At 36.0% G+C, this 72,089-nt stretch overlaps 3 protein-coding genes across 3 annotated transcripts; 2 read left to right on the forward strand and 1 right to left on the reverse strand.

Moving 5' to 3' along the window:
* Positions 1-25,648: 25,648 nt before the first annotated feature.
* On the reverse strand, positions 25,649-26,734 carry LOC142640873 (ethylene-responsive transcription factor 4). Its single transcript, XM_075815182.1, has one exon. The coding sequence runs from the start codon at positions 26,600-26,602 to the stop codon at positions 25,916-25,918; it is 687 nt and encodes a 228-aa protein (XP_075671297.1). The 5' UTR covers positions 26,603-26,734; the 3' UTR covers positions 25,649-25,915.
* A 10,398-nt stretch (positions 26,735-37,132) lies between these two features.
* Positions 37,133-37,822, forward strand: LOC142639901 (uncharacterized). Its single transcript, XM_075814031.1, has one exon. It carries the CDS (start codon positions 37,133-37,135, stop codon positions 37,820-37,822), a length of 690 nt encoding a protein of 229 aa, XP_075670146.1.
* Positions 37,823-50,188: 12,366 nt separating this feature from the next.
* On the forward strand, positions 50,189-56,740 carry LOC142641416 (tyrosine aminotransferase-like). Its single transcript, XM_075815851.1, has 7 exons — positions 50,189-50,471; positions 54,043-54,382; positions 54,591-54,809; positions 55,077-55,136; positions 55,642-55,797; positions 55,885-55,978; positions 56,377-56,740. Exons 1-7 carry the CDS (start codon positions 50,200-50,202, stop codon positions 56,499-56,501), a joined length of 1,266 nt encoding a protein of 421 aa, XP_075671966.1. The 5' UTR covers positions 50,189-50,199; the 3' UTR covers positions 56,502-56,740.
* The last annotated feature ends 15,349 nt before the right edge of the window (positions 56,741-72,089 follow it).

A 72,089-nucleotide genomic window follows, 5' to 3' on the forward strand; every position in this document is an offset into this window, starting at 1 on the left:
TGGGGGCCGTCTCCTCTACCTTGCATGTTAAGGTTAAGTTCCCCTCTGGGGAATATGTTGAGGAAATCCTCGGCAGCTAATCGGTGGCCAGGCAATGCATATCGGCCGCAGTGCTTCATCAGACAGAAGCCGAGTCATCAGCTTTGCCCATCCAAGAATCATAGCAATTAACAGCTCCTGATGCACCTATAGTGGTGACAAAAGAGGAGGCTCATTGTGAGGAGTTAGAGAAGTTTTTGATAGCCGATGATCCAGAGAGGTTCTTCCAAGTCGGCATACGCTTGCCGCACCAGGAGAAGATGGAGTTGTTGGAAATTCTGAAAGACAATATCGATGTTTTTGCGTGGGACCCTTATGAGGCCCCCGGCGTGGACCCGAGCTTTATTTATCATCATTTAAACGTCAACCCTGCTATTGTTCCGAGAAAGCAGCCACCTCGGCGTTCTTCCAAAGAACATTCCGAGGCCGTCAAGCAAGAGGTGCTCAAACTTAAGAGGGCTGGGGCTATTAAAGAAGTTTTCTACCCCGAATGGTTGGCGCATACGGTTGTGGTTAAAAAGAAGAATGGAACGTGGAGAGTATGTGTGGACTTCACAGATTTGAACAGGGCCTGCCCCAAGGATTCATTCCCAATGCCGCGTATTGATCAACTGGTGGATGCCACTGTCAGACATCCTCGGATGAGTTTTTTGGACGCTTTCCAGGGTTACCATCAGATTCCCTTGGCGTTGGAGGATCAAGAGAAGACTGCCTTCATTACTCCAACGGGGAACTACCACTATAAGGTCATGTCATTTGGGTTGAAAAATGCTGGGGTTACTTACCAAAGAATGATGACCAGGATGTTCGAACAGCAATTGGGGAAGACTATTGAAGTATATGTGGATGATATGGTGGTGAAGAGTAAAACAATACCTTCACATGTGAAAGATCTGGCTGATACCTTCCAGATGCTAAGAAAGTACAAGCTGCGCCTTAACGCCTCAAAGTGCTCTTTTGGCGTGGGGTCTGGAAAGTTCTTGGGATATATGATTACTCATAGAGGCATAGAGGTAAACCCAGCGCAGGTTAAGGCTATTCAGGATTTGCAACCGCCTCAGAACCCAAAAGAAATCCAGAAATTGACTGGGATGATTACCGCATTGAACAGATTTATATCTCGGTCAGCTGACCGGTGTCGTCCTTTCTTCCAATTGTTGAACAAGTGGAAATGGTTTCAATGGACCGAGGATTGCGTGTTAGCTTTCCAACAGCTTAAGCAATATCTTTCTCGGCCACCCATTCTGTCTCGCCCCGAGGCGGACGAGGTTCTGTTTGCTTATCTGGCAGTAGCCGTCCACGTGGTTAGCCTGGTCCTCATAAGGAATGAAAGCGGGGTGCAAAGACCGGTCTACTATGTTAGTAAGTCTTTGAATGAGGCCGAGGTGCGCTACCTACTCTTGGAGAAAGCACTTCTGGCCATAGTTCATGCCACGCGGAAGCTTCCTCATTATTTCCAGTCCCACACGGTGGTGGTCCTGACCCAATTGCCTCTCAAGGTGGTGTTACGCAGCGCCGATTACTCTGGCAGGGTGGCAAAGTGGGGAACCATTCTGGGAGCCTTTGACGTTAAATACAAGCCCCGCACCTTGATGAAGGGCCAAGTCCTCGCTGACTTGGTGGCAGAGTTTACTGAACCATTGCTAGAAGAAACTCTAAAAGAAGCACACATGGATGGAAAATCAGTTGGTGTGATCACAGCCGCAATGCCTTCGACTTGGAAAATGTATGTGGATGGGGCAGCTAATCAGAGAGGGTCTGGTGTCGGACTTGTCCTGATATCCCCTGAGGGAATTATCTTCGAAAAATCTCTAAGGCTGTCATTCTCGGCTACTAATAATGAAGCCGAGTACGAAGCAGTCTTGGTGGGCATGAACATGTTGCATAAGATGGGTGGAAAGGAAGTCCATGCGTTCTCGGACTCTCAGTTAGTGGTCGGCCAGGTCACGGGGACCATGGAGGCTAGGGACCTAAGAATGCAGGAATATTTGGCCCAGGTCAAGCGTCAGCAAGCTGAATTTGACTCCTTCGTCTTAGCTCACATCTCTAGGAGTGGAAACACCCATGCCGATTCTTTGGCTACGTTAGCAGCGTCCTCGGCTCAGGGTTTGCCCAGGATTATCCTTGTGGAGGATTTGCTAGAGCCAACTCTTACCGCTGTCAATGCGGCTCGCATCCATCTAATAAGGCTTGGACCTAGTTGGATGGACCCGGTCGTATCTTTTCTTAAGAACGACATCCTTCCTGAGGACAAGTCTGAAGCAGAAAAGGTGCGTCGAAAGGCCCCACGTTTCTGGTTGTCCGAGGATCAGAAACTGTACAAACGATCCTTCTCGGGACCGTACTTGTTGTGTGTACACCCAGAATCAACGGAAATGCTTTTGGAAGAATTGCATGAAGGGATTTGTGCAAGCCACACTGGGGGAAGGTCCTTAGCCCATAGAGCCCTGACTCAGGGTTATTGGTGGCCTAATATGCAGAGGGAGGCTCAGGACTATGCCAGAAAGTGTGATCAATGCCAGAGGTTCGCCCCTAATATTCATCAACCTGGAGGGGCTCTAAACCCTCTCTCCAGTCCTTGGCCTTTTGCACATTGGGGATTGGACATAGTGGGGCCATTTCCGAGGGCTGCAGGAAACAAAAGATGGCTTCTCGTGGGGACAGACTATTTCACTAAATGGGTTGAGGCCGAGCCCTTAGCAAATATCAGAGACGTTGATTCCAAGAAATTTGTCTGGAAAAACATCGTCACTAGATTCGGTATACCACACACCCTTATTTCAGACAATGACGTTTAATTCGACAGCAAGGCTTTTAGGAAATACTGTGGTGACATGGGCATCATAAATAGATACTCCACCCCAGCTTATCCTCAGGGAAATGGGCAAGCCGAGGCCGTTAACAAGGTCATAGTTAGTGGGCTCAAGAAAAGGTTGGACAATGCGAAAGGCAGATGGGTAGAAGAACTCCCACATGTTCTGTGGACGTATCGGACTACACCGCGCAGGTCCACGGGAGAAACACCATTCTCTATGACTTATGGAGCCGAGGCGGTTATACCTCTGGAATCTGGTTTTCCCACCCTGAAGACGAGTTCTTTTAGCCCGGAGAATAACGATGGACTCCTGGAGAAAGGTCTTGATTTACTTGAGAAACGACGCGAGGTAGCTATGGTCCAAATGGCTTATTATCAACAGAAACTAAAACGGGGATATGATGCTCACGTGAAGCTAAGGCCACTCGCACCTGGAGATCTTGTACTAAGAAAAGTAGTGGGCACTTCTAAGAACCCAGCTTGGGGTAAGCTAAGACCAAACTGGGAAGGCCCCTATCGCATTGTTTCGGTAGCTGGCATAGGGTCATATCGGCTAGCTGACCTAGATGAAAGAATTGTACCACGCCCATGGAATGTAAATAACCTTAGAAGGTATTATTATTAATAAAATGTGCTTTTGTTAGTTAACATTTCAAAGTTATAAGTACCTCTGGGGCTTGCAGTTACTATTTTTAAGAGTCAAACAGAAACTTGGTTAAGTGTAGTCCTCGGACCACAAACTTTGTGGAAATTGATATCTTATCATTTGTTAAACAGAACCTTAGTTATGTCGGGTTCTCGGACCTCCTACTTTGGGGAAAGTAACATTTGGAGTTACTATTCTTAAGAGTCAAACAGAAACTTGGTTAAGTGTAGTCCTCGGACCACAAACCTTGTGGAAATTGATATCTTATCATTTGTTAAACAGAACCTTAGTTATGCCGGGTCCTCGGACCTCCTACTTTGGGGAAATTAACATTTGGAGTTACTATTCTTAAGAGTCAAACAGAAACTCGGTTAAGTGTAGTCCTCGGACCACAAACCTTGTGGAAATTGATATCTTATCATTTGTTAAACAGAACCTTAGTTATGCTGGGTCCTCGGACCTTCTACTTTGGGAAAATTAACATTTGAACTTACTATTCTTAAGAGTCAAACAGAAACTTGGTTAAGTGTAGTCCTCGGACCACAAACCTTGTGGAAAATGATATCTTATCATTTGTTAAACAGAACCTTAGTTATGCCGGGTCCTCGGACCTTCTACTTTGGGGAAATTAACATTTGAACTTACCACTCTTAAGAATCAAACAGAAACTTGGTTAAGTGTAATCCTCGGACCACAAACCTTGTGGAAATTGATATCTTATCATTTGTTAAACAGAACCTTAGTTATGCCGGGTCCTTAGACCTCCTACTTTGGGGAAATTAACATTTGAAGTTACTATTCTTAATATCTTGTCACTGTTCTTATTCTTATCACACGTTTTGTGGAAATCAGTATCTTACCATTCGTTAATTTGATCTTGAGTTCTATGTCTTTAAGTGTTGAACAAATTTTTGTAAGGAATGGTCCTCGGACCTTACATCCTACTGAAAGTAATACCTCAAATACAAAAGTTCAAACCATCAAATTAGTTTTTTAACTAAGGCATTGTTTAAAATCCAAACTAAGTTAATCTCTGTCAGGTTCTTAAGTACTCTACTTTGCAAAGCAAATATGCGCATGGCTGTCTGGAGGTTATAATTGTGCGACTCCTGGGGTCAGATTTGTCTGTTCTATTCTTCTTTAAACTATGTATTAATGAGAACTTCTACGACAAGCACAAAAAGAATAAAGTAAAGCAAAAACAACATGAATGAAAGTTGGATGGAACTGTTCTTTATTAATTATATACATAAAAAAAAGGGGGAGTACAGAAAGTTCCTATACTAGGCCCTAAACTAGGGAAGGGGGTCTTGGAGGGAGCTACTGTCAGCCTCAGTGCTCTTCAGTTCCAGCTCAAAGGTGGACAAGGCTTGTTTTCCTTTGTCTGTTGAAGGAATGAGGGGCTCCACATTTTGAATTTGCTCCTTCTCGGCACCACCACACTCGTCCTTCTCTTTATGGGAACCTTCAGGTTCTATAGGATCAGGAACAAGTTCTTGCACCATAGGAGGAAGGGCAGGAGAGGCAACAACAAGAGGGTCTTTAATTTCCTGTATGTCTAGGGGAAGCCAAATGTTCTAGGGCTTCCTCAGCTCGGAAGCTTGAGGAACCCCTGCTGCGTTCATGGCCTCTCCCCAGACCTGCTGACAGTACTCTTGGCACAAGGCCGCAAAAGCCTCTATCAGCTGTTCTTGCGTTCTAGTCACCCTCTCCTGATAGCTGGCCTTCTTCGCGGCCTCCAGTGCGTGCTTATGGGCGTGAGCCTCCTCCTTCGCCCGCGTAAGCTCCTTTTCCAAGTCAGAGCGTGCCTGTTGGACTTGGGCGAGCTCGTCATCCTTTTGGCGGACAAGCTTACGCTGCCCCTCCACTTGGGTTTCCATCGTCTTCAAGCTGGCCTTGTCACCATCTCTCTCTCTTTTCAAGTCGGCCAGCTGTGACGTGATCTTCCCATTCTCTGCTAGGGCCTGGCTTAGGGACCTTTCTGCCTCTTGCCTTAGCTCTTGCTCCATCCCAGCGCGCTTCTGAGAATCCTCCACGAACTTCTCGGCCGCGAAAACTTCTTGGATGGACTGCAAAGATGTTAGGAGGTTAAATACGGTAAAGTGTTTACAAATAAATATAAAGTACGAGTGCGAGGTGGAACTTACCAGAGCTAAACCCCTTTTTAATGAAAGGAACAATTGAGGCTGACCCATCTTCTCCAAGGTTTCCATGTCCTTGGGCAGCATAAGAGGACGCTCCAACACCTCGGCCAAATGGTGGGCGTGGCCTTATTGGACTGCCCTAATGCTGGAGTGGCAGGGAATTGGTGCGCCGTCCAGCCTCAAGTCAGGAGACTAGGTAGCTGGTGCTCGGCGCACCTCGGCCACGTCCCTGATCTCCCCACTTTCAACTGAGCGGGCGCGCCCTTTGCCCTTGTCCAACTTTTGCTGCTGGGCCGGCGGTGGCTGCTGTTTTAGCTTCTTTGGCTTCTCGCCACCAGCCCCCTCGGCATCCACTTTTCTTTTCTTCTTAGAATCGTCGGTGGGAGGTTTGGGCTCGGCTGGAGGAGGGGGTGGTGGCAAGGCAGGGGGAACTTGAGACCCCCTCATTCCCTTATTAGCCACTCTCGCGCCTCTTGCGGTCATGAGGCCCTTAAGCTCGTCCATGTCTTCCTCAACGGAGCTGTCTTTTGGACGTGCTATCACTAGGCCCTCGATCCTAGAGATCTCAGCAGGCTCCTCGTCCTCGTTGGAAAGAACAACGAACGGGTTTCCACGAGGTCGTGGGGCGTCCTCGAGTTGAAATTGATCTATCTCCTCGTCCAATGTGTTCGAAGAAGACACCTGCTCCTCTGGGACGATAGTTGCCTGAGAGTGTGTAGCGAGAGGGATCGCAGCAATTGGTTGTGAGTACAGTATGGTGTGGGGGGAGTTAGAAAGGTCGTGGTCGGCCAGGAAATGCGGTCTAGCTACGTGAATCCTCCTACGCCGCCGGTCACCGGCAATAATGGCGTTCTCTACCTCCTGGAAGTCCGAGGATATCGGATCGTAGCCTAGTATCAGATGAGCCGCTCTAAGTTGTAAATCTTCACCGACGAATACCTCGGAGCATAGCACGCAGTTCAAATCTGCAACGTTGCAGTGGCTTAAGCGTAGGCGCACGAGTTGCTTATCTACAAAGAAAAACATCAAAATAAACAAACATGGTCAGATTCGTAAAACATGTAATAAATTAAAGTTAGACGCTCAAGTAAATGCAAATGCACATTTCTAGATGTTAGAGGGAGTTATGTGGTGGGAAGTTAAATCCTAAGGTGTCGCACCTGGATCCCCCCACTCAACTGGGCAGTGGGGGCCGTCGTGCCAGTTGCCAGAGACGATGAGGTAGTCATCCTTCATGCCTTTATTGGATTTGGGCAGACAGGAGATTAACCTAACGACACTAGAACGGGATTTGATGTAATAACCTACCTTGGTAAGTTTATGGCACTCGTACATGAAAACAACGTCGTGCCAGGTAAGGTTGAGACCCATTTGCTCATTTAGAGCGTCGACGCTACCTAAAACTCTAAAAACGTTTGGAGCGCACTGATCGGGACACAACCGGTGGTTGTGGAGGTACTCCCTAGTTACGGGTTTCATTGGGAGGGTCATCCCACCTTCTACGAAGGCGACCATTGGGATGATGACCTCTCCGGTTTTCCTAGAACCGGCCACGGCTTTCGTCGGGCAGTATTTTAAACCTACGTCGCTGGGAATATGATACTTGGCTCTAAAACCTTCCATCCCAGCGGCGGTATCAACTAGACACTTAAACTTTCCCATCAGAAAGGAATGAAAGGCTAAGTTCTAAGAGGGAGAACGGTTATAAGGGGAGCCGAGGACAGGGTCCGAGGAGAAAGGGTTAAGAAAAAAAGGAATAAGAACTTACAAATTTCAAGTTGTGCGAATTTCCACGGATTTCTGCAGACAAAAGGTGATTATTGATGTTTTGATGGGATTAGCCTCTGAAGAAATAAATGAAGGCGCAGGTTCCCGAAGCGTCACGACGTGCGGGTAGCGACCTCGAAATTGTATTTGTCCCGCCCAAATTTTCATGGAGTAACAAGGACCGTCGGATGCTCATCTCACCGTTGAACGTGGGAGACAAGGTGTAACTTACGGTAATAAATGCGCGCATTTTTGAAAATAAAACCGCCAAGTGGCACCCTCTGGAACGTGAAACGGTCTCCACACGTGCAATTATTTACAAAACGTGTGGGGAAAATTCTCGTTGGATCAAAACCCTATTTTTCTCCTCGGATGCTGAAAAATATAGTTTTGAGGGGCTATTGTGGGGAGTAAAAGGACCCAAGTGGGCATGTGGGCCTTTGGGCTCTAGCAAGGAGGGCCGATCTGTTCATAAGCTAGGAATTTGTTAGTACTATGAATCGGCCCGTATGCCGAGGGTCCGAAGATACAGCCGAGGGTGAGTTCCTCCTCGGACCGTTCCAAGAGGACTCGGAGATTCACTACAAAGGTCAAGGCAGAATTCTGGAAAGACTGTTGGTTAAAAGGGGGAGGCCCTGAACCTTCTAGATGCACCAGTGTTAAAGAAAATATCAAGAGCAAAGGCTTCCACCTCCGCATTAAAGACTCTGCACCTACCTCCCTGGCCGCATTAATGGGGAAGTGACCCCTGAATAGTAGGGCTGAAACTTCTAGTCACTATCCAAAAAGTATCAGGGAATGAAGTATTTAAGGGGGGTGAAGGCCAAAGAGAGGGGGGTCGGTAACTAAGAAAGAAATTAAGAATTGTAACCTTTAAAGAAAGAAAGAGAAATAATACAGAAGTAGTCCTCGGCTCACGTCCGAGGAGGTCTATTTGCAATTATCGTTTATTATTTACAAGTGTTTGTAACTTTTAGCCTGTTATCAAGTTCTCAGTACTTCTAACCTAGGTTTCAAGCCCACACTCTACAAATTTCATTGTTTAAGGCTCATTGGGCCTGAGCCCGTAGTTGTCTTTGGGTCCAAGTGCAATTGTGCACTTACAGTAGGTCTAAGATGCTCATTTGCTATTGTATAGACTTATTCCTTTCTTTGAATAAAACTCTGCCGTTTATTCTATAAAAAAAAAAAATACGAATTATACCTCCTAAGTTTGGTAATTAAAATTTTAATATATATATATTTTTATTTCATTCTTCAACTTTTAGTTCATTTTTAATATGGTACTTCATTCGTCAACTAAGTAGCCATTGAAACCCTAAAACAATGTATTTTTGGTTCTTAATTGGATTTTTTTTTTTTTTTTTTTTTTTTGCAATTTAACACCATTTTGCTAACAATATCGTTAGCTGTCACATTTTCATGTTCTGGCAAAACTAATGTGGAAAAATAATCCATGTGGAAGAAGAAGAAGACTTGAAGAGAAGAAAGAAGAAAGAAAAAGAAGAAGACCCACCACAGCAGGTACAAATCCATAGTAAGAACTCGAGACTCTAAGACTCGAGTTCTACATGGATTTTTTCTTTCACATTAGATTGCCACAACTTGGAACTCGAGGCTTAGAGACTCGAGTTCCTTCACTGAACTTGAGTTTTAAAACCTCTAGATGCTAGTTTGCAAAATAGTTTTGCAAACTGTCAAATTTCCTCTCTTAATTGAGTCAACTTTGACGTTATCTACTGTGAGCTCCATTAATGGTTGTTAGAATCTCAATCTTGGATCTTAGAATCCTAAGATTCTACTATCCTATCCCTTAAAAATGATCTAGATTAGTGTAGAATCTTTTCTTAAGTAGGATTTACACGTGATCACGTTCCTAGATGATGGAATATAAGATCCTACATCCTACTCAATAGAATCCTTATAATCCTACCACATAGAGTCAATTTGTATTGGTGCAGGATCATTCGTATAGCCTCTAAGCAACAAAACCGACATCCGTTAAAGTTATAATTATTTGCAAAATGTCTCTCAATTAGGATTGTCCAGTCCTCTAAGAAAAGGTTTGAAATTGTCAAAGACGGTACAAGGGTGGCTAATCTCAACAGGCTGAACTTATATGGGTTCTAAAGCCCAAGTGAAGCCCGTAACGGGAAGAATCTGCAAGGACAACCTTAGCTACAAGCAAAGTTACCATTATGCTATGTTGCTCGGTTCGGCCCAATATAAGAAGCCTTTCTACATCTGTGCAATTTTCTTTTGGGCCCATTTTATATACATAGGTGCAAAGTGCAAACACAATTCCACGTCTCAAATGCAAACTTTTTCATAAATTGTTGATCGTAAAATAGAGAACTGATTCCCCCCCTCTTAATGGGGGTTGTGATGGAGAATTCTATTGAGAGGAGGCCCTATGGCAAGCAATAATGTCCTCTAGGCCTACTAAAGATTGTCATCATAAATAGATTGGGCTTAGTAAGATTGACTTTTACGAACCTAGAGGCTTTTCCATTTTGTTTCCTTTCCAAAAGGTCCTTTGTCTTTGGTTTTGACGAAGACAGCCAAAATTTACTCGTAGGACTATAATAAAACAAACCAAAAGCATCATTTCAAGCGTCAATGGCTCACATTCATGCATGGGTTTAGTCTCGTTGAAATTCAGCACTAAAGAAAAATTATTGTCCAATTTTATATTTCTTTTGGGTTGAAACTTATAACTTAAAAGTTAAAACCTAGTTACAGTAATAAAAATAAGAAAAGTGAAAACATAAACCAACCGACAAGGTTAGGCCAGACCATTGCTACGACCCTGACCCCAGTTCAACCCATTAGTGCAAAGCCTGAATTTTTTTTTTTTTGAGAAAAACACACACACACACACACATATATATATAAGAGAAGGAGAATGAGATAAAAGAATACATTCATATGCCAACACCAAAACTGCATGCGGTAGAAGCCTGAATTTAGATTTGTGTACATGTACTATTGATGTAATAAGGTCTTTTATTTTTATTTCTAATTATTCGATAATTGATGATGAAGAATTTAACCCATGATGTTTTAATTGAAAAAGCAAAAAGAGTACCAGTGAACCAGGCTATATAAGCCTTTAAGGCTCTTGAATTCAGGTCTAGCTACTTGAACATGAAACATGTTGCTTTATTTAATTTTAGATTTGGCTCGAATCCAAGGCACTAGAGCACTAGACTCATTAAGATGATGATAAATGTCTATTTTTAATTATGTGGTACCATCAGAATGGTCTTGTGTGCACTAAAGACATTGGACCTAATCTTTGCCCTTTAATATTTGGGCATATATTTGGGTCGAATAATAATACTCTCAAACATTATGTGTGAGCGTGACCAACGTATGGGTGGTGAGGGCTTGGGAACTACAATAAGCCTGTGTGTGTGTGGGCATTGGTCAAGTTTGGTCAGGTCAGAGAAAACGCCGTGGCCAGTGGGTTGTAGTTGGATTAGGAAACTAAGCTCAATAAACAAATGCTTTGTCAAGAAAACGGTATCCAATCCAAGCATGATTGCCGATAGCACAAAAGTCATTTTTGCTACATGAAAAAAATGATTCAAAGTTTCAAACTTGAAAAGCTTTTTTTTCTTTTTAATTAATGAGTTGTGGTTGTGGTTGTGGTTGTGGTGTGACCCAGCATATTGATTATACAATACAATGCGGCAAATTGAGATAAATATATTGCTGTGGTGCCCACACGCAATGGATGGAGCTACTGCAAGTCTCGTCACCATCGTTCTCATGGAGCAGTGCGACGAGAGTGACTCCTCATAGAGACTCATTGTATCAAAGCAAAGGGGATCTGAAAAATAATGTCTTGATTCCTATGCAACTCTTTGACAAATTCGAAGTCCAAGTACCATGACCCTCTCCACTGTTTTTTTAATGGTTGTCCTATTGATAAGAATTTTGTTTCACTGTCCATCGACAATATAAATGTTAATGGATGTGTCCTTACAGTTCAGTAGATCTACAGCCCTGAGAAATGGATAATCATGGAAGCCATTACAACTTTACAAGTAATATGTGATAATTCGATGATTAAGAAAGGGGATATGAATCTCGAATATCCTCATTAAATATATATTGAATTATAAAACTTTTAAAGTATAAGCAATATTCATAAGGCCTAAAATTTCCCATTTAACTTTGATTTGACAGTGAGGAGTTGTTTGGTTACGTTGACAACGATATGCATGAACCACAAAGCCGAGGGTTACATGTTTGAAACTTTGGATAGATTCATTAGATGCAGAGAAATCTTTGTGAGCAAAAACTACGGCGGTTTTGTTTGCAGTACAAAGGTCAAAGATTGAAAGTAAGTTATTATTTGATTATTGGAGACACGTTAAATGTGTTGGACAAAAGTAGATGTTCTGTAATATAAAGCCCCCTATTGGTCTATACACTATAGTTTCTGTAATTGAGTAATTTTATTGTTGTAGTCTAGATATTTTACTATAGTCACAATCTTCTATTTATTTATTTTTGGAGGGTTTCTCACTTGTTGAAATTAACAAACTCACACCCTCATTCAATAACTAGTTCGGCCATACAAGTTTTCACAATCTTTTTATTTTTGGATGGTTTCTCACTTGTTGAGATTAACAAACTCACACCCTCATTCTATAACTAGTTTGACCTTACAAGTAAAAACTTAAAAGGAAGGATTCTCATATCTTTTAACACTGAGAGTACTTAAAAGTTAAAACTTAAAACCCACGCAAATGAAGGAATGGGTCCTCTCTCTCTCTTAATATATTTCATCTTTATTCAAGAAAAAAAACTATGATACTTTTTTATTAATTTGATAGTTAAAGAATGGATGATTTGAACTGTAAATATCTTTCTTTGGAAATAATAACATGTGCCAATTGAGCTAATGATTTATTGAATTACTTGTTTCTTAGTAAATGCTAACACATTTAACCGTTCAATTTTTTTGCTAATTGGTGAGTACCCTAAAAATTTTTAGATGAGAGTTTCTTATATGACATTAATAGAATGAGATGACAAAGTTTAACTACAAAATTGGTTGCATCCTAAGATTACAACCTTGCTTAATATCATTAACGTTATTACATATTTTGAAAATCTAATCGTTGAATTACATGTTTCTTATGCTCTTAATACACTTGTCAAATTTTGTGCAAATCGGATATTATTTACTATATGATCTATAAGTTTATATTTTATGCATAATTTTAAACTACAAAAACTTGCAATTTAAACATTTATTAATGACATAATAACCATTAATCTTTAACTTTCAAGAAATTTTGTAAGTATGGAGGATATAAGAAGAAAATATAATTCAATGGTGGATTTGTCAAAATTTACCTCCAATATAAAGATATTGAATATGGTTGTACCTTTGTCCATTTAAGAAATGATGGGTTGTGACCACAACACAAAGGCAGCTATGTTATCTTTTCTAGGCTCCAACATCCTTGGCGGGGGTCTTTGCTAGGTTTGAGGCTGGGGTTCTTAGGAGGAGGAGGTTTTAATGGGATTTTTTTAGATATAATTATAACATGCTGCTAATCCCGCAATTCGAACCATTTCCTCTCTAAGCACTTTGTGCATGGGGACGTAAGTTCTATTCATTAAGTTGTGATATGTTGATGTGGCATGCTTTTATTGGAGGGTGTATATGCACCAGCTCCAAATTGAATTTAAACTTCATTCATATGGACAACATTTAAATATAGTACCTTAAATGCAATATATTAAGTTTCTCAATTAAATTCAAACACAAGATTGTATTGCATGTAATTCTCTTAAGGATCCTCTAAAAAAAAAACCTGTTTAGAAATTGTAATATTATTTATGTTATATTGGTCAATAAAGATAAGGGTTTGAATTTAATTGGGGAATCTAATATACTTCATCTAAGTTGCTATAACTAAGTCTCACCTTCTTTCTTTTTAAAAAAATATAAATAAAAAGAAAGAAAGTATGCTTCATCCTTTTTATTTAGCCACTCTTTGAATTACATTACATTAAAATTGTACAGAATCCCAAGAACCTATTGTCAAATTATAAATTAGAGAAAGTCTAGATACACGAGAAAAGTTGACAAAAAAAGTAAGACACTTGTTGATGTGATAAATTATTAATGGTAGGTAAATAAAAAAATAAAATAAAAAAAGATGTGAGTGGTGAGACCATATAAAAACTAGTAAAAACTCAGCTCAACTTATATGAAAAATGTTGTCAAATTTTTTTTTTTAATGTGTGTAACATTACTATATAAATTAACCCATTTCTTTTTTTTTCTTTTTTTTTAAATGAGCAACAAACACCCCCTCCCCCCTTAAATAAATAGAGATAACAGAATTAACCCAATCGTACGTATTCAACAAGGCTGCCTTTGTCAAATTTTTTTTTTTTAATGTGTGTAACATTACTATATAAATTAACCCATTTCTTTTTTCTTTTCTTTTTTTAAATGAGCAACAAACACCCCCTTCCCCCCTTAAATAAATAGAGATAACAGAATTAACCCAATCGTACGTATTCAACAAGGCTGCCTAAAGAGCAAAAGCAAGGTGGGCCTGACTAAAAAGCGATAGGGAAATCAGGAGCCGTTGCTTGACCTCTATTGGTATGATGGTTTTTATTTATTGTATCTTTATGGAAAGTGAAATGATTATTGTAGTAATAAAAACAACCAGAATTACTTGCAGAACTTTAAAACCGTATGTTTAGGAGAAAACTTCAAAGGAGCATGGGTCACATTCATATCCCAAGAGAGTGACACCAAATCCAATTTCCTGTATAACTTAATAACAAAAGTTGTAGGTCCATCTCAATGTTTATTGAAAAGAATTCTGTATAATATTAATAAATATTGATATATATGCGGCTTGGTCTTGGTGTTGGTGTTGGTGTTGGTGGGTTTCTTCGTTCTTGCTTCCTTTCAAAATAATGCTTAGATCATGAACGTAAAGTGTAATGAAAATGACAGGTTTCCTACTTCTAATAATTTTCTTACATGTCCCCGTAATGTTTTTTTTTACCACCTTTATAATTCTTCACAAAGGAAAAGTGACTTTGCTGGCTTGCCGACCTAAACAACCTCTCAACCTAGTCCACTTATAATAAAACTCAACGAACAGGAAAATTTTAAAAAAAAACAAAGCTTTTTTTAAAGTGACTCGGCTTTGGAGGCTGACACTTTTCCAATTAGAATACCTGGATTTGAAATTCAAAACTGAGGGCACCTTCCAATGATTGATGAACGCTTAAGCATAGTGGTAAACTACGACATGATCAACATTCAGCCAAAAAAAAAAACCTACGACATGATCATCATGATGTGTCTATGATCATCTTCAGTTCAAAAAAAAAAAAAATTTATGTTGTGCCTAGTTTTCTTTTAGGAAATGTATGAATATTATTGGGTGCTTATGTGATGCCAATTTTTTTTAATAGAGTTAAATATATGACGTTCTCTTATGTGATTTTTATTATTTATTATCAAATCAAGATACCAATTTTTTTTTTTAGACAATGATTGAACTCAAATCTCTTATTTAACCATTAGATATTTTATTAGTTGAGCTAACTAAAACTCAATTTTTTTAAGAGCCAATTTAAGTGTGATAAAAGTTTAATTTATGACATACTACATTATTATACGATGTAATATGATCATCAAGAACTTTGTAGCTAAATTGACATTTTATTGTTTTCTAATGAAGGTGCCTACGTTAATTAATCCCTTACAATTTATAAATTCAAATAGCACTCGTGATTCATAATTGATACCTTATATTCTACAAAGTCACAAGTAATATGTGAGCGGGTCTTGTTTACTCAATTTAGGTTTATTATTATGAGTCATATAAATAACATATTGGGTATACATGTGTGATGCGTATGTTCAACTTAAATTTAAACTTGTGAGTACGATACAAACCTCATGAACTAGAACAAAAAAATTAGAGTTACTACTTAAATTTAATGTTCAAGAACCAACTATTGATCACTTAGAAAAAATCTTGATTAAGTTCAAAATTTGATATCTAACTTGAGGTTTTTTTATTAAAAAAAAAAAGATAATCTCCAATTATCTTTCCAAGCATTATCCATATTCTAATATTTCCATACGGCAATATCACATCACCCTTGTAAGTCTAATTATAGGTGTGCAATCAACCCACCGATTTGCCAAAATTGACCAAATTTGATTTATTCTGAAGAGTTGGATTAATTTTTAAGGGTTGATAGGTTATGCGTTTTTTTTTTATGTTTTTTTAACAGTGGGTTAGGTCCGTGGGTCCATTTCAATTAAACCCAATTCACATGATTTGGGTTGAGTTGCTATTTTTATTTTATTTTATTTTTTTCTACAATGAGTTTGGTTTGTGGGTTTATTCCAATTTAACCCAAATCATGTAAGTTGGGTTAAATTGGAACGTTGAGCCCCCACAATAGATTAAAATTAAATTGGATCGAGTTTTTTTTAACCTGAGTATGGTAAAACTTAACCAAATAATAAGTTGTGGAAACTTGGACATTGTCAAACAGTGACGTTATTTGGTGATATTGTACCGAGTATTGTACTAATAACTTTTTTTTTATAAGTTATTGTACTAATAATAATAGAAAGGGTGGGTGCCGTCAAATCATCTGGAAGGATACGGTGGATGCTAAAATTAAAAAGCGCCGCTAACAAAATACAATTGTCAAAATGCTTGTAAGCATACGGCAGCACACAGGGCCACATATTTAAGGTTCAACATTGAAGGCAGAGTCTCACAGACAGGTGTGGCAGTATAAGTGGGCGATTACAGTGAGTGACTTTCTTTTTAAACTGGCTTTTGGGGTTTTGGGTTGACGGTTGGTTTTAATGAGTAAGGACACGTGGAGAGCGATCTATGAAACTTGGTGGCGGGACCCAGCCGCACATCAAACTAAGCCAAGTCAAAGTCAGTGACCCACGCCTACCCTGGCGGCGAAGCTTTCTGTCTCCTCGTCTGGACACGTGGAGCTTCGTCGTGGTTTCTGTGCGCCGTACGTACCACTTCACGTGCTGTGATGCTTCTCCTTGTTTGCCTGTCTGCTCACTCTCTCTTTCTCTCTCTCTCTACATTTCTTCTGTCAACGCCTCAACGCCCTGTGGTGTGCGTAGGAAACCGGTGATTTTCTTTTTATTTTTTATTTTCTAAAGTCTGAAGAGGAAAATTTGTATTAACCAGCTTTTGACAATAAAAAGAACTTATTTTTTACAAAATCTAGATATAAAATTAGATGTAATATATACTACAACTTCTTAATATTACTACTAGCGAAGCGCGTGAGATGATGCTTTTATTTTTTTTAGTGGTAGTGACAAAAAAAAAATCTATGTTTTTTATTATTTATATAATTTTTATTTTGATAATTTAATTTATAAGTGAATAAATAAATTTGAAAATCAATAGGAAAGTGACCTTATTTTTTAGGCAATGTTTTAGTGGAAGTTAAGATTGTATTTTTATCACATTGTTCTTTAGTTTTGTGTTTACTTAAACATAAGAATGTAAGGGTATTTTAGAACAAAAAAATCTGGATTATCCTTTGGTTTTTTTTTTTTAAATATTTAGATTTGTTTTTGGATAAACGTGAAGTGTTTAACTTATTTTTCTATTTAAAAAAAATAAACGTATAGTTACTTTGAATAAGTGGGTTAGTGGAAGAGTATTCCTATTTTGTAAGCAATATTTTAGTGGAAGCTAGACATGTATTTTTACCAAACTATCCTTTTGTTTTGTTTCTACTTAAACTTAGGGGCGTAGGGGTATTTTGAAACAAAAAAAAATCGGTCCAAACAGGAGTAGCCGCTTAAATAATAGTATAGATATCATATTCATATACTATATACCAGCCTCATCTCACACGCGACGAGGCTAGTATTTTGGAGCAAAAAAAAATCCGGTCCAAACAAGGGCAGCCGCTTAAATAATAGTATAGATACATTTGAAAATTTAATCGTTGAATTGTATATTTTTTACGCTTTTAATATATATGTCAAGTTTTGTATCAATTTGATATTATTTAATATATCATTTATAAGTTTATATTTTATAAATAATTTTAAAATATAAAAATTTTCAATTTTATAAAATTTATTGTTGACATAACTATTAATATTTAATTTTCTAAAGATTTTATAAGTATGGAAGTTATAAGAAGAAAATGTAATCCAATAGTTTGTTAAAATTCACCATCAATAAAAATATATTAAGTAAGGTTGTAAGTTTTTTTTTTTTACCAAAAAATGTAAGATTGTAACTTAAATAGCTAAACTTTGTCCTTTACTGTAATGTACTTGTGCATTTTGGAACTATAAATATGAACCAACATTAATTTATTTGAGAATCATTTTATGATAGGATTCCTATGTGATTTTTTAAGAGCATAATTTGAATGTTAAAATTATGATAGAATTTTTTTTTTGTGGTAAATATAAAGAATTTTAATTTATGGTGCTCATTCAATGATAATTACTTTTTATCATTAAATATAAACATCAATTGACTTTTGGTGTAGACAAGATTAGAACCTTAGATATCATTTAACAACAAAAAAATTTTATCAATTAAACTAAATAGAACCCACAATTGAGATAAATTATTATGATTATAGAAGTAATTTTATTTTAAAAAATATTAAACATATCACAGATGATTTAAGGATAATTTTAATGGAGTACTAAAATTTCCTTGTAATTTTTTATAAACAATTTCCTTTAAATTTATGTCAACATTAACTGTATTGCTTAAAAGAATGTGTTGTGTGTAGTATAATTTGCCCCTCCCTTAAAAGTTATCATGGCTTTTGAGTGAAGTTGTGGTGTGCAATTGTATTAGAACCCATTTCCCTCTCCCTTGTGTGTGTGTGTTTGTTTCTCAAAAAAAATCTTAAAGACATATTTCAACCCCTCTAGTTTCTCAATATTAAACCCCTCCAAAAAAATAAAAATTGCTAAGTTGTATGTGTGATATGATTTAAAACTTATACTGTCTATTATATAACGATTGCAATCTTTACTACATATGTAGTTGTTGGGGATTATAGCGTGAACAATAGAAAGAACACAAGAACAATAGGCTTAGAAGCAGGGATATCATTTTCTTTTAAGGAAATATTTTCTCGTACTCAATTGAGTTTTCTATAGGGTTATCATAAAATTTATCTCAAGGATACAACTAAGCCAGAATTCTCAAGATTCAATAAACAAATTTGAAGAATCTTGTATATTTCTGTCAAGGATACAACTAAAATCCCTAATTTCTCTAGTTTTTTCTCTTTTTTTGTTGAAAAATTCTCACTTTTAAAACCACCTCGCTCAAGCAGGTATGATCTAGCTCAGGTGGGTTTTACTATCTCGCTTTAGTGGCTTTCAAACGCCAATTGAGTGAACAATCCCAGCACTTTGGCAGTACGTATTTGTTCATATCTCGCTCGAGCATGATCAATCGAAGTGTCAATCTAATTACTTTGTCGATAAAGAACATTGATTTCTAATTGGCACTAAAATCATTCAAGCAAACCACTATACTTTATTTTTATAATTTCTGTAATTATTCTTCATTCAGACATATTCAGGGGCAGTTGTATGTTATCTTCAGCAGGGCCAGCCTATACATTTTGGGGTCTAAGGCGAAAACTAAAAATGGAGCATTTTTTATATTTATATATTAATTAAATTAATGTTTATTTAATATTTTTATACTATAATATATTTAATTTAAAATCTATTTTTCTTGAATATCATTGTTATCTAGCAATTGTATCATTTCATTATCTTCTAACTCTTTTTGGTGAATTTCTTGCTCATTTGTAATATTTTCATCTAAATTTTGTGTTATATTTGGTTTATTACTAATAACAAATTTATCCATTGATCCTTTTTTAGACTCAATTAATTTTTTTTTTTAAGTTTTTCATATCCAGATGCATATTTTCTAGTAGACATTTCTAATTAAACAATATATTTATAAAAACTAAAATAAAAACTAAAATAAAAAATAACTTTCAAGTGTAGAGCAAATGAGAAATTAAACCTGATTTATATAAAAAATATTCTTGTAGTTTCACCGAACATTAATAACAAGTTTTTAGCAATCTCAACTTGCATAAATAAAGACTTATTCAATATATTACCACTAACTAAAATATATATATAAAAATACAAGATTAAAAATTAAAAAAAAATTAAGCACAAGCATAACAAAAATTTAAGCACAACTACAACACAAGGCTTATTACTAAGACCCACCCACAAAAAAAAAAAAACACAAAACACAAAACACAAAGCAAATCCTATCTATGACCCAAAAAAATGCAAGCAATAGGCTTTATAAAAAAAACAAAAAAAGCAATTGAAGGCCCAAAACTGATAAACAAAACCAAGGCCCAATCTTATTACAAGTCAAAGACTCAAAGTGCCCAACTATTTATACCTGAACGGCTATGCTGAACCTGAGAGAGGCAGAGAGTAGTCTGAGCAGATTCAGAGAAAGCATGAGAGAGGCGGAGAAACCGAGAAAGCTTGCTTGAACTTCAACAATTGAGAGAGGCGGTCCAGGCGGAGGACACTTATTGCCTTGCTTAAGCTGTTGAGCAGATCAGTAGATGAGAACAGTGGAGATAATCAGAGAGAATGAAAGACAGAAAGAGGCAAAGAGCAGAGAGAAAAGTAAAATTTTTAGGGATTTGAGTTGTTTTATTTGTTTTGATTTGTGATTGTTTCGTGGTTAATCTCTTCGACCAGATTTGTAATTTATCTGGTTGATTTTTGGTTTGTCTAGAGGATAATAATGTTTGATCTACCGAAATTTGTGTTTTTTGGTTAAAAGGATGTGCTAGATTTTTGTAATTCCTCTAAAATTTTTTTTTTTTTGCCCCTACTATTCCTTATTTTCTAAAATTTTGGGACCCCCCTTTCACTTGGGGCCCTTAGGCAATTGCCTAACTCGCCTAAGGGAAGGGCCGGCCCTGATCTTTAGGAGGGTTCAAATGAACCACCCGACTTGGAAATAAAAATATATTATATATAATAATTTTTTTATTAGTTTGATTTATACTTAAAAGTATCTTTGCACCCCCTGATCACAGATCAGCCCAACCCAAAACCAAAGAACAACACAAATCAACACATCTCAATACCAAACAACAAAACAAATTACTCTAACTTTCTCTCTCTGATCTGATCTCTAATCTCATTCTCTTGAATCTCATATCATCTCTTTTTTTCTTTTTTTTCTTTTTTATCTTACTATCTTAGACTTCAGTATCTCTTTTATTATAAATTTATATTATGTGTGTGTGTGTGTGTGATATTGACTGTATGCATTATTTATTTATTTTCTTATAATATTATTGGCATGAATAGTGATGTGTGTGAATGTGTGTGTGTATATTATAAATATAATATAACTTTATATAATTTAATAATTATAAAGTATAGAGAGTTTGTTGCACATAAGTATGTATTGTTATAATGTTATAATAATTTCTTGTTATATAGTTAGTGATTCAAGAAAAAAAGTAAGTGGTGTTTAAAGTATTTGATTGGTTAAGCAAACACTTAGTATATTATTTACGTATAAATGAGTGTGGCTGTATGGGTCAATAATTAATACAATGTCAATGGATTGAGTTTTGTCATTTAGCATAAAAATAAAAATATTATACAAACTTAGTAGAATAAAAAATGCACACTTATCCACATTGACAATAAATAATATTGATTTTTTTTAAAAACAAACTAACTATTAAACACACACACACACACATAATTGTACTCTCTCACCAAGCTCAAACACATTACTTAACTTAAAGTACCACTATAAAAGGGTCAAACTCTTGTAATAGATAATGACAATTAATAACGAATTATCATATAACTATTTCAAAATATAAATACTCTTTAAAAGAAATTGCAAAACTTCATGTATTTTCTTTAAAAAAATTCATGCATTTGCATTATTTTTGTTATTCAATACATTCAAGTTCTATTTTTACTAAATTATATTCAATTTTAATTTATCTTAATTACACGTGTTAAAAAGACAAATTCTAGAGCCACCGCCGGACATATTAAGGCTTTATGTAAATTCCCACTCTTTGTGTTTCGTCCCTTTTTAAAACAATGAGCAGAAAAGCGAAGAAATCATGTCACACGTTTTGGTTGAAATGGATAAACACTACGTGTCTTACAATGGAATACATTGAACACCTTTGAACTGACAAGTTGGTGTGTTGTGTGTCCTCTTTGCACCGCTTAAGTATCAATCCCTCTATCTAAAAAAATACTATGCATGCCAATAAAAATTAATGCAGTAGGTGATAGCTAGATAGTTGAAGTTGATGCGATGCGATTCCAATCACAAACTATTGAGGAAAGAGATACATGCATCACACATGTCAATTGGCATGGGTATGTTTAACTTTAATAGTAACCCATCACTGATAAATGCAGTGCATACATGGTTTATAATTCATATTCTTGTAGGATAATGGCTGGTGGATCTAATGTGACTTATAAACTAAGAATTAGAGGTCCATAAATTCTATTCACCAGATAATTGGGGTCTATGAGATTTTTGGTCTATCTCATAGATCAAAACTGAATAATATGATCAAATAATAATACACCACTTATTATATAAATAATAAAATAAAAAGGTAAATTATTAATTTGGTTTTTAAACTTTATCAAAAAAGATTGATTTTATCCTTAAATTTTAAAAAGTAAAGTTCATTTTTCGTTCATAAACTATTAAAAAGTACGTTTTTAGTCCTTAATCTATAAAAAAATGTTTTAATTTTTATCCTTGAGCTCTACCAAAAGTTTTTTTTTTAATCCTTAAACTATTAAAAACATTTCTTTTTTATCTCTATTTTTGTTGCAAACTATTTAAAAAAAAAAACTCATTACAAAGTTTAAAGATGAAAAAGTTTTTTTTTTTTTTTTAAATTTAAAGGCAAAAAATAAATTTTCCTTTAAAAGTTAGGGATTCAAATATTATTTTACCTAACTAAAAAAAGAGTGAAAGTGAGTATTTCCAAATAATTCTAGTACCATATATTTTTATGTTCATGCTTCTACTAATATTCTACAGGATAAATGGTTCATAAATGGTTTATTATGAGCGCGTGCTTAGAGGCTCTTTTATTTTTTGGGTAAAGGTTAATTTAGAGCATTTATTATAATTTAGGATTACTACATTTTTCAATCACAAAAAAAAAAAACCTAAAGGTGTGATGAATATTATGTATGGTAAAAAAAAAATTAACGCTAAAAACATATACAATGATTTAAAAAAACTAAAAAACTTTAACGCCAAAAACATATACAATGATGGTAAAAATAAATTCTTAAAAAGAAAAAAAAATACGAAGAAGAAGAAAAAAAGAAGAAGTGAGGAAATAGAAGGTAAAGATTTTTTAGAATTTAACTCTATCCTGGATCCCTTAAAATCTAATCACCACATCATCAACCATTTAAATAAATAACTAACTAAATAAAAAAAACTTAACGCCAAAAACATATACAATGATGGTAAAAATAAAAATTCTTAAAAAGAAAAAAAAAATACGAAGAAGGAAAAGAAAAAAAGAAGAAGTGAGGAAATAATAATTGATCATTAATAAAATTTTCAAAATTAAATTAAAAAGAAAAAAAAAGAGTTAACGTGATACATATATATAAAAAAAGGTAGAACTCAAAGAAAATCATTCATAAACCAAAGAAAAGAAAATAAAGAGGAACTTGCAAAAGATAAAACCTGAAAATTTGTTGGTTGAATGCTTCTTTTGTAGCATAAGGTAGCCATATATTTGGATCACAATACCTACAACATGAAATGACAATTTATTAGGAAGTACAGTAGTAGAGTATATGAAGGAACCATTCATTTCAAAATTACATTAAAAAAAAAAGAAAAAAAAAAGAGTTAACATGATACATATAAAAAAAAGAAAAAAAAAGTAGAGTTCAAAGAAAGTCAATCATAAACCAAAGAAAAGAAAACAAAAAGAAACTTGCAAAAGATAGAACTTGGAAATTTGTTGGAGTCTTTGACAATAAATGTCTTTAATCTAAAGAAAAAGAAAGGAGGATGTAGAGCTAAACTAAATATTTTCAATTTGAAGAAGAATGAGAGATAGAAAGTGATATAGAAACTGCAAAGCGTACGCGAGTTTATGGGTTTTAAAGTGTAGGAGTTTTAATTTACATATTTATCCTCGTTAGTTGAAAACTTGTGGATACGATGAGAGTACTTTAGGCATCTAAAATGTGGAATCCAAACAGAGAAAGCCCCTTAAATAGATAGTATAAATAACATTTTCACAACAAATTATATGTGGTTAATTGTGATTGGTTTGAATTTAACACTAAAATTACTTTTTTTTTACTCTAATAATAATAACCAATAATAATAAGCCATTTAAAATTTATTATGAAAATATTATAAATATATTATTTCAAAAAAAACAAAGCACTATGCGATAATGACCAACCAATTACAGTTGTCTAACATAAGGCAATTTTTGGTAAAACGTGTATGAAAATTATTGAATGAACCCTCCGCAGACGCGAACAAGAAAAGAGGCCCCACCGAAAGCGGCAGCGACGGCAGCAGCATGTATTTGAAAATAGGAGGGTGGGTCCCAAACTCCCCAATGGGTCTGTTGTTGTTGTTGTTGATGTTCTCTCTCTTTCACTATCTATTTCTTCCTCCACTCTACGCTTTCCTATCACTTACCAAGAAGAAACCGCACTCACGTAAAAATTAAATCTTTAATAAAAAATTTTTTTTATAAAAATCTTTCGAATTGAATTGAATAGAATAATAAATGGACGGCGAAAGTACACGTGCCGTCCAGCGTTAACACGACATGCACCCCGTCAACACGGAATTCTTTTCGTGGGTCCCGTTACCCTCATACTCCGTGATTTTCTGGCCCACTGTACCGTTGCTGCAGTCGGTGGAAACTTACAACTAAATAATAAGGGGAGAGCGTAGCCTCACGGAGCCTAGCAGGGAATACTGTTCCTACGTGTACCGTGATCAGCTTTTTAATAATCACCCACAAATTAAATTTAATTAATTACAAATCAATTGCGGTTCTCTTTTTCTTTTAATTAATTATGGTCAATTTGAGCTTTTTGGGGTTCAAATTTTATTGCGGAACCAACAAATAAATTAATGTGGGTTTTTAACAAATCACCAGCTCATGCATCAAAGATTGTACCTTCTAAGTAACAACAGATAATGCTATTTTTAAATTATATGTGAAGTAATGCACTCCAACTTTTGTGAAAGCTTTTTTTTATTATTATTTATATGGGAGGTGGTGACTTATAAGTCGTGAAATTATAAACTCACTAATTTTATTCTACCACTCACAAATTATTACATAAATAATTAAGTTATAGCACATGTTTTTTTATAAGTTATAATATATGAATAATTAAGTTGTAATTCTAGCATTTTTCTTGTCATTGTTTCAACGGATTTAGGTTCATTCATCATTTGTCCCATTAAGAGATATGATCCCTTTTCTCAAGATCTTGGGGGGGCAAGTATACTAGTAAAGTACTAATTACTAGCTTCTCAAATCTGCAATAAATTGGATGCGATATTGGATTTAAATAATGGACAAAATTCCAGTTAAGATTGAGATCCACTAATAATGTTTCCTTGATATTGTATCATTAGTTCATAGAATAAATTCTATTCTGAGACTACAATCGTGATTATTACTGACTAATTAGTACGATTTCTTTTATTCTGTCTCACTCAATTTCCTAAGAAATTGTGTTCAGAGTTCAGACTTTAGAAAAAGTGAACTCATGGTAATAGAAACTTATTTCCTTTTTTTTTTTTTTTTTTTGAAGAGGAATCCCTTTTCATTTTGTAATTCTGAGATACACTAATCAGGATCATAAAGCTCTAATTACTCCCTACTAAAGACAATTTATCTCTTTTTTTGGGTACTTCCGAATGTATTATAACTGAATGCTCAACTTATTTTTGCTTCTTTCTTGGCTTTTATCAGATATGATAAGGAAAACCTACCGATCTTTATTCTTTATAAGCCACAATTTGTTTGATAAGCTAAATCTGATATCCCCTCATGCTTCAAATGATTATACGGCCAAAATCACCGATAGCAAATGACAAAAAATGAGACACAAAATTATCAAGAAAAAAAAGTAAACTTGATATTCAAAACGTTAGTGAAGGAATGAGCGGTTACAACAAAAAACAACTTAGAGAGAATCTGATTCTTTTCCCTCGTTAATGAGAGAGAGAAAGAAAAAAAAAAAAAAAAACCATACTACATTCCTAACTGATTTACACATCAAGGACGAACTAGCAGATAGGTCCATCACTCTCTAGGTAAATAAAAAAAAGAAAAGAGAAAACACTTTCGCCTTTGATTATTACAAAAATTGTTGGAAAATTAAGCGTCCATTGGAGGAGCAAGGTTAAGATCAAGGTTAAGAATTTCCTTTCTTGGCTTGTAATCAATGCCCCATGATGAATCTGAGTCGCTCTGGGTCTGGGTCTGGGCCTGGGCCCCAGCTACAATTCCGGAATTGAACTCAACCGGACTCGGGTCGAACCGGAGAGGGTAACTCTGAGCCACAAACTCGGGCCTCACCATCGTGTCGAAAAACAAAACCGGCCGCGCGTGGACAGGAAAACCACCCACCACTCCGGCACACGCGCCAACGTACGGCTGCTGATTAAGAAACGGAAACCGACCCACAACAACGCCACTCTCAGCGACGCCCTCCATGCGGCGCGTGGCATCAAGCGCCGGAGCGTCGCGGCTGGACGACTCCACGGTGCTGCTCTCGCTGGGGCTGTGGTTAATGGGTAAGTCCTCGCTTGGCAGAGTGAAGTTGGTCTTGGCCTTGGCACCGCGGAATTCCCTGGCGGCGGCGTCGTATGCACGCGCCGCTTCCTCGGCGGTGTCGAAGGTGCCGAGCCAGACCCTGCTCTTCTTGCCGGGATCTCGGATTTCGGCGGCGTACCGGCCCCACGGCCTCTTCCTCACTCCCCTGTAATGCATCTCTTTCTCATTAGTTGCCTTTCCAATACTGCTTCCCTTTTTAACACCAAGTTGTTTTTCTTTGATAGCCATTAGAAGAGTAAGATCAGTTTAACAAGCACAAAAAGGATACAATAAAAAATGAACTGAGTTTTGAGCTTAGGGAAAAAATGGATGAGGTGGGGGTTGTATTTATAGATAGGAGAAGGTCGTTGTGTTTGCGTGTGTGTGTGTATGTATGTGTTGGTGTTTCCTATCTATCTCATACTATCAATCAATCAGCCATGTAATTAAGGAAATTTTTATTTATTATTTTAATATAATAATAATAATAATAATATTTAAATAAATAAAGAAAGTAGAGAGAGAGAAAGAGAGAGAGGGGCGCAGTCAACGAGGGATTTGACTGAGAAAGAGGCGCCGCCCAAGAGTGGGGTGAGATTTATGATGATGTTGTCTAGGGGTTACGTGGCACGCGGGAATTTCGGGGCAAGCGGCGAGGGGTTCATGTGTGCCGGCTTTTTGCCTAACGAGCCGCGGTTACGGCTCCCCTTTTCTCCATTGCTCTTCCACGCTTTTGCTTTAGAGCGTATGTCCCACTCTCCCCTCCTTTTCTAAAACACTTCTACTACTACTTTGCTTGGAATATTTTTTTATTATTATCTAATTTGCATTTTTATTTAAGGCATCACACGCTTAGATCATAGAATATGCATCTGATTCCTACTTTTTCTCAAGTCTTGTGGACGCACAATTAAACACATGATTCGATGAATTCATCCATCATCCTAATTGCAGAGGAAAGGATATTGGTGAAGCCATTTTTTTATCAATTATTTTAGGAAAGTAGTTTATTTCTAGAAGGATTTTTGAAAAAGTAATAAGAATTAACTTTTACCAAGAAACTCTCTTTCTATGAAAATAAATAAATAAATGATAGCTTCACAACACTATCGGAACAAATCGTAGGTGATAGATTATTATTGGTGATTGAAAAGTGACACTAGTGGTGGGCTTAGATTATAACCAATGCAAGGCTACCACTTAAGATTTGTGAAAATGTTGTGAATTTAGCATTACTAATAAAAAAAACCTCTCATACTTTTTTAAAAAGAGAAATATTAGGTACACAATATTTGTGAGTTCCAGTTAGATTAACTAGTAAAGTCTCTAATGATTAAATAAGAGATCTGAGGTTCAATTCCTACTTAAACCAAAAATCGATTGGTGTCTTGGTATAATATAGAACTGTCATCAGGAGCGGACTCTATAAGTTGAAACTCTAAAAAAATTAAAGAAAAATGTACACAATATTTTCACAATAGATCCTATATGGTAAGCTGTTAGTAACAGGTAAAAAAAAAAATGATATCAGTGGTGGACCCAAATGAAAACCACTAACATTTTACCTAAAATTTGTTGTAAAAATGTTATGTATGTAGCACACTAGCGCTTCTCTTCAAAAAATTATAGAGTGATAAGTATATATTTTAAAATTGACTTAGTTTATGTTCTTGTGGTAGAGTTGGGCTCGGTGAACCAAGCAAGCCCAAACGGGCAAAGCCCAAACGGGCAAAGCCCAAGGCCCACTAGGCGGTGAAGGCCCAACATACAAAGGAAAGATAACCTTGGGCTTCATCACGTTGGGCTCAAACCTTAGTTAGGTATTGGGAATTGGGGATATTGCGCCCCGAGGGTTTCCTAAAAGGTTTGTGTCTGAGTCGACCATAAAGAAAACCTAGGCACGGTCACCATGGGTTAGTTATCGAGAACTATCAATGCTAAAAAGAAACCCATTATCGAACACTGTCTAGTGTCTGGAACAAGTTCCAAGGAAATCCTCTGAATTCGTGAGGATCACTTGGGATTCTGTTATGCTTGGGAACCCGTGAGTAAGTTGGGAAAGAAATGATGACCACCCGACTCAAGGAGGGCTATAAAAGGAGGTCGAAGCAAAGGTAGAGGATGTTGGATTTTTTAGGGAGGGAAGTAAGGCATACACAGAGTGAAATAGAGGGAGGTGCCATACTGGGGTATTGAGAGGAATCTGTCACTGGTTTGGGGCCTCGCTTAGTAGGATTGAGCACCACCTCCACTTACAAATAAATTGTGAGCCATTTGTTGCCTCAGTGTTGGTCTTCGACACGCACAATTTTGATAAGGCACCTTCAAATTTGGCTAACACCCTAGAGTCATCAACTATTCATAGCCTAGTAAGGATTAAAAGCATCGTCAAGCCTAAAGGGTCGTTGGCCTTCATACATCTAGTAAAGCAACAGTAGATGTATGCCCGTTTGGTACGTCATGTGACTGATGAGGAACCCCGATAGACAACCCCTCATACTTAGCACCACACCATTTGTGTGTCCTCTACTTTAGTATCTTCATATGCCAAGAACTTGCGTACCATGCCCAAAGATCCTTCTACATATTCGTATCTTCCAAATATGGGAAGTTATGCCCCGAGGATCTCGGAGTATTAACTCCATATTCTCCTTATATAAGGAAAGACCCTACATTCATAGATATTGGTCAGCTTTATACTATTATATAAGCATCAAGCCATTCTCTTTACTAGGTATGTATAATTTCATAACTTTTATACTTTTAAAGTTGTTAGAGATCATTTAGTGACTGACTTAATTTTTGAAGGGTCTTTGGCTGGCATTTCACCGGTGCTCTATATAGGCTCACATTTTGTTCTTTAGGTACCTCTAGTCACTATGCGTATGGACGATTGACTTATTAACGATTTTGTGCGTCATCATGTTCAATGCTCCTATGCACTTGATATATTAAGATTTGATGCATTATGAAAAGTATGCATATATTATAATCCTAATAGGTTTAGTGAAGCATTGGACCCAAATTTTGCTCTTTAATATTTTTTTAAAAGACAACTCTTTTTAATTGTCTTAATTTAATCAGAATTACATACTTAAAAGAAGAGAAATTTAAGATTTGTTTGGTAATGTTGTTCTAGTACCATTATTTAAGTGTTGTAAAAATACGTGTAAGTGAAAAAGTGTTGTGAAAATACGTGTTGTGTTGTTTAAATAACAAAAATTATTATTCAAACAACATCAATAAACAAGGCCCTTGAATTTTGAAAACCAGGAGCGTTATATATACGCTCCATATGTGAGAATGGGCATAGGTGGCTAAGCCAAGCGGGTATAACTTAAGACCAGTTATTATTGTTTTAAAAAGTTGTCCGTATAGTCCGTCATATCGCCGTCCCTCTCTCATGGTATATTTTCTTTCCTTTGGTAACCTTTTGAATCGCTCTTTTGGACCGACAGTTGGTTCATGAACAGTGACCCCATTAAGCACACGACGCGTGTCCATGTCTTGCGCTCGACGCGTTCATTTTTTTTAATGTTAAATGTTATGACCCCAGACTCAGAGAGAGCCGTGTCGTGCGCATCATTGTTTGTTTGTTTGTATGTTTCGGTGCAATGCAATGCAATCACCTAATTCACAACCTTTTGCCATTACTCACCACCTCTCTCCCATATTTGTCTTTATTTTCTTGCTTTTTATTAGTCTCTTTCTCTTTGCTTTGTCTGTGAGCCTTTTACACATTTAATATTATCTTTTATCTTAATTTGTAATGTAATTTAATCCCCAAGCGCTTCCGTGTTGCGTGCGTCGACTCGCAACGTGTGTGCTCGGTCGGTGGTGTGAGTGATTGGAGAACGTGGGCGTGAAAGTTTGTGAAGCGCGTGGGGGACGGTTTGGATGATTGTTTATTAAGATTTTAATGTAGCAGAAATTTATGACAATGTTAAGAGTTAAGATTCGCAGCTGAATAGAAAAGAGGTAACGGATATGGTTTCTGTCTCATCTTTGTCAGCATTACGGGTGATGTAGATTATTATTATTATTATTTTTTTGCCGATTTGTATGAGAAACATTTCTTACATGGCAATTTATTGATTACTACAAAGTTCCATGAATAATCACCTCAAATTGTATAGCAACATTTGTATATATGATTAATGCTATTGTTTTTCTGAACCGGCTAAAAGAGTAATTTTCTTTTTAATACAAAATTGCAAATTACAACTTTTTTGCTTTGATTTGTTTCAAATTTAATCTTTTAATTATTATTATTCTATGGGTAGAAAGAGGAAATTTATTTTATTAATATAGGGATTTTTTTTTGGAATTAAATTAATATAGGGATTAGTAAACCCCAGCTAGGTGATTAGATACAAAAGGGTTAACAGGATACTCCTTAGGAGTACAATATAGCAAAAAAGTCCCCCCCGCCCCCCCCAAACACACACACACACACACATATACAAAATCTGGACATTGACGGTATTCTTCAAGTTTGTTCCTTTGGTCTGCTACTCTGTTAGCCTCTCAAAAAAAGGGGTGTTGAAGGACGGTTCACTCTCGAACCAAGAGGGTCCTGCAATAAAAAATAAGCGAAGCCAAGTTCGGAGCCATAAAACCATACAATGTTAGCCAATTTATAACAAGAGTAGAATCAACATCAAGATTTATAACTTGGGAATATTTTGTTCCCATAAAAAAAATGCAAATCATAGTGTTTATTTTATTTTTTGCGTAAGCTGCAAATTAACAAGGAAACACACATATGGATGAGTATTCAAGTTTGTCTAAGAACATCCATGAAAAAGACAAGTGTGATAGTCATTTATTGTTTCTCAATTTCAAGTCTCAAGTTTCAAAGTCTGCAACCACTTTGGTGGTTATCCTTAAAATTGTACCTTATATAATAAGCATTGAGCTAGTGCCTTTAGAGAGTGTATTTAACCAATAGAATTTGATATAATATGAGTGTTAAATTGATAACAAGGAACTTCATTTTAATTTCACGTGGTATCAATTATCAAAGATGGTAATGGGGTGAGGTAGGCATGATGGGATGGGGGTTGATTAGGGATATCATGTCCCTACCTAGTCTCTTCTTCGGGGTAAAAGCATGGCAAAGGGGGAGAGTAACAAGTTGGAGGTATTTTGTCATTCTTAACGAAGTGGTTTCAACATTAACAAAATAGAAATGAAAGATAAAAGGGACAAATATTCAAGAAAGTACTAAAAGAGATCAAAGATAAGTATTTTGGGAGATGGTAATAGAAAGAGTACAAACAAAATTATAAGTAAGAACTGTATATAAAAATGATTAAATTAGAATATATAGATATATAATTTTTTTTTTTCAAGGAGGGACAAGGCAAGTAAAACCCGTCCTTGCCTCATCACATTTTCAGAGTAGGAAAAACCTACATGAGATAGAGCCCAATTACATTAGAGTATGTTAGTAAATAAATTTTTGCTGAAAACTTATTTGATATAAATTAGTTAAAGTGTAATGGTTCATTTAAAAAATAAAGGTCAAAAATTTTAAAATAGTAAAAAAAAAAATAGCTAAAAAGTTTAAACAAAATATGTTATACCAAAACAAAGACACTAATGATAAGAGTAAGACAACTAAGATTGTAGATGCCTCGAGTAATATAGGAAACAACTGCAACTCAATTCCAATGCCTGCCCCTTAAATTTGTAGCTTGGTCTGTTGACTGTTGATTTGTCAATTCTGTGGCCCATAACCGTGCGGGTTGGGCTTTTAGTGTAATGCCTTTGGGCCCCTATTCAATCTGTCTTATTCTGAATTGGGTTTTCATCTGTAGGTAAAAACAGATCGGGGCCCTTGCCCTTTTTTGAGTAATGCATAATCATTCAGGAAAAAAAAATAAAAAATAAAAATAAATATAGGCTTTGGTATGCCCGAATTTACATTATACTAGTGTCATGCCCATACGATGCACCGCTTAATAATATATATATATATATATATATATATATATATATATATATATATATATGTGTGTGTGTGTGTGTGTGTGTGTAAATTAAACAGTTTAATTCAATAATATAATTAAATTACTTATCTTAAAAAAATCAAATTAAAAATTTTGAACTTATAAAGGAGATTTTAACTCTTTGATAGTAAGACTATACACAACTAAGGAAAAATTTAATACATTGAGATGATGATTATATGAGAATAAAGATGATTACTTTAAGAAAGACAAAAGATTAAGATGGAATAACTAATCATGTAATGAATATATGGAAATTTAGGTTAAAGAAAAAATTATTTTAAAAAATTAGAAGTAGAGTTAATAGATAAAACAAATTATTTACATGGGAATTGAATGGTTGCCCATAAAAGTGAGAATTATATCAAATCAAGTAAAGAGTTTTAAAAAATAATTGTCTATTAATCTGGACCTTTCTTTTATGGTAAAAGGTCTAGAAAAGCATCCTCATTTATTTGCCATATCAAATTAATAAACATATTATAAAGTAAAAAAAAAAATGTAATAAAATATTTGATAAACAATTCAATTTTGTTCAAGGGAAAAAAACATGAATCATATAAAACAAAAAAAATAATTTGATTTCTGTTATTTTCTTAACAATTTAAGAAAACTTTCAAATGAACTCTATTAGGACATAGAATGCAAAACCCAAAAAAAAAAAAAATCAAATTCTTACTTATTTTTTTATCACTCCATTTTCTACTAAAAATTTTAGGATTTGAAGTGTGGCTAATGAATCGCACTAATGATATAATTGATGGGGGATAAACTCCAATAATCATCCATGGAGGTCGTCCAAGGCAAGACCAAACAATCAAAGGCTGTCAGAATCTCGTCCATTAAGCTCGTCCATGGAGGGAGATGTGATGAGGTTTTGTGTGGTCAAGTTTCACAAGAACCCTGCCATGTCGTCCAAAGTCATCATGAACCTCGTCCATGGAAAGAGTTGTCCATAAAGGAAAGACCCCCCTAGGATGCGAGGTACGCTCGGCGAGAAATCCTCAGGACGAGGATTCCTGGACGAACCCTGGACACTTAGGAAAATTCCTGAGCGTGTAGTACAACTCCTTATTACACACATAACTTCCAACAACAATTAGGTGAGAAAAAATGTAACTCCCAAGTAGTTGTGGAAGTTATCTCTGAACCCTCACACCTCCTCAAATTCAGGGGAGGTTACAAGTTTGATAACTGTTTTTAGGACACTATATAAGCGTTCATTCAGACAAAACAAAGGTACGATTTTACTTTTCCTAAAAAGTTGGAACTTTAAAAATATAGAAAAAAAACTAACTTTGCCATCCGAGGGTTCTTGGCCGGCGACCCCGGTCACCTTTGATTTCTTTTCTTTCTTTTTTAGGCCATCGAGAGAGCAAGTAGTCCTTTCAAGTCTGAAGCATCCAGCCTACTGATTTTCTTTGCATCATTAGTTGGAGCCGTCTGTGGGAAATTTTGTTCTTTTCGTTCAATTATCTGTTCTGTTTTCTACGATTTTTCCCAGAAAAAAGGTTGAATGGTTCGAACACGATCAAGGGCTACCAGCCCAGGCCACCAGGAGAGTAGGGATGCTTCAAGTCATCCCCTTCGCGATCGCTAGTCAGCACCTGTCATGCAACCGCCTTCTGTTCAACATATACAATCCATGGCTGCTGCTATGGTAGAATTGACCCGTCAGAACCAAGAGTTGAACAGGGAGATCAACCTAAGGAGGCAGCGCCACGATGGGCATGCGGAAGGATGAGCCCAGAGTCAAGAAGGTGGAGGAGAGAATGTTGGGTCCGAAAATCAGACAAGAGGTACTGCTTCAAGAAGAGTGCCACACTTGGAAAGGGAGATGGACCAAATGAGAAAAGCCATGGATGAGATGATGGAGAACATGAGGCGGGCAAACCCAGTGGATGATTAGTTCACCGAACGGACTCCCTTTTCACGGCTTCCATCAACAGTCACCCCCTACCTCTGAAATTCAAAATGCATTCCTTGGATTCGTATGATGGAAATCGTGACCCGTGTGACCACATTGCTAGTTTCAAGACAACCATGCACCTTCAAGGGGTCTCGGACGAGATTATAAGCAGAGCTTTCCATACCACACTTAAGGGACCAGCGAGGGTGTGGTTCAGCAAAATATCTCCAAACTCAGTGGGATCATTTGAAGAGTTGAGTAAGTTGTTTGTCAATAATTTTATTGGAGGACAATGCCACAAGCATTCCTCTTCTAGTTTGCTAACTATAGAGCAAGGGGAAAATGAGAGTTTGCGGTCCTTCATTACCCGGTTTAACAGGGAAGCCTTGACAGTGGATGAAATGGATAACAAGTTATTATTGGCCGCTTTCCATAATGGGGTCAATTCTGACTTGTTCATCTATAAGCTCTATGAGCAGGAACCACAGACTATGGCCGAACTCGTCCATTCGGCCCAGAATTTCATGAATGCTGAGGATACTATCATAGCCAAGAAGAGAAAGAGAGCAGAGCGCTCAGAAGCAGGCCACCAACATTACTCAAATTAGGGCCCTCGTCCAAAGAAGGCTCGGGTAGATGAGAGAAAAGACAAGGATGGTAAGAAGGCAAGTTCCTCAGCGAGAAATCAACAATACACACCCCTGAGTATGCCACTAGAGCAGGTTCTTATGCAGATCAAGGATGATCCGTCCTTGAAGTGGCCGGATAAGATGAAAGGAGATCCTAACAAGCGCAATAGGAACAAGTATTGCGCTTTCACATAAACCACGGGCATGACACAGACGAGTGCTTTGATTTGAAATAGCAGATAGAAAATCTTATCAGACAAGGAAAGTTGAAGAATTTCCTTGGACGAGACCAGAGAGATGAGAAACTGAAGGCTAAGGTGGAAGAGTCATCACGACCCCCACTAGGAGAGATAAGAGTAATTATCGGAGGAACCTCGACAGCGCAGTCATCCAAGTCGAGGAAGACATACTTGAAGGTGGTGCAGAACGTCCAACTGTCTGGACGACCTCCCAGGACGAGGGAAGCAGATGAGCAGGCCATTACGTTCACAGACGAGGACGCAGGACGACTTCACCACCCACACGATGACGCGATAGTCATCACCCTACTTATTGCTAATTACATGACCTAGAGGGTGCTGGTAGACAATGGCAGTTCGACGGACATTCTGTATTACCTCGCCTTCCAGCAAATGAGGCTGGGACGGGATCAACCCCGACCGGTGAATTCACCACTGGTGGGATTTGGAGGAATGAAGGTGCAGCCTGTGGGCACCATCACATTACCAGTGGTGGTCGGAGCGTATCCCCAGTAGATAACCAAAGAGGTAAACTTCCTTGTTGTTGATTGTGCATCATCATATAATGCTATTATTGGAAGGCCACCTTGAATAGTTGGAAGGCGGTAACCTCTACCTATCATTTGTTTGTTAAATTCCCGACTGAGTACAAGGTAGGCCAAGTACAAGGAGATCAATTGGCAGCCAGAGAGTGCTACTTAGCCATGCTGGCGATGGACGAGCATGTACATGCAATGAGCATAGACGAGAGAAGGATCGCAGAGGAACCCACTGAGGTCTTAGAAGACGTCCCTTTGGAAGAGAGCAGGCCTGAGAAGTTCACTAGAATTGGGGCGAGCATGGAAGAAGAGGCAAAGCATGCTTTGGTCTAGTTTTTTAAGAAAAGCCTCGATGTTTTTGCATGGAGTCATGAAGACATACCTGATATTGATACAAGTGTTATTACTCACAGCCTGAATGTGTGTCCCTATTCCAAGCCAGTACATCAGAAGAAGAGGGTTTTTGCTCCTGAGCGAGACAATGCCATCAAAGAAGAAGTCCAGAAGTTGATTACTGCGGAGTTCATCTGAGAAATTTATTATCCAGATTGGTTAGCAAACGTAGTCATGGTAAAGAAAGCCAACGGAAAGTGGTGGATGTATGTAGACTTTACTGACTTAAACAAAACTTGCCCCAACGATAGTTACCTATTACCATGCATTGACCAGCTGGTGGACTCGACGGCAGGTCACAGGTTGGTGAGCTTCATGGACGCCTTTTCAGGCTACAACTAGATAAAGATAGACGAGGCAGATCAAGAAAAGACCTCATTCATTACAAGTCAAGGGTTGTTTTGCTACAAAGTAATGCCCTTCGGTTTGAAGAACGCAGGGGCGACTTACCAAAGACTGGTTAACCACTTGTTCTGTCGTCAAATCGGGCGAAATGTAGAGGTTTATGTAGATGATATGCTGGTAAAGAGCCTAGACGAGGGAAATCATCTGAACGACCTTTAAGAGACTTTTGATACACTTCGGCGGTATAACATGAAATTAAATCCAAGCAAGTGTGCTTTCGGAGTTTCGTCGGGGAAGTTTTTGGGGTTCATGGTTTCACACAAAGGAATTGAAGCAAATCCTGACAAAATTCGGGCGATACTGAATATGGAACCACCAAAGAACATCAAAGAAGTCCAGTCCCTTACCGGACGAGTTGCTGCCCTTAACAGGTTTGTTTCGAAAGCTACTGACAAATGTTTGTCATTCTTTAAAGTTCTCAGGAAGGCATTTGAGTGGATGGACGAATGTCAGAGGGCCTTCCAAGACCTGAAGACTTACCTAATGACAGCGCCACTGCTAAGTCCATCTGTACCTGGAGAGGAACTATACTTGTATTTGGCGGTGTCCCCACACGCGGTAAGCTCGACGTGGGTTGGGGAAGAAGGGAGGATTCAGAAACCAGTTTATTACACAAGCCGTGCGTTGAGAGGAGCGAAATGACGATACCCAATGATGAAGAAGCTAGCTTTTGCTTTTATTACGGCTTCCAGGAAGCTGAGGCATTATTTCCAAGCTCATATTATCAATGTCCTGACGGACAATCCTGTAAGGAAGGCAATGAACAAATTGGAAGCTGCAGGACAATTAATCCAGTGGGCGGTGGAGCTTAGCGAGTTTAATGTCAGATACCTTCCAAGGACCACGATCAAGGCACAGGCATTGGCGGATTTCATTGCGGAGTTCACTCCCAACCAGGATGAGCTAAACAAAGATGAAGGAAATGAAAGGTGGGTTATCAATGTAGACAGGTCATCCACATTATATGCAGGAGGGATTGGAGTCATACTAAAATCCCTGGAGGGTGACAAATTGGAGTACGTAGCCCATTTGCAATATCAAACCACCAACAACGAAGCTGAGTATGAAGCTCTACTTAAAGGGCTAGAATTGACTAAGTCCCTGGGGGCGGGGTCAATAATAGTCAAAGGGGATTCTCAGCTCATCATCAACCATGTGAATGGAATGTGTGATGCTAAGGAGGATAGGATGAAGAAATATCTTAGCAAAGTGAGACGGCTTGTTCAAAAATTTATAGAAGTGAGTTTTGTTCAACTCCCAAGGGAGGAAAATATGGAAGCGGATGCCTTGGCGAAAGCAGCTTTGGGAAGGGAAATTATGGATGCGTACGACAGAATCTAGTACATGCCAAGCATAGACCTCCCAGAAATACATCAAATAGAAGGGGGAGAAAATTGGATAAGTCCAATAGTGATTTACCTCAAAGATGGAAGGCTTCCAGAAGACAAGGACGAAACTAGGAAGCTAAGGGTCAGAGCAGCCAAGTACGTCCTCATAAATGAAGTCCTTTACAAGCGAGGCTTTTCTCAACCTTACCTAAGGTGCTTGGCTTTGGATGAGTCAAACTATGTTTTGAGGGAAGTTTATGAAGGAGCATGTGAAAATCACGAAGGAGCAAGATCGCTTGTCCATAAAATCGTCCGTGCAGGCTACTACTGGCCTATAATGCAGGCAGATGCTAAGACCTATGTCAAGGTGTGTGACCAGTGTCAGCGCTATAGCAACATCCCTAGACAGCCGTCAGAGTACCAGACCCCAATGATAACCCTATGGCCCTTTGCACAGTGGGGACTAGATATCCTAGGTCCTTTCCCCATGGGAACCAAACAAATGAAATTTTTGGTAGTAGGAATTGATTACTTTACTAAGTGGGTAGAGGCCGAACCTCTTGCAAAAATCACTTAGCAAAATGTCAAAAATTTTGTTTGGAAGAATATCCTATGTAGGTTCGGAGTACCCAGGGTACTAGTATCAGATAACAGACGCCAGTTTGACAACGCACCCTTCAGGGACTTTTGCAAACATTTTGGAATTAAGAATCATTATTCCTCACCCTCCCATCCACAGGCGAATGGACAAGCAGAAGTAGCGAACCGATCCTTGTTGAAAATCATCAAGACTTGGCTCGAGGGGGCAAAGGGGATATGGCCAAACGAGTTACCAGGTGTTCTTTGGGCCTACAGGACGACTGTGAGAACCTCAATAAGAGAAACCCCCTTCAAGCTAACTTATGGAAGTGAAGCCGTTATACCGGTAGAAGTTCATATGGCTAACCATCAAGTGATGAAGTATTAGGAGAGAGAAAATAAGGAACAACTTCGTCTTGACCTCGATCTCATTGATGAGGTAAGAATGGATGCGGAGCAAATGACAGTAAGATACAAGAATCTTATAGCTAGGCAGCATGACGCTATGGTAAAACCCAGGCGTTTCAACGTCAAGGACCTCGTTCTTAAAAGGGTTTCCTTGGCAATCAGGAACCTTGCTCATGGAAAATTAGGACCCAATTGGGAAGGACCCTATAGGGTAATCAACTGCAAAAGGAAGGGATCTTACTACCTCGAAGCTCTAGACGGACGAAAGTTAGAGTATCCCTGGAATGTGGAGCACTTGAGGAGGTACTATCAGTAATGAGCGGGGACGAGGGGAAGCAAAGACGAGGTTACGGCTATGGATAAAGTTACAGCTATTATCTACGTGTTTACTTACATTTATTGTTGTGTTTTCATTACTACTATTACTACTATGGTGTGTATTGAGAATAAAAAGTACACTAGTTCTTAAAATTTTGCACCGTCTATAGACAAGTTTGTGAAAGACAAGATTGTGTATTTTCTTAAGTATTTTAATAAGGCACTAGTTTCTAAGCACGTGCCATATTTGTGGACAATTTTCATGCAATAATATATTTTGGATTTCTAATGTATTTAGTGCATAAATCTAATTTCTATAATAATACCCACAAAGGGGGCAAAAGCCTAAGACGAATGAAAATCTCTAGACACAGGGATGTAACGTTCATAAGCTTTCCTTGAAATGAGAATAAAGCAGAGGAAAATAATCTAAGGCATGCTCGCCTGAAAATGAACGGATGAGGAAAAGGCATATAGTGAAACTAGTCCATGGACGAGCATCTGGCCAAGATGCCCAGGTGTACTGGAACGAGGTAAACATTAGAAACGTTTAAGCAAAAGACGAATGCCAACTACCTAGCTCATGGATGAGGAAAAAGATGTATGACCATCATTGCCATTTCTGAGACGAGTTATACTTGAGAGAAATTAGAGTTATACTTAAAATGGCTAACAAAAACATCCAAGCATAGGTACGTCGTCCATAAGAGAGATATATGGACGACCATTTAACACTTAATACTCACTGTTTAAAAGCCAACAACACCTAATGGTGAAAACAGAACATAAACTTGTCCATACAATAAGATAAAATACTGGATAAAAGTATACGTTCATCAAAGTCTAAAACAAGGGTTGACGACCATTGTCCAAAAACCCTTACGAAGTAAGTCTTAAAAAGGCAATTGTTAATAAACTCATCGAGAAAACTCTAGACGAGAAAATTGTATTCAAATACGTCTTAAAAAATGTCCTAAAAATAGTGGACCAAAATAAAGAAACAAAAACAAATGCTATGAATGATTAATAAAAAATCTTGTCTTCAAGAAGGAGGAGCGTCAGCATTGGGATCGTCCTGAGCTGGCTTTGTAGAGGCGTCGTCCTCAATATTAGCGTCTTCTGAGCTTGTCTGGAGGAGGGAACTTGAAGTAGCTCCACCAAGGTTAAGTTTAACGACGCTGAAGTCAATTTTAGGAAATTTCTCCACTGCCTCCATCTTGAAATCTTCAAACCCAGCAGCGTAGTTGGTGTCCAATAGATTAGTGAATTGTTTGGACGCCTGAAACTCTGCAACTGTGTCTCCTTTAGCCTTGGCAAGAAGGGCATTTAACTCGTCATTCTTCTTTTGGAGGAGTTCAAGACGAGCGTCCTTCTCTTTGTCGTCTGTCCTCAACTCCTTGACTTTTCTCCTCATCTTCTTTGCATCCTCCTTAGCCTTGGCAGCTACTTCAGCCCACCTTGTAGACTCATCCTTTCCCTTTTGGATCGTCTTCTCTAGCAGAATCCTCGTCTTATCCAATTCAGTTGCCTTCCTGGACGCGGCAATAAACTTAGACATAGCCTACACAAATTGACAATTTCGTTATAACGGGCATATATACGAAACTGGCAAGACGAGGCATACATATAAAAAAAAGAAAAAGAAAGAAGGGAGCATACCTTAAAAAGGTTGTGAACGCCAGAACGTTCGAAATCCTTTAGAGACATGTCATAGCACGCCATCACATCTTCATCCGTCAAAACCTTCTCAAACCTTTCCTAAGCCAAGCCCTCGTTGGAAAGAAGGTTTTGAGGGGCTTGTTGAGAAGGCTGAGATGAGGAAGGAGGGTTAACTTTGGACGAGATTTGCACGAACGGAGAATCCTTCGGTTCAAAATCAACGTCCAAAATTTGGATGGGACTCTTGGGGACGAGGAAAAGGTGGGATTGATCATCCTGGGTTTGAGCCTTCTTAGCCTTGGACGACTTGTGCTTGACCCTCTTTTCCTTACGTTTGCTCGGGAGATTCCCCAAATCAACTCCAAGGGACAAACTCTTTCTTTTGTCCCCAATACAAGGACGAGGCTGAGACTCTTCAAGGACGGGACAAGGCTGAGTCTCCTCGAGGGCAGGACGAGGTTGAGGCTGAACCTCTGGCCCCACAGCCTCGTCCATTATCTCCTTCCCTTTATTCTCCTTCAAGGTGGCCATCCTTGCAGAGAAATTCGTTAGAATCATTTTTGGAAATGACAAGAAATTACTCAAAGTAAAACTTATGTCTACGGACAGTACGCTCGTGGGCTGTAGCTTCAGCAGAAGGCTTAGGACCAAGTCCCCAAGTAGCGAGGCATTGGAATGTGACCAAGGAGTGGAAGTCCCTTTCAGGGTGTAGACGAGCTTTCTGAACTCGTCCAAGGTGAAACTTGTTCAAATAAGGTCATCTGGAACCTACAAAAAAGAGGAGGGTGATTAGACAATTACAATACGAAGTGTAACAAGAGGTGAAGGGACGGCCATGCATACCTTCAAGATGAAAGTTCCCTAATTCTCCTATGTAGGAAGGGAATGAATCCCTATTAATCTCAATAAGGCGTCCAGCCCAAAAACCAGAGGCAAAGAAGAACTCCGTCTTCCATTTCCTATCTGAGGTGACTGAGGATTTTATCAGCCTATACTCTCTCCCTCTGGCTATAAACTAGTAAAATCCAAGGGATTGGTTAATCTCAAAGGGCTTATAACAGTAGAGGAACTTGTCCACAGTAAGAGGACGATCTCCCTCAAATACCTCCCTCCATAAAACTTGCATAGCGACTATTAGCCTCTATGCATTGGGGTTGAACTGACAAATACCTAAGCCTAACGTAGAAAACAACTCCCTGGAAAAGACATTGAGAGGCAACCTCAAACCCTCCAAGAAGTAAGCCTCATAAATGCCAACACCAAAACGGGGCTGACAACACCACTCATCACGCACAGGTACTCTAGGATTTAAACTTTCAGGGATTTGGTACCAAGACTTAAGGAGGCCTAACTTTCTCTCGTCTATCTTGGAGGCAACCCCAACAGTACAACCATAGACCACTTCTTCCTTGTCTTGAGCAGAAGACGAGAGGGCACTTGTGCCAGCCCTAGACCTAGACTCAGTCCTCGTCCTAAGGCTTTCCTGAAATTCCTCTAAGGGAATCCCAGGAACACCTGACGTATACTCGTCCGTGGTGTTTCACTCACTACTGTTATTGCTATCATCACTACTACTATCACTAGACCCACTAAAACTACTAGGGTCATGATACTCGTCTATAGTTTTGTCAACACTATTGCTAGACAAGGAAAGCTCTACAGACATTTTTTGAGAAAGCTTAAAACCCGAGGACGAGGATGTAGAAAATACCTGAGTCTAGACGAAGGGGAACTACAGACACGGGAAACTTCTAGACAAGGCGCTACGATGAGGATGTCAAAAAAGAAAATTTGAAAAAGTGCAAAAGGTATGGAAGGAAATCCACTATTTATAAGCGTTGAAAATTGGTGTCTTGAATTACGTGACCAATCAAAACACGCCACCTGGAATTTCCTCGAGAAATTAAATTGACATGACAAATTGCCAATGAAGCTACGACACGTGGCACACGTACAGCTAACATAAAGATACGCGTCCAAAAATGACATCGTGTTACATGCTTCCTAGACGACCCATAGACAAGGGGGCAACTGATGGGGGATAAACTCCAATAATTGTCCATGGAGGTCATCCAGGGCAAGACCAAACAATCAAAGGCTGTCAGAACCTCGTCCATTAAGCTCGTCCATGGAGGGAGATGTTTGGATAAGGTTTTGTGTGGTCAAGTTTCACAAGAACCTTGCCATGTCGTCCAAGGTCGTCGTGAACCTCGTCCATGGAAAGAGTCGTCCATAAAGGAAGGACCCCCTTAGGATGTGAGGTACGCTCGGCAGGAAATCCTCAGGACGAGGATCCCTGGACGAACCTTGGACACTTAGGAAAATTCCTGAGCGTGTAGTACAACTCCTTATTACACGCATAACTTCCGACAATAGTTAGGTGAGAAAAAATGTAACTCCCAAGCAGTTGTGGAAGTTATCTCTGAACCCTTACACCTCCTCAAATTTAGGGGAGGTTACAAGTTTGATAACTATTCTTAGGACATTATATAAACGTTCATTCAGACAAAACAAATGTACGATTTTACTTTTCTCCAAAAGTTGGAACTCCAAAAATATTGAAAAAAAACTAACTTTGCCATTGGAGGGTTCTTGGCCGGCGACCCCGGTCACCTTTGATTTTTTTTTTTTTCAAGCCATCGAGAGAGCAAATAGTCCTTTCAAGTCTGAAGCATCCAGTCTATTGATTTTCTTCGCATCATCATTAATAATAATGTACCTTATTTTTACAAGAGTGTAATTGGATGTTTAGAACAAAAGTTTTGCTTCATGCATCTTGTTTAGAGTTTTAAACTGAGTATTGGTTCTATTTATCTTTCTTGGCTATGACTTTCTTCATTTTCTTCTTGTCCCCTTTCGAATGAGACGTGTCACGTGTGTATATATACATGTGTATCAACTTCTTATTTCTTCAATTTTAAAGAAGGCAATAGTTAGGTCTATTGAATGTTGTGATCTTTGGGTTTGTAGGTCCTAAGTGTGCTAGACCCAGATTTTATCAAGTACTACCTTAATTTTTTACATTTGAAATAACCAAAAAAAAGAAGAAAAGAAAAAGAGTTTCACAACAACATGCATAACATTTAGAAAATGAAAAGGAAAATAAGCACAATAGAAACTAACTCGGGATTCATGTTGGAAGTCAAAAGAGGGCTTTGGCCTAATAGTTATTCCCTGTACATTAAATCTCCTCTTGGCTTATGTTAAACAAAATAGCATCATAAACACATAAGCTCTTGTTGTCTTTTGTTGCATGATTGCATCTTGTGAAGTTGCTTATCAAAGATGGGCTAACTAAGCTCCTAGGAGTTCGTGCTCTTCTTCATCCTATCGTGATTGAATGTGTTTGTAAGCATATATATATACATCACCCAAGAGTCTATTCCGTGTATCCAATTTTTTATTTTATTTTTATTAGCTGATATATTTAGTAGATAAATATACATTATAGATTACCCATTTACGTTGATTAGGAATTAATATTATACTATAATTCATTCACAAAAATTCGTTTTATCTTAATAATCAAATAGATATAATTGTCCAACTCATGCACATGTCTAACTTTTCCTAACTATGCAGGTTATTTTATTTTATTTTTAACTTTTAATTTTGGTAAGATAGCATCAGTTGGCTAGATAATCAAAAGTTCTTTCGATAACACGGCTAAGTCTCATCAATAAAAAAATTAATAAAGCAGTAGTTGATAAAAACAAATAAGAAGTTGTTTTTATCTAAAAAATTGTTGTTATTTTTATCTAAAATTAGTGATAAAACAATAGTTGATAAGAACAAATAAGAAGTTGTTTTTATCTATAAATTTGCTGCAATGTGAGGTGTTAAACATCCTTGGCCCAATGCAAGACACCAGGCATAGCAATTATTTGGGGCTTCCTTCTGTCATTGGAAGATCTAAGACTGAAGTGTTTGCAGAAATGAAAGAAAAGGTTGGGAGGAAACTAGAGGGTGGAAAGAAAAATTGCTTTCCATCGGAGGAAATGAGTTTCTGATAAAGGCTGTGGCACAAGCAATTCCCAAGTATACAATGAGTTGCTTCCTACTCCTAAAAGGGCTTTGTGAGGAGATTGAAGGAATGATAAGAAAGTTTTGGTGGAGACAGAGACAATAAGAATTTAAGATTGCGTGCGTAAGTTGGGAAAAAATGTGTAAGTTGAAGTCTAATGATGGCATGGGCTTTTGTAACTTCTAAGCTTTTAACCTAGCAATGCTAGAAAAGCAAGGGTGGAGACTCCTATCCAATCCAGATTCTCTTTGTGCCGAACCCTATAAAGCTAGTACTATCCAAATGGGGATGTTCTGAACTCGAAGCTTGGCTCCAATCCTTCATATTCATGGAGAAGCACTTTTAAAGCTCTTGAAGTGATCCGGAAAGGTACCTTATGGAGAGTAGGCAATGGCAAACTAATTTACATATGGGAGGACAAGTGGCTCCCCACCCCCAACAACCTATAAGGTAATCTCTTCCTCTCGGCCTTTTGATGATTTTCCTATGGTTTCTGCCCTTATTGAGGTAGAAACAATTCTCACCATACCTCTGAGCTACAATCTACCAGAGGATAAACTTATTTGGGTGGGAAATAAAAGAAGGGAATTTTCAGTGAAGAGTACTTATTACAATGCCCTCACCGTGATAAACTCATCAGTAGGTGGAGATCCCCCACTTTCTGTTAAGATGTAATATTGTGAAGGAAGTGTGGGATCGGTGGAATGAGTGCCCAATATTAATTTGTGCAGAAAACTAGGGTTTCTCTGACACAGCATTAAGAATTTTATATGCTGGAACTCTCAGAGACCTGGAGATTATGGTCATGGTAGCGTGGGCAATATGGTACAACAGGAACCAGAGAGTGTTTGAGGTGGTCAGTCATGCTACAGGACAAATCTAGAATTTTGCCTCGAACATGCTCTTAGATTATAAAGAAGCATCTAAGTTTTTCCAGTTGAGTCCTTCCTCATGTGAGGTTAGCTAGAAAATGCCCCTAGCTGGGGTTTACAAGATAAGTGTGGATGAGGCAATTGCAGATGATGGAAGATGCTCAAGTATAGGAGTGACTATAAGAGATTCTAGAGGAGAGGCTATAGCTGGCCTTTGCAGAGTACTCCCAGACAATTTTTCTGTGGTGGAGACTAAAGCTTTAGTAGTGGAAGCTGGGATTTTGCTTGCAAAGGAAATGGACCTTCAACAAATTATTATCAAATCAAATTCACTCTCAGTTGTTTCAAGCATTTTATCCAAGGAAGTCAGTGAAATTTTGGCCATATTTTCCAAGGAATTCTGAGCTTCCTCGACTATTTTAGCAGCTAGTAAGTCAAACATTTGAAAAGGAAGTACAACAGGGTGGCGCATGAGCTAGCTTGATTTACTAGATGTAATGATATTAGCCAGGTTTGGAGGGGTGTTTCTCCTCTAGTAGTGAGAAATCTAATCCACATGGACTGTGTATGATGCAGCTACTTTCTTCGCCCTTGTTGTATCTCAATTTTAGAATAAATGAAAGTTATTCTCAAAAAAAAAAAAAAAAAAAAACCTCTAAATAGTGCTGCTTTTTCTTTGATTGAGTCAAACCCTCCTTTTTCTTTGATTGAGTCACATCTGGTAAGCATATTTACTTCGAAATGTAGGAATGGGTCTTGCTTGTTACTAATGAACCAATCAAAAGTAAAAGAATTCATCCTTTTAGGCTTATACTTCGTTAAGAGGACGGAAGTTGAGGTATAAGCCAGATGTATATTAATTTCTTCTAAGTAAAAGAGCATGTTTTTCTACTTTGTTACAAGGAAAAAAAAAAAAAATCCAATTAGGAAAAGCCTTTATTGTTCAAATTTCACAGAAATGAAGCTAATACAATTGTAGACAGCAACAAATTTTCTTTTTAATAATTCGTTAGTTGGGGGAGGGAGTATCCAAACCCTGATTGTTTTTGTTAGAGACACCAAAAAGTACCGGTTGAGCAATAAGTCTTTTAACTAAAAAAAGAGACTTTTTACCATTTGTTCTTGGCTTTTTTTTTTTTTACAATTTGAATTATTTGAAAAGTCATACTCAATTGAACAAAGTTCCTTTCTCTCTTTCTTTTAATTGACCTTAGATTTATGTATTTTGTTGTCAGTTTAAATTAATTGATTGGTTATGAAAAGTATTAATTTGTGTTGGGTTTGGTATTTTTCTCTTGAAAAGTTGGAGAAGTGAGAGACCCCTATGCATTGAAAAGGAGACAATAGACAACTGAAACCCTGGTTAAATATGTTACTAAATGAAAATTATGAACAGATTTTTAAGTTTGAGCAACAATTAATGATTATCTAGGATTTGCTTATAATTAGAGGATGCAACAAGATACCCAAATTGCATGGACTAGTCAGCATTAGAATTTAGATGGGTTTTTGAACCCAACAATTTTACCAATTTAAAATATAAAAAGCTCCAAATTTTTTCAAATAGACATCGCATCCAAATACTTGGTTTAGAACGTTCAAGGTTTTGATTTGGAGCTAAGAGCATCCACAGCAGTGAAGCTAAAAAATTAGCTTTTTAACTTCATCAAATGTTACTTTATCTATTTTAGCTATACATATCTACACATATGCTGCAGCAGTGAATCTATTTTAGCTTTTAATACAATAAAATAATATATACATCACAATAAAATAATATATCTCCTACAATAAAATAATATATCCCACAACTCAAAAATCATTCATACAACCAACCACAACCAACTTTACCATCAGCCACAGTCACAACCACCACCACCACCACCACCACCACCACCAGTCCACAGCAGCAAAAAAAAAAAAAAAAAAAACCAACCGAAATCTCCAATCTTTTTCCCCAACCCAGACCAAACAAAATCACCAATTATAAACAAAATAAAAATCATCAATCATAGAGCTGGGCTTCAGTGAGGAGGACAGTGTCGGCGTGGGTCTGATCGACGGAAGAGAAGTGGATTGAGGCGGAGGTCTGATCGGCGGATCGGCGGTGAATCGGCGTTGGGTGAGCATTGAGATGGTGGACTGGACAGAGGCGTGGGTTTGATCGGCAGATTGGTCTGATCGACGGAAGTGAAACAGCGAGGTGGGTCTGAGTTGATCGGCGGTGGGTTTGAGTTGAAAGGGTTGATCGGCATGGGTCGGCGTGGTCTAAGCTGAGAGGGCCGGCGGCGGTGAGCTTGAGAGAGTTTTGAGAGAGTTGAGAGCTTGGATCGGCGTGGGCTGAGGCTTGATCGGCGGTGAGCTTGAGAGAGTTGAGAGTTGAGAACTTCGAGATGCTTGATCGGCGGTGAGCTTCGAGATGCTTGATCGGCGGAGAGCTTCGAGATGCTTGATCGGCGGTGAGCTTCGAGATGCTTGATCGGCGGTGAGCTTCGAGATGCTTGATCGGCGGTGAGCTTTGAGAGGGTTGAGAGAGAAAGAGAGTGAACTGTGAGAAAGAGAGACTTGCTTGTTCGGTGACTGTGGGAGAGAAAGAGAGAGGGGAGCGTGTATTGTTTTTTAATCCCAGACTTGAGTAAAATAGTATTTTTTTTTTATAGCTTTCAGCTACAGTGCTCATGTATTGATACATGAGCACTGTAGCGCAAAGCTAAAAAAATTTAACTTTGCCTCCACTGCTGTGTATGGGATTTTGTGGTTTGAGTGGAGCTAAAATAACAATATAGCTATTTAGCTCCACTGCTGTGAATGCTCTAACATTCCTATAATTTCTTCCTCAAAAAAAAAAAAAAAATCCTATAATTTGGTAAAATAAAAAAGAAAAAAGGGTGAAAATTTTATATTATTGTTAAATGATGAGAGTCTGAGACACTTTCTTTTCAAAATTCAAGCAGATCTGCCTCGTTGATGGACTAGTAACAAGAAGCCAGCACCACATATATGATAATTCTGAGAAGGATTTTATTTTTGGGTGATTCTACAGATAAGTTTGACGGGACACTTTTTTGGCTTCTTTGCCTTTCTTTGGGGAAGTTTAGAGAAAGAACCAAATCTCACGAAGCACGTAACATTGTTATGTGGTCTGTATTGTATGTGTCCACTAGATGAATTGGATTTAAATTAAGTCCTTTTTGATGTATATCATTTTCATTATAGAAACACTTCTAATTTGTACAAGAGGTTGATAAAATTTGGTTTGGAGTATTCCGAAATGCTTTAGAATACAAGATTTTTTTCTAGAATTCTGCTTGAGAAGCTCTACCTTGCTTTAGAATACAAGAGTTTGATAGAATTTGTTTTTTTATTCCTCTTTGATAGCCACCCATGTGGGGTGTCAGCCAACCAATAATACATCTTCTTTATATTACAGCCACATGTGAACTATCTTCTTGGGTGGATTTTTGATAGCTAAGTCTCTCCTGGATTAAGTAAGGGGAATTACAGATTATATTTTGTACAATTTCAAGAGTTTTTATTTATTTATTAGGAGTTTTGGTAGTAGATTTATGACATGCATCATCTTGACTATTTATTATAAATGAAATGTCAATATTAAACTTTTTTTTAACCAATTCGCGATTAGTGGGTTGAAAAAATTCCAAATCACCACCAACCCAACAAATTATAAAAATGGTAGGTAGGTTGAAAGTTTGAGCAATTTCAACTTGGCGAATTGGGCTAGTTAGGCTTTGTTGTGTGTTGTATACTAAACTTCAAAATTTATTTTATCATTTACAAATAAATTTAAAAATTATTTCCTCTAAATCCTATAAACTATTGAAGGACTTGCAACAAAAATATAAACCATTAAAGGAAATCGTAAAAACTGTCCACTTTTTCATACATTAAAGTACATACATCTTATTGTATGAGTATTTTCTAACATTTTCTCTATAAAAAAAAAAAAAAAGGCTTTAAAGCATATCCATGTATGCTTACGAATATGTAGGAAAAGTATAACATTTTGAAGTACATGATTAAAAAAACCTTTAAATTTGATATGTACTAACAATAGATGAATATATATATGTGGGGTCCACTAGTCTTGGTAGTCGAATCTGCCACTTAACTTGACCCTCTACTTTAGGGCAAGACTTAGGTATAATACTTAATTAGGTGCTGTTTTTTAGGTTTTCTTTTTAAAATTCTGTCATGTAGATGTATATATATATATATATATTTTTTCAAAAAATAAAAGTGTATTTTTTAATTAAGTAGGCACATGACTAAATCTTAAGAAAAGAACCAAAGAAACGTCAATTTAATAATTGAATGACTTGAATCTGCTTGAAAATAGATATCAGATCCATGTGGGGTGGTGCAAAACGGAGTGGGACACTCGGATTGAATGGATTGTTGGTCAGCCCTATTTTTAGGAAAGATGGAGCTAAAAAGCCTAAATAAGAGTGAGTAGGTTTGGGCTATAAAATGACATGCATAACTCAACTTGATCACCAAAAACAAAAAGAAATGGAAAACGGGTCAAAGCAGATATGGGGTTTTAGGGGTAACGAAGAGCTGAAGATTGCATCTGAGATTACTGTTCGAGGCTTTCTCAACTTGTTAATGTTTCATGTCAACAAAGATGATGATAGACCAACAGTTCCTCTTGGCCATGGAGATCCCTCGGCATTTCCATCCTTTCGAACCACTGGCATTGCCGAAGATGCCATTGTTGATGCCCTTCGAACAGCTAACTACAATTGTTATGCACCAACTGTTGGCGTTCTTCCTGCGAGAAGGTACGTAACTCTATAAATGTGATATCGATTATTTCTTTTATATAAAATTATTCTCTTCCATGGATTTGCTGATTCAAATTCTTTTTTAATTTTTATGTTCCTTTAGAGTTGTAATTATCCTTTTTTTTTTCTTGGTAATTAACTCATGCATCTCCGCCATGCTTATGAAATTGAAAGTGCTATTAGCCCAAAATCTGTTGGTATCATCACATATTCACATTATTATTATTTTTCTTAATATTTTGATAAGAAGATTTAGAAAGTTAGTTATAACTTCAAAAAATTATCAAAAATGCCTATAATCTAATTAGATATCCTTATTCCTAAAAACATAGAAAAATATAGTTAAAATTGTAATTCAAAAAAATTTCAAAAACAAAAAAAACTAATGAGAAAATTTTCTCATGAAAATTAGCACACACTCTTTATTTAAATATATCTCACACAAGTTTGATATATTTTTCCCTAAAAATTAGCATACACTAAATCTAGCAGTTTACTCATTTTCAAAATCCAAAATTTTAGTTTCTTAAAAATTCCATCTGTGTAACCTCTCTAACAATAGAAAAATTTAAATTGAAAAATTATGACATTAAACTCTGGGAAAAAAAAAGAAAAAAAGAGAGTCTCATTGCGTGTGCGGAGAGCTAAGAGGATTTAGGACGTTAGTTATGACTTCAAAAAATGTAAAAAATGCCCATAATCTAATAATCCTTATTCCTGAAAAATAAAGGAATATAGTTAAAATTGTAATTCAACAAAATTCAAAAATAAAAAACGAGATTTTTTTTTTTGAAAATTAGCACACACTTTCTATTTAAATATATCTCACACAAGTTTGTTACATTTTCCCCCTAAAATTAGCACACACTAAATCCAACAATTTACTCATTTTCATAATCCTAAATTTTAGCTTTTAAAAAAATTTCATCCTGTGCAACCTCACTAACAATAGAAAAATTCGTAGGTTCTAATTAGCTCAGCTGATAAAGTTTCTGATAGTTGTATAAGAGATTTGAGGTTCAATTTCCATCTATACCAAAAAGTGATTGGTGTCTTGGTCTGATAATAAAGAGCTATTATCAGAAGCAGACGTCATAGGTTGAAACTCTCTCTCTCAAAAAAAAAAAAAAAATTCAAATAGAAAAATTATGACATTAATTAAACTTTGGAAAAAAAAAAAGAGAGCTGCATCTCATGTGCGAATTGCTTGTGATAAGGATAGTATTTTATATATGGGTGTACAATTTCCAAAAGCCTCATGTTATAGGCAAAGGAAATAATTTAGATAGTCCTAGAGCACTACAGTGAACTATCACAAAGGGTGTGTGGACTTAATAGTGTAACCCACTCATTTTGTGAGAGCTCAGAGCAATAATCCGAAACTGCCTAAGTATTTCCTTTCAGATAAAATGGTGAAAATTGGTAGAAGTAAGTTTGCAGGTGTAAGGTAAACTAACATAAAACTTTCACAATGTCTCTAAATTTTCACTTTAATTCATTAAATACAATGCCTTTATAACTTTTGGGGGGGGGGGGGGGGGGAGTGACTTCTGTCTAGTGTCCTTTGATACTAGACTCGTTGCGATCATGATACGTGTATTAACTTTTGGGTGTATGATAACCCTTATAACACATGTACTAACTTTATTATATTTATTGGTAACTTATGCTAGTCACGTGTGGACCCCCCTTTCTCTCTCTCTCTCTCTAGTTTTTTATTTATTTATTTTTATTTTTTATATACTTTGGACAAACAATAGTAGGGATTCACATCATAATAATTTTTTTTCAAATCTATTGGTGGTATAAGTCACATTAAACACAATAATTTTATGATTTCTAACATTTCTTTCTCAAGTTAGGATTGTTAGAGCATTTGCATCCGGTTTCTTCAAAAACTTTTATTTTACCATCTTAAAAGTTACTTTATTATACCTTACTATTTTACAGTACACTCAACATCTCAACTTTTATTTTCCTATTTAACTCATTAAAATAGTATATATATATATATATACTACCTAATAAAATAATATAATCAAATCTCTTTCTCACCCTTCTCACCCATTTGTTTATCTTTTCCTCACTGTTTCTCTCTCAACCACCCATCACCACCACCTCTGCCACAAGAATCCCACCACCACCACCACCATGAAAAAACCCATCAGATACACCACCGGCAACAACCCATCCCACCACCATTATGCACATAAACCCACAAAAAAATCAAAGCAAAAATCCACATAAATGAAACCCACATCTGCCACCATGCCACCATGAAACCTGAGTCTGCCACCACAACCAAAGACACCACCACGACAACAACACACCCACCACCACCATGCACAAAAGCCCATGAAAAATCAAAGAAAAATCCTTTCAGAACCCCATCAAAACCCATCGGAAGTTGATCTCCACCCCTCCATTGGCGTTGTCTCCATAACCACAGCCCCACGCAAGATCAATACCCAGCCACAACCACAGCCCCACGCCACCACTGCACCACCATGACCCATAACCCACCCCCACACAAATCAAAATCCCATACCCACACCACCGCCACACGAGGGTTTTAGGTTTGAGGAGAGAAGAGAACAGAACAAGAGAGAGAGAAAAGTAATATATATGAGAGAGAATAAAATATAATTTAAAATTATACAATCCTGCTACAGTGTCATCCTATAGTGCCATCTTAGATATAGGATGGCACTGTAGCAAGATTGTAATTTTACAATTACAAGATCGGGTAAAGCGGGTTTTTTGTGCCTTCATGCTAAAATATACCAACATATGACATTTAGAAGACCGGATGTAAATGCTCTTATATTGTCATATGAGAAAGTATTTACATTAAATGTGATAGTACTTTATGTGTGTCATGTGTGTAACCTTGGTTCCTCTTTTTTCTTTTTTCCTTTAAATTTTCATTTTTTAATCACCTTGAACAGTTAATGGTAGGGTTACACATGATAGTAAATTTTATTATATTCGCTCATACCTCTAGTGATATTGAATATTAACACCATAGTTTTCGTTTATTTTTATTTTTTAAAATTAGACTCTGACATAGGGATCACATTAGGCAGCACTATCTTAAATTTGAGCACAATTCCTCCATGTTACATGGCAAATGATGTTTCTTTCTTCTTATTTATTTATTTAATTTTCACTTTTGTCATTTTGGATAGTCCACCTGTACTGATGGTAACTTTGTTGCCTGGTAATTCCCGTCACATAAAAGTAGTAATCGAAGGATGGATATCATTGTATCATACCCCAAAAAATTATAGATATAATAGAGGAACCTTAATTTTCTTCCGTATATACATGGTATTCCCTACTCTAAAAAAGGCAAATTAATACGGTTATTTTTTGGACAAAGTTTGGAATAGGAATGCTTTCTATCTTTGGCTGCCAATGCAGAGAATCATATATTCATAAAATGGGTTTATCAAAAAAAAACATAAAATGGTGTAAAAAAAGAAAAAGAAAAAAAAGTGCTCATTAATTTATGGCTTACCATTCAGATTAGTCTGATTTAATTAATTAGATGCTTAAACTCCAAAAGGTCTATAGCGGATTATCTCTCTCGGGACCTCCCATACAAGTTGTCAGCAGATGATGTTTATCTTACAATTGGATGCACACAAGCAATAGAAGTCATATTAACTGTCCTTGCTCGCCCGGGTGCCAACATTTTGCTTCCGAGGCCAGGCTTCCCATACTATGAAGCTCGCGCTGCCTGTAGCCGACTTGAAGTTCGCCATTTTGATCTTCTTCCTGAAAAGGGTTGGGAGGTTAATCTTGAAGCTGTTGAAGCTCTTGCAGATCATAACACTGTTGCCATGGTGATCATCAACCCTGGAAATCCTTGTGGCAATGTCTACTCACACCAACATTTGGAGAAAGTGAGTTCAACTGCTACTTTCATGTTAAAATTAAGCTACAAGCTTGTACTAATCTTACACGAGTTTGAGGATTAGATCCTTTCTAGAATTAGGATTTACTTACATAATATATCAGTATCTTACATATTATTACTATTAGTTGATTAATACTATTGTTTTTATCAATTTCCTGATCAGTATTAGTGGAAGTTGATTTGTTGAATTTTAGATTGCAGAGACAGCAAGAAAGCTTGGGATCCTGGTGATTGCAGATGAGGTTTATAACCATCTCACTTTCGGAAGTAAGCCCTTTGTCCCTATGGGAACCTTGGGATCAATTGCACCTGTTATTACACTAGGGTCTATTTCAAAGAGGTGGATTGTACCTGGTTGGCGTTGTGGTTGGCTTGTTACAAATGATCCAAATGGCATCCTTCGAAAAACTGGAGTACGTGAACGTCCTTATAAAATGTGGATATAGCACATGAAATTAATCAAATTATGGACATTGTATGTATAGAGTATATATCAATAACTGTGTAAGAACATTTTTCCAATGTTTTAAACGCTACGGATCTCCTTATATAGAACTTGTTCATGCAATACATATGCAATGACATTAACGAGTCTGCAACCTATATACAACATCTTTGTACTTATTTTAATGGATAGCATTATTGTTTACATGGAGTTTTTGTCATTTTTTCTTCCTCAGATTGTTGACAGCATTATGGGCTGCCTTGATGTCTCCTCTGATCCTGCAACCTTCATTCAGGTTTGTAATATAAGATGCTATTAGTGAAGAGCATACTGGAGTGACTACTAGCTATATATTTTCATCCTTTCAAGCACTACTAGAGTTTATAACAGCCCACCTAAAAAAATCAAATGCATGATATACAACAATATTATGTAACAGTTACAGTAGCACCGTTTGGAAGGCAACATTGTTAATTTTTAGCCGTTACCCTTTTTAATATGTAACTTGGAATTTCCTAGCCTATATATGTGATCTCAATTAGTTGAGAGATTTCTTACTAAAAGCATATTCCCACAGTAATGTTTTAAAAATTTATTTATTCAATGTTTTCACTTTTTTTTGCAAAATTTTCATCATAAAAGAAATTTCAATCGAATCATCTACTTCAATTTGCATGAATATTCAGCCACCCAGCTGCTTCTAAATTTTATTTGTAGACATTGAGCCTACTAATGATACATATCATAGTATTCTTTACCTTATTCTCGTACAATTATAATTAATTTGACTTATGTTTCAGGGGGCAATTCCTCAAATCTTAGAAAATACAGAGGAGGATTTCTTTTCAAAAATCATCTACATAATAAGGGAAGCTGCAAATTTGTGTTATGAGAGAATCAAGGAAATCCCTTGCATTACTTGCCCATATAAACCTGAAGGTTCCATGTACACAATGGTAAGGGAATCAAATATTTAGCATATTTTGTGCCCCTTCGTTAAAAATCAAATACATATACTTTTAGTTACCAACTTTCAATTTTAGGTCAAGCTCAACCTGTGCCTACTGGAAGACATCGGTGATGATGTGGAGTTCTGCCTCAAGCTGGCAAAAGAGGAATCAGTCATCGTTCTACCGGGTAAGACACAAATAGTCTAAGAGTCTTCAGTTTGGTAAATCAAATTCATCACGGTTTATAAATGCCAAGACACTTTCAATGCTTTATAGACGCATCTTAAGCGGAGGGAATAAGGTTCGAATCCTGTACATCTCCATTGGGAACATTGTCTTGCTTTCATTCTTTCTAATTTATCCATGCATTTCAGCTATTCAACGAGTATGACATCAAGTATGTATATATATATATATATATGCACATTACAAGTATTTTTTATGTTTATATTAGATCTCAAAGGGATAGAGCCTTTGTTTAAGCTCTCTTTTTTTGGGGGGGAGGGAAATATTGGGCTTTGTTGCACTAAAATGGCGGTGTTAGCTGAGTGACACATTTGACGTTTACAATACGCATTATCTCAGGGATGGCTGTGGGGATGAAGAACTGGTTGCGCATAACTATCGCCATTGAGCTTTCCACTCTTGAAGATGGCCTTGCAAGGATAAAAGCCTTCTGCCAAAGGCATGCCAAGAACAATAAGATTTAGCGCTGGTGGCGATCAAATTCTATGTATTTGCAAAGACAAACAATCTCCTTTCAAATAACATGCAAAAAGTGAGAGACTGAAACAATTAATTGGTAATTTATATTCTACAAGAGAAAATAAAGTGAAGAAGAGAAGGAAAAAACTAATTGTTTTTTCCCATTATTGCCACTAGTATGTAATTTGTGCTTATGCACGAGAATGATAAATTGTAGTGGTACTATTAACGTTAATTTAAGTTATTTAACATATATGACATAGTTCGACTAGGACATTTGGAGGTATTAAAATAGTTTTCCTTGCAATTTTTATGATATTGGTTACGCTAAATTTCTCATTATATTATTATTACGTATATAATTTTGAAAATTACTAGTAAATACTACATATACAATATCAATTCACAATTATTGTTTGTGAAATTCTATTAAATATAACACAAAATAAAATAATAAATTGGTCAAATAGTAGTTCCTAAATTGAATGGACATAAGTGCATGAGATTGTTTAGCTCAATTATAATTTAATACGTTTAATATCTTTACATACAAAATACCTAAATAGAAATAGTATAAAAAAGAACAAAGTTTAGCTACAAAACCAGTTATAGCCTTAGGCTACAAACTGCTCTAATAAGATGACATGTGTAAAAAAAAGCATGTGCATTGCACATGATTACTTAAGTAAACTTAACCCAACTAACCCTAGTTAACTACACCACCTATTAAAAAAATAAAAAATAAAAACTAAAAACCCTAAAAAATATGCGTATGATCTCTCTCTCTCTAAACTGTGACCCAGAAGGCCATAACCCAGCTCCAACCGATCACCCATAGCCTCCCATCTCCACAGCCGGCCAACCTCAAATCCTGTGCTGTCTCCACCGCCAACCAACCACCTCAATTCTCCTCTGTCTCCATCGCCGGAGCACTCAATCTCTGCCGCTTCACCGGTTAGATTCTTTTTGTTTTATTCATAGATAACTAAATTTACTTTTTTAATTCTATTAATTTTTTTTCTGAATGAATTGTGTTTTATTCATAGACTATGCAGTTTTATTTGTTAGAGATCGAAGACTATTTTTTATTGTTAGATTATTGCTGTTAACCTTTTAGTATTTTTTATTGTGATGCCATTGGCATATTGAAGACAATTTTTAATGGTTAGACCATTGGGAGATTGATGCCATTAGCATTGACGGTACTCAATGCTTATAAACGATCAACTATATATATATATATATATATATATATATATATATATATATAAATGCTTCCAATGACCAAAGATATGTCACTATAGATGGTTGGGAGTCAACTGAATTATTTTCTTTCAAGACATTTCTGCTTGAGTATGTTTGAACTGTAGTTCATAGCTCTATTTTTAACCTTCCTTCAATAAGGACAATGGTAAGCAATCATACATACTAAATCCTTCAATAAGTGAGCTCCCTAACAACCCCCCCCCCCCCTACCCAAAAAAAAAAAGTATTTACTTTTTTTTTTGTAGAGAAGCCTTAAATTTTCTCTAAATATGATTATTAAAATAATTTTTATTTAATCCTTATTAGTTCACTTTTTGCTTTTACAAATCACCTACTGGTTGCATTAAGGATAAGTCAAAGATAATGAAGAGTTGAAGTGCAATGCATTATCAACTTAAATTTAATATTCTCATTTAACTCCACTAATTTTGTGGATTTACTATTTGCTTGCTTATTTTCTGTTTCTCATTTTTTGTTTCAGTAGTTCCTCATGATTCTGCAAGCAAAGAAAGCAGAAGGAAGATGGTCGAAGCATATTCATTGAACCAAAAATTGAATGGTAAAGTGAGTGAAGAAGATCCGAAAAAACTAAGGAGAAAATTGGAGGAAGATTCAGAAGATACAAAACAAGAAGTTAAAACTAAAAGGATGAGACAAAAGTTGTTTGCTTGGTAATGAGAATCAACAAGCATTCAAGGATCCATTGCATGTTCCAGTTGAGCCTATTACAAGAGCAAGATCCAAGAAAATCAAAGAAGCACTTAATGGGCTGATTCAAGAGATTTGTGCTGATTCTAACGCAGGACATTCCAAGCTTGGCCCAAAGGAAGCTGAAAACGTAATAAATTTAATTTAAGCTATTTAGGGCTGATCTGGCTTAATTGCGAGTGATTTATGGCATGAATTAATGGCTGATTGACTTCCAGCTCTATATCAGTTGAGGCAGATTTTTTCCTATTTTGGATCTGCTAATTTCAGACCAAATCAACTTTTATTTAGGGTTTTATTATTTAGTACATTTTTTAGGTATTTTCCTTATTTTTAGGTGCATTTAATGCTTTTTAGGTCAAATTTGATTCCTGATATGGTAAGGTATCAATTAGGAGTTATTTTAGAATATATTTTCTTGTCTGTCAAGTTTTATGGAGCCCTTAAATAGGCTCTGAAGTTTGTAAACGTTTTTCAGAATATTATTGAATAAAAATCAGAAAAGATGAGGCTTTGCTCTTCTTTTGGTTCTTCAAGAACTGTGAACTTATCAGGGATTCTTCCCTGTGGCGTTCAAACTTTATACCTTTGGTTCGTGATTCTTTATAATCATTGGGTCAGGGTTTCTATCAAAAATCTGAATTTTAGCTTTCTGGGGCAAGTATTCCAATATTTTTGTTGGGTCTCAAAGCGTGTCGATTGAGGTTCGCATCATATTCCAATATTGTTTGTTAGGTCTCAAAGCGTGTCGATTGAGGTTCGCATCACTTGGTGCAAAATTTCTTCTGATTTTGTTGTCTAGTGCCTATGTTGTATTTTAAAAATCAAAGGGATGGGATGGTTGACAACCATCTATTTCTTAACTTAAACAAGGGACATATTAATTTAGGCTTGAATGTTCTGTTGACAAAATGGTAGAGATTGTTCTTTCTCACTCTTTTTTATTTTAGATGTTCTTCACAAGAACTGGCTTTGTAAATATTTATTGACTGCCAGATCATAATTCCATACTAATCATATTATGTGAGGTGGAATATAGTTTAGGCTGACTTTATTTTAGCTATTGTGAGAGATATGTTTGTGGTTCAAAATAGTACCACTTGTTCTGCAGTCCTAGTTTACCACAAGTGCATTGTAACTTTCAGTATGGAAGATTTGAAATTCCCTGCAAAGAAGCCCAATAATAATTCTGCTCTATTGATATCCATTTCCTTGCAGTATCCATTTGTTAATGCCTTGCATATTGCTATATCAGGTGGCCCGCCAAATTTAACCATTTCTTTCATTACATATTCACCCTCCATACTTTTTTTTATTGTTGGAAATAAAGGAGAGATAATACCTAAATTTTCCTTTAAAATTACACAATTTGATTTTACCAAAAAGAGGTGGCGGAGATGAGGCGTGGACCAAGTTACTGTCTTGAGACAAATCATGCCGTCTACGGTATATCCGATGTAGTTAGACAAATAGTTTCTGCACGTTGTCCCCAGGATACAACAGCCCAGCCACCTTTTCTGATTATCCTTGCGAGCCTACACTGCTCGTAGGATATAAGCTCTCTATAGTACTTTCTTTTCCCAGAAAAATTTTGTAAAAGATAAAATGTTTTTTGTGAGTAATAAGAAGCAAAAAATGGTAAGTGTTTAAGAAAAAAAAAATTGTTTCTGAAAAGTTTACAGCTTTGTAAATCAAAAATAAAAGTGTGTGTATATCTCAATCCTTATTTTTTTTCCCAAATATATATATATATATATACACACACACACACATATATATTTATGTAGCCGGACCTATAACTTGTCCTTAGCCAAAGTTTGTACGTTGAGAACAAAAAGAAAGTATCATAATGCCACGCAATTAATGGCCCATTATTACCATGCCTTTTCAAAAGTTTTCTTCCTAAATATATGTTATAGAAAATGCTAGCTGTTGTTTCCGTTTACTCTAAAAAAAAAAAAAAATGCTAGCTGTTTGATCACTTTCCATTAAACCAAATAGTAAACATTTGTGTATATATGGTAACTTATTATAACATAAAATAATTTAGCAATAGTTGTACATTTAAGTGCTGAAGATTCTTGCATATATAACATTTTGATGTCATATTTAAATAAGAACGTTTGAATACAAAACGTTTAGAATGGAAAATACACTAAAAGCTGACAATATATGATATTAAAATTCACATTATTTTCAGAGATTTCCTAATTAAAACCATTGACAATAATTATTCAAATTTTGAATTATATTTGAATTTTCAAAATTTAGCAATTAACGTATCTGACATTAAGGGATAATTGATTTCCTCAATTCACATAAATGAGTATTAAAATAAATATGATATTTTTTATAAAAATATCCAACAACCCCCCACTTATTTTTATAGAAAATAGATAGGTAAATATATATATAAAAGAACAATTTTTTCTGGGTTAAGTAAAACATTATGCATAATGAGAGTGTCAATGGCTTGAACCCTCATTTTGTGTTTCAGCAACATTTTTTCAAAGTTAATAGTGATCTAAGTCTTGAACTATAACTTTTTCTATGGATAAAAAACATTACATTACACACATAATATTCCAGTACTCTACTACGAGTTTTTAAGCCAGCACATTACGACCTTGTGCTTTATCCCAGCATCCATGAGCTATTTAGAGAACTAGCCCCATTCTCAAAGGAAGCGGTCTCACTTCCATGCTCACTTAGGTGTGGCTATCAAGGATGTTCTTGTAACTCTAACATCCTACTCATAAGAGCTATAGTCCACATTAAGAGTTTTTAATAAATAAAAATAAAAACTCATCCTATATAACGTTACAAGATACATGCACGCACACCATAGAGAGGGACATGAGTATTATTACTCATACATATATTTAGTGCATGTTAATCAAACTACTCTATGATTAGTTTTTCCCTTTGAACCTAGTTCTTGGGATCTCTAGTCCCTAGGTAGGGTATCCTCATAGGTAGTTTATTCTTCTTTGGGCTTAAGTCTCATCCCCCTCGATGCTATCTAGATCTTTTCTCTAGCTAGAGCTTTAGTTAATGGATCCGCAATATTATCATTTGTACTAATATAATCAACATTTATGGTACCATTGTTTATGTTTGATCTCACAGTACTGTGTTTTCTTCTAATAGATCTGGATTTACCAATAGTATTTGTTGCGCACTCTACCAATAGTGGCAGTACTATCACAATGAATTAAGACAGGTGAAATAGGTTTCTCCCACATGGGAATTTCAAATAATAAATCTCGTAACCAACCTGGTTCTTCACTAGCTGAAGATAAGGCAATTAATTCTACCTCCATGGTAGATTTAGCAATAATCTGTTGTTTTTTAGATTTCCAACTTATTGCTCCACCACCTATAGTAAATACATAGCCAGTGGTAGACAAAGAATCACCTGATAAGGTGTTCCAACTAGCATCACTATATCCTTCAAGAACAACAAGATATCTTTGATATAGCAAACCATAGTTCGCAGTTCTTTTTAAATATCTCATTAATTGAGTCATGGCATTCCAATGCTCAAAATTAGGTTTGCTAGTAAATCTTGCTAGAACTCCTACGACATAAGCAATATCAGGTCTAGTACAATTAGTAGCATATCTAAGACTTCCAATAATACTAGCATATTCCTTTTGATTGTAAATATCATTTTCATCTTTAGTAGGAAAAAGATGCACACTAGAGTCAAAAGGAATACTTGCAAGTTTACAATCAAAGTAATAATATTTTTTCAAAATTTTTTCTATATAATGAGATTGATCTATAAATATGCCATTTGAAGTTCTAGAAATTTTCATGCCAAGAATCACATTAGCTTCTCCTAAATCTTTCATATCAAAATTATTTTTAAGAAGCATTTTGGCAGCATTTAAAATATCCATATTAGGTCCAAAAATTAGAAGATCGTCAACATATAAACAAATTATAACATGAGCATCATCAAAAGTTTTATAATATATACATTTGTCACTTTCATTTGTTTTAAAACCATTAGAAAACAAACATTGATCAAATTTCTCATGCCACTGTCTAGGTGCTTGTTTTAAACCATATAGAGATTTTAATAATTTACATACCTTATGCTCATTACCTGGCATTGTAAAACCTTCTGGTTGGTCCATGTAGATTTCTTTTTCTAAATCTCCATTTAAAAATGCCGTCTTTACATCCATTTGATGTATCATCAAATTATGAATAGTTGCTATAGCAATCAATAATCTAATAGACATAACTTTAGTAATAGGAGAAAAAGTATCAAAAAAATCAATATCTTCTTTTTGTTTAAAACCTTTAGTTACAAGCCTTACTTTGAATTTTTCAATAGATCCATCAGGTTTTAATTTTCTTCTAAGTACCCATTTACATCCAATTGTTTTACAACCTGGAGGTAAATCTACAAGTTTTCAAATATTATTAGAGATAATAGAATCCATCCCATCATTGATGGCTTCTTTCCAAAAACCTGAATCAGGAGAAGATAAAGCTTCCTCTAAGGAAGTAGGGTCACCTTGTAAATTATACACATAATATTTAGGACCAAAAACCTTTTCAATTCTAGGTCTTTTACTCCTCCTAGGTTCAAACTCATATTCATTAACATCTTTTGACTTAGATGTTGAACATTCAAAATTCTCTTGTTGTTCAAAAACCCCACGATTTTTATATTTAAATGGAAATTTATTTTCATGAAAAATTGCATCTCTAGATTCAATTATTGTATTATTATCAATATCAAAAAATCTATAAGTTGTGCTATTTAAAGAATAACCTAAAAATACACATGTAGAAGCCTTTACCCCAAGTTTAGGTCTTTTAGGGTCAGGTAGCCTCACATATGCTAAGCAACCCCAAACTTTGAAAAAATTCAGATTTGGTTTATATTTTTTCCATAATTCAAAAGGAGTTAAAAAAGTCTTTTTATGAGGTACTCTATTCAAAACAAAAATTTGCAGTTAAAACAGCTTCACTCCAAAAATATTTAGGAGCCCTAGAACTAACAAGCATAGCATTAGTTAAATTCATAAGAGTCCTATTTTTACGTTCAGCTACTCCATTTGAAGATGGAGAATAAGGGGCAGTAGTCTCATGAACAACACCAAGAGATTGAATATAATTATTAAGACCAAGAGTATCATATTCTTTTTCCCTATCAGTTCTAAACCTTTTAACCTTTTTATCAAAAGTATTCTTAACTTCTTTTAAGAAAATTGATAATTTTTCAAAGGAATCACTTTTATTTTTCATAAGATAAACATATGAATATTTTGAAAAATCATCAATAAAGGTTATAAAATACCGATTACCTCATCGTGTCAAGTGTCCTTCAAATTCACAAATATCACTATGGATAAGCTCTAGTAATTTAGTATTTCTTTCAATTGATTTATGAGGCTTTTGAGTAATTTTAGTCATGCTACAAATTTCACATTTTTCAAGTTCATTTTCAAGTTTAGGAATTAAACCTAAACCACTCATATTTTTCATATATTTTTTATTGATATGACATAATCTACCATACCAAACATTCACACAAGAAACAATATAAGCAAAACTTGAATTTTCATTCATCTCAACATTAAGTTTAAACATGTCATCACAAGCATAGCCTTTGCCAACAAACATTCCCTTTTTAGAGAGCACATATTGATCAGCCTCAAAGACTTGTTTGAAACCAGCCTTATTCAACAAAAAACTAGAAATTAGATTCTTTCTAATGTTAGGAACATGAAAGACATCTTTGAGAGTGACTTCTCTCCCAAATGTAAATTTGAGAAGCACCTCTCCAATACCCACAACATCAATGGTATAAGAATCACCAAGCATAATTTTCTTTTTCTCATCGAAGATGGTGTAGGTCTTGAACCAATTTTTATCATAACAAACATGTCTGGTTGTCTCAGAATCAATCCACCACCCTCCTAAGCCTTTGAGAATATTAATCTCGGTAACCACAGCCACAAGAGGCTCTTCAATGACATTGGCTTGAGCCATAGGCCCATGTTTTCGAAAACGACAATTTCTAGCCAAATGTCCAGGCTTTCCACATACAAAACATGCATAATTGCTATTATTAGTGTGGTTGCCATTATTTGGAGCATGCTAAGGATGGTGTGCTTGGTTCTTTCTTTGATTAGAGTGGGTCTTATGTTGAGACTGATTTCCATTTGGCCTACGTTTGAAGTTCCTTTTCTTAGGCCTTACATAGTCATTATTTTTAGCATTGGCTTTTGGCATGTTTTCATTTGAAGAGATAAAATTTACCTTAGGACCATTTGCTCCATGAAGTTCAATAGTTTTGTCTTGGTTTCTTGCCTCTTCCTCCACTCTCAAACGGGTGATAAGGGATTCAATGGAGAGTTCCTTTTGCTTGTGTCTCAGAACTTTGGCAAACTCCTTCCAAGATTTAGGCAGCTTGTCAATGATGGCTGAAACTTGCATTTGTTCATCTACACAAATGCCTTCAGATCGAACATCTTGTGCAATCATTTGGAGTTCATAGGATTGTTCCACCACGAACTTGCCTTCAACCCTCTGAAATCTGAAAAATCAGCTACATGCATATTTCTTGGATCCAGCTTCCTTTGTATCATATTTTTGATTCAATGCCTTCCATATCTTTTTGGCTGATTTGTAAGCTTGATTATAATAATCATACAAATCATCAGAAAGACAATTAAGTAAATAATTTCTACAGTAAAGATGATCCTTATCCCATTTCTTAACATCTTTTTCATGTTGAGAAAGATATTCTTCAGTCAATTATTCAGATTTCTTTTTCTTTGGTTTTTTCTCAGTTAACACATAAGCCACATTCAAGAGAGTAAGATAAAATAAAGTCTTTTGTCTCCACCTCTTAAAGTTAACACCACGGAAGCGAAATGGCTTATTAAGATCACCTGCTCCAGAGGAATTAGACATAACATTACCATTTTCCAAGGATGATTTTGCGTTCTCCATATCGATTTGTCTCAAATTGTTGGAAATAAAGGAGAGATAATACCTGAATTTTTCTTGAAAATTACACAATTTGATTTTACCAAAAAGAGGTGGTGGAGATGAGGCGTGGACCAAGTCACTGTCTTGAGACAAATCATGCCGTCTACGGTATATCTGATGTAGTTAGACAAATAGTTTTTGAACGTTGTCCCCAAGATACAATAGCCCAGCCACCTTTGCTAATTATCCTTGCGAGCCTACACTGCTCATAGGATATAAGCTCTCTATAGTACTTTCTTTTCTCAGAAAAATTTTGTAAAAGATAAAATATTTTTTGTGAGTAATAAGAAGCAAAAGATGGTAAGTGTTTAAGAAAAAAAAAATTGTTTCTGAAAAGTTTGCAGATTTGTAATTCAAAAATAAAAGTGTGTGTATATCTCAATCTTTTTTTTTTTTCCCATATATATATATATATATATACACACACACATATATATTTGTGTAGCCGGACCTATAACTTGTCCTTTAGCCGAAGTTTGTACATTGAGAACAAAAAGAAAGTATCATAATGCCATGCAATTAATGGCCCATTATTACCATGTCTTTTCAAAAGTTTTCTTCCTAAATATATGTTATAGAAAATGCTAGCTGTTGTTTCCGTTTACTCTAAAAAAAAAAAAAATTGCTAGCTGTTTGATCACTTTCCATTAAACCAAATAGTAAATATTTGTGTAAATATGGTAACTTAATATAACATAAAATAATTTAGCAATAGCTGTACATTTAAGTGCTGAAGATTCTTGCATAAATAACATTATTATATCATATTTAAATAAGAATGTTTGAATACAAAACGTTTAGAATGGAAAGTACACTAAAAGCTGACAATATATGGTATTAAAATTCACATTAATTTTCAGATTTTTCCTAATTAAAACCATTGACAATAATTATTCAAATTTTGAATTATATTTGAATTTTCAAAATTTAGCAATTAACGTATCTGACATTAAGGGATAATTGATTTCCTCAATTCACATAAATGAGTATTAAAATAAATATGATATTTTTTATAAAAATATCCAACATTTATTTTACACAAGCAGTCTATTATAGCCCTATATGCAGTGAGATTGGGTTTTAAATTTTATACACCATCTCAACTTTTCAAGCTAATGCCTTTGCCACTTAATTGTCAAAGAAATTCAAATTACTGCACTAGCAGATAAGAAATAACCATTTTAATAATAAATATAAGCTATTATTTTTGAACCTTATGAAAACTGACTTCTAAATGTACCCATAAGAAAATAGACAAGTTCTTTTGAGATGACAGAATAGAAAAAGGTTCAAAAAAATTTCTCCTTTTGCAGACTATGAAACAATACTTGTAAATAGAATATAGGATCTCTCCAACACCTTTTAGATTTGTTTCAATTCAAAAATAGAATAAAAAGGTAGAGAATAAAGTTTGAAAAATTTTGATTGTAGCGGCAATTGGCTGATCCTCTTCACACAGTTTGACCACTAGATATTCATAAAAGTTAGCAAAAATAGGAATTTCAAATCCTTGAAGCTCTAACAACAACTTCAAAGCTGAAAGTACCTTACTTTTGTTTCTATGTCCTTCCACAACAACTCGACAAGTAAAACTATCCAGGCAAACCCCATTTCCTATCACTCATACAACAATGACTTTGACAATTTGAGACTTAAATCATTCTTGACCCAATTGAAGAAAGTCAGAGCTGATGAGGAATCAAATTGAAACCTCAAATGAACTTAAAAAAAACCAGCTAGCAAATCCTCCAGTTCTTGAAGGAATTTAAAAAGTAAATTTAGTTATCTATGAACAATGAAACTAAAAAACGCACATTACTAATTTTTTTTAAAAAACCAGAAAATCCAGAACTCACATTAATAATCAAACACAATTCATTCAGAAAAATTAATAGAATTAAAAAAGTAAATTTAGTTATCTATGAATAAAACAAAAGGAATCTAACCGGTGAAGCGGCGGAGACTGAGTGCGCCGGCAGTGGAGACAGAGGAGGATTGAGGTGGTTGGCTGGCAGTGGAGACAACACAGGATTTGAGGTTGGCTAGCGGTGGAGACATGAGGATTTGGGCTGGGTTATGGCCTTCTGGGTTACAGTTTAGAGAGAGAGAGAGAGAGAGAGAGAGAGAGAGAGAGAGAGAGAGAGAGAGAGAGAGAGAGAGATCATACGTATATTTTTTAGGGTTTTCAGTTTTTATTTTTTATTTTTTTAATAAGTGGTGTAGTTAACTAGGGTTAGTTGGGTTAAGTTTATTAAGTAATCATGTGCACATGCTATTTTTTACACATGTTATTTTATTAGAGCAGTTTGTAGCCTAAGGCTACAACTGGTTTTGTAGCTAAACTTTGTCCTATAAAAAAATATGTTCATTAGTTCAGAGAAAAAATAACGGAAAAAATCTAAACAATTTAATTTATACGGAAAGCTAACAAAAGTAAAATCAAATTTTGATTCTAATTGAATTTTATCTAAACTTTGATTTAAAAAAGCAAATCTATATTGTTAAGTTTTAGATCATTGTAAACTAGATTGTTTAACCTAATTAATTAACCAAGTGTATACTTAGATTTATTATTCAGATCTAGGTTAAAACAATAATAATCATATCATGTAAAATAGCGGAAAATAAAGAACACAAAGATCTAATGACTCAGGAAAACTAAACCGGTAAAAAACCTGGGGAGGATTTAACCTAACTATTTTCAAGGCAAAACAAATTCACTATGAAAAAATTGAAGTTTGTACAATAGAACTTAGATCACTAACATTTTATTGCTATATCGAGTAGAAAATTTACTACCATGACCCCATGATAGCTCCGAGTCTACAGACTATTTCTTTCTTTGATCTACAACAACCATAAGTTCTCCTAATTGTGATTTTGAGACTCCACTCAAAGGTTTTGGATCTTCTTTAAGTTTTTTATGCAACAACTGAAACAACCATCAAGTTCTTGATGTGAATCTTGATCTTGATAGCTCTATGTATGTGTATGAAGGTAAACACCACTCAGATCTCACAAAAGATTCATTACATAACTCAATAAAGACTATAGAGAGCTTTTGGGTACAAAACCCTAGATCTACAAAAGATGCACACTTTTCTCTCTCTGAAAAGCCATTTTAAAAACGTTTAGGGTTTCTTATATATATTAGAAGAAATAAATCTGAAACTCTAATCCTTTTTGGGCTTGAACTACTGTTTGGGCCAACTTAAAATTTTGCAAACCCGTATTTTGATTGATTGAGCCTATCTCTCGATCAATCGAGCCAGAAAAATTCTAAAATCTTCTTTTTGCAGCTTACTTGTCCTTGGATCTTGACTTGTATCACCTTGAGTATTGTCTAACAATATCTATAGACTCTAGGATCTATATCTAGACAAGTTTGTATTCATGATTTACCAATTGTTCTAAACTTTTGAAACCTAACATATATATTACCTAGTTAATAATGGACTATACATAGTCATAATATATTACATAAATAATTTATAAATTTGAATTGTTTTTAGCTATACAAAAAAAATGCTCATAAATATAAAATCATTCAAACTCTCTCTTCTCTAATTTTATATATAGAGTTATATATGATTATGCTTTTTATGGTTTATTTATATTGGACTTTTCGTTTTTTACATTAAATTAACTCATTTGACACAAAAATTAAAAAACTTAAATTAAATAGGACACATGGGGCAAAACTAAACGTCAAATTTCCTCTAAATCTCACATACATATTTTTGAGAGAATTATGCTAGGCTTTCTTCTTCTTCTTCTTCTTCTTCTTCTTCTTTTTGGGCTCCTGGAAAAAAAAATTTAGGCTTGAAAGATATTGTTGATATACTTTCCTCCATACAAATTCAACATTGACGGGAAAAAAAGAGAGTCAGGCATCCAATGGTAGAGAAGATCATGAAAAGTGGAATCCATGATGCATAAGTGAAAAAAAAATTGGGAACATCGATTAAATTAATAGTCAAGTTAAAAATGTCATTCACTCATGTATGTACATAGAGCTACCCACCCCCCCTCCCCCCCCAAATTTAGATATATTTTCTTTTCTTCTCAAAATGAATAGGTATTAAACTATGAAGTAATGTTAGTACAAATTTTAATATATAAGTTTTACAAACTAATATATCCTTAATCATAAAAGATAATTTAAACACTTATTTATATATTGTTGAAGTAACACCAATAAGTCATTTCACTTAAAGAGTTCACTTAAGTGAATGACTTAAAAAGTCAAATAGAAAGTTCATTTAACACTCACTTTGAGCAAGATTGTTAAACTCAATTTTATTTTTACAAAAACCAATCTCCATTTCTTCTATTTTTAATAGTGATGTCCTGATATATTACATTTTAAGTTTATAATTGAAATTGTGTTTTAAACACACGATTTACTTGCTAGTTAACTTAATCCACTCCAAGAGCAAGTCTATTTAATATTGTTGTAACAAAATTGATTATCCATTGTGCACGTATTTAGTCTAATATATGTTTCAATATATATTAACCAATTAATTATCACAATAAAAAAGAATAAAAGAGTATCTTATTTTCCTTATTTTCAATGTAAGACTAAACATTTCATTAACTACTTATCTTTCATGTTAACTCTCTCCTCTATATGTATATAATAAGGCCCGTACGCGGTTCGATTGATTCGGTTTTGGAGGAGTTTTTTGCAATACACCTATAAGGTTTTCGCCCATAAGAGCATCCGTAGCAGATGTTGCAAAAAAAAATGTCATTTTACAACACCAAAACCTTACTTTATTATTTTACCACATCATTTTACAACACCCTATTTATCAGATGTTTTATTCTTCCATTCTATACATTAAAATAATATTTACATCACATTAAAATAATATACTAAATTCCTCTCCCATCATCCTCATCAACAACACCAACAAGGCAACAACAGCAACTACAACAACACCAACAACAACTACAACAACAACCAAAAATTGTTGCGGCCACAATCACCAAAAAAAAAAAACACAACCACCAAAATCACAACCGATTTGCCATAACCCACAGCCACAATCACAACCGATTCGCCATCACACAACCACAAAAAAAAACACACAGCCACAATCACAACCGACTTGCCACCACCGATTCGCCATAACCCACAACCCATGAAACTCAACCCACCCACCGCCATAACCCACAACCCGAACCCATCCACCACCGATCTACCCATCCGAACCCACCCATCGCCACAACCCACAACCCATGAAACTCAACCCACCCACTGCCATAACCCACAATCCGAACCCACCCACCGCCATAACCCACAATTCGAACCCACCCACCACCGATCTGCCCATCCGAACCCACCAATTGCCCAACCCACCCATCAAACCACAGCCAAAAAACGTGAACGGAAAAAAAAAAAAGGAAAAAAAAAAGAAAGAACCCGAAGCGGAATAGATGGTTGGCGGCGTCGAGTGGTGGGCTTTGGTGATCGGCTTGCTGTGGAAGACGAAGAGAGAAGACAGAGATGAGAGAGAAGACGGAGATGAGAAGACAGAGATATCTGTGATGAGAGAGAGAAAACGGAATAAAATAAGAGCAAATATTTTTGCCATGGCTCGTCCGTACCGTGGCAAATTGCCACGGTACTATTCAATGTTGCAAAAATTTGCAACATATAGCACATCTGATAAAAGGGATTTTTTATGTTTGATGTACTAAATGTGCCAAATATTTGGCATTTGGCACATTTAGCACATCTACTACGGATGCTCTAAGTAACCGCACCTCTCCTATAGAAGGAAAAAACTGGTCAACATAAGGTATGGTGCATTCCATCAGTTTAGTGTGGTTAGTTCGGTTATGTGCATTGTGCTTTTAAAGAGGCAAAAATATCTTACACAGTAGAACGACACCATTTCACTTGAAGGAGGAGACTAAGTTTTTTTTTTTTTTTTGGGAGAAACAAACACACACAAGGAGAAGGAAAAATGTTCTAATACAATGGCACACTACAACTCCTCCACTCAAAAACCATAATAATTGAGTTAAGTATAAAAAAAAAGAAGTCTAAACGCCACAATTTAAAAAATGGTTTAAAAAATAAAGAAAATCAGGCACAAGTTCATTAATTGGTTTAACAAGTGAAGGAGAAGACTGAGTTGGTCATTAAATGGTTTTAAAAAAGAAGTTTAAAACAGCACAATATTCTTGAAGTATATTATATTATAATATAATACAAATCCTGGCACTATTTTTTCTTCTTCAAAATCAAGTTGCAGACGTTTCTATTCTCGAAAAGAGTTGCAGATGATTCTATTAAATAGGGGTGTTTCGGTTCGGTTATGGTCGGTTTTTTTTTTAACTGGCCAACTGAAACCGAAATTTTCGGTTTCCAAAGTTGTCAACCGAAACCGACCGAAATAGTTGAAACACTGTCGGTTTCGGTTTGTTTTATTTTTTCGGTCGGTGTTCGGTTTCAGTCAACATCACAGATTCACAGTCACAAAAAGAAAAAAACAACTCAACATCACATTTTTTCAATAAGAAAATAACAGCTCAACATCATATTCACAAAAAATAGCATTGATTCAGTATTAAACAAAACCCAA

Source organism: Castanea sativa, chromosome 6 (assembly GCF_040712315.1).
Source record: "Castanea sativa cultivar Marrone di Chiusa Pesio chromosome 6, ASM4071231v1".
Taxonomy (NCBI): Eukaryota; Viridiplantae; Streptophyta; class Magnoliopsida; order Fagales; family Fagaceae; genus Castanea; species Castanea sativa.

Coding starts and splice junctions, on each gene's coding strand:
- LOC142640873 (XM_075815182.1), bottom strand. CDS start 26,602: ATGGCTATCAAAGAAAAACAACTTGGTGTTAAAAAGGGAAGCAGTATT.
- LOC142641416 (XM_075815851.1), top strand. CDS start 50,200: ATGGAAAACGGGTCAAAGCAGATATGGGGTTTTAGGGGTAACGAAGAG. Junction 50,472..54,042: donor GGCGTTCTTCCTGCGAGAAG/GTACGTAACTCT, acceptor AAACTCCAAAAG/GTCTATAGCGGATTATCTCT. Junction 55,979..56,376: donor ATCAGTCATCGTTCTACCGG/GTAAGACACAAA, acceptor GCATTATCTCAG/GGATGGCTGTGGGGATGAAG.
- LOC142639901 (XM_075814031.1), top strand. CDS start 37,133: ATGATGAAGAAGCTAGCTTTTGCTTTTATTACGGCTTCCAGGAAGCTG.